Genomic DNA, 72,089 nt, shown 5'->3' with positions numbered 1-72,089 from the left:
AGCGGGGGAGCGGTATACTTACAGTCCGCGGCTCCCGGGCGCTCCAGAATGACGTCAGAGCGCCCCATGCGCATGGATGACGTGATCCAAGCGATCACGTGATCCATGCGCTTGGGCGCCCTGACGTCACTCTGGAGCACCCCGGGAGCCGCACGGACGGTAAGTATACTGCTCCCCCCGCTCCCCGCTCCCCGCTACACTTTACCATGGCTGCCAGGACTTTAGCGTCCCGGCAGCCATGGTAACCATTCAGAAAAAGCTAAATGTCGGATCCGGTAATGCGCCGAAACGACGTTTAGCTTAAGCCGGATCCGGATCAATGCCTTTCAATGGCCATTAATTCCGGATCCGGCCTTGCGGCAAGTCTTCAGGATTTTTGGCCGGAGTAAAAAGCGCAGCAATGCTGCGGTATTTTCTCCGGCCAAAAAACGTTCCGTTCCGGAACTGAAGACATCCTGATGCATCCTGAACGAATTTCACCTCCATTCATAATGCATTAGGATAAAACTGATCAGGATTCTTCCGGCATAGAGCCCCGACGACGGAACTCTATGACCGGAAGAAAGGAACGCAAGTGTGAAAGAGCCCTTAGTTGTTAATTATGGCATCTGTGATCCCCTTGCAAATGTGCCAGTAGATGCCAGTGTCCACAAGCCGCTATCCATAAGAGCCCACAAAAACAAAAAAAAGAAGGTTTTACTATAAGTGCTCATACACGCTGTGCCTCCCAAAATTTTGCCGTGCTCTACAACATACAGGTGAAACTCGAAAAATTTTAATATCGTGCAAAGTCCATTTATTTCAGTGATGCAAATTAAAAGGAATTTCATTAATGCAGCTTATTAGAATTTTGTGAAAAGCTTCAATATTCGAGGCTCAAAGTGTCACAACTGTAGTCAGCTAATTAATCCATACCCCCTGAGCAAGGGGACCTCAAAATTGTGACTTTGGGTTCATAAGCTGTAAAGCCATAATCATCCAAATTATAACAAATAAGCTTGAAATATCTCGCTTTGCATGTAATGAGTCTTTCTCATATGTTAGTTTCACCTTTTAATTTGGATTACTGAAATAAATGAACTTTGCACGATATTCTAATTTTTCGAGTTTCACCCGTACTGTATTGGAGGCATTCTCCGTAAAGTGGGAAACCAGACGCTGCGGCAGCAATGTACAGCCAAGAGACATCTGAGTAAGAAATGGTAATTTAATGGGGGATTTAGATGTCACAATGGTCAAGTGGCACTTGGCATCCACAAAATGCGTGGGGAAACATCGTACACAGTTCCTTTTCACCAGTAAATGTACAAACACAAGAATTCCCCAAATAACAGGCAGTGTGTGACTGAAGCAACATGTCATGGCTTAATGCGCTCTGGAAAGGCCTTTTCACAGGAGCCGGACCATGCTGTCTGCCTCCCCTCAAAGCCGCCAATTAGGGAACAATTGAAGCCATTTTAACTCCAAATAAAAGGGGGAAGACCCAACTAAGGAATCACATTTCACCAGGCCGAGCTCTGAAAAGTGACCTCACAATGGCACCGCCAGCCATTTGCATCTCTACTGAATGCCTATATTGTTCCAAGTGCAAAAGGAAACTTATTTGTTGAGGGAGGATGACAAGAGCTGGTGCTGGGGGGGGAAGTCATTAGTGAGCTGGGCGGGGGCGGGGGCACAATGGGGCATCATTTCTGCTGGAGGCAGTGGAACAAACGTCAATGATGCAACCACAAACTGGGAAAGAAACATTCCAGGTACGTCCTGCTTCACGCTTGCGCTGTTAATTCCGGTATTGAGATCCGGCAGAGGATCTCTATACCAGAATTAAACGGATACGTTTTGATTTTGCACATCAGGATGCATCCGTTCCGTTAGGATGCGGTTGTGTGAAATCAAAACGGAAAAAAAACGTATCCCTCACTAAATACATTGAAAGTCAATGGTGAGGGATCTGTTTTTTTTAGGCTCCCTAAAAAAACAGATCCGTCATCATTGACCTTGCAGCACGGTCCCGGCCAGTTGTGTGCATGAGCCCTACACTACTAGTTTAAAGGGGATGTCTCACTTCAGCTAATGACATTTATCATGTAGACACTTACTAATGTATTGTGATTGTCCATATTGCTTCCTTTTTTTCATCACATTATACACGGTTATGTCCACCTCTGCAACGCAGATATGAGGTTGCCAGGACAGGCACAGCTGCACATGCGTACCTGTGTGCGCTCCCACGGTCCTGGCCACCAGAGAGGCCAGAGCTTTTTCCTGTAGTATACAAGCACGACCACCGCTGATGGATTGCAGGGTGGTCGCAATCCCTGGATAGTAAGGGCCCTGCATTAACTTTCTCTAACATGATAAATGCCATTTTGTTGAAGTGAGACATTCCCTTTAATGCACAATGCAAAGCTGTCTGCACAGAGCCTGTATGGTGGAAAGTACAGCCCTTTATAAGGCCCCTTTCACACGAGCGAGTTTTCCGCGCGGGGTTCAACCGCGTGACGTGAACGCATAGCACCCGCACTGAGTCCCTGACCCATTCATTTCATGGGTCTGTGTACATGAGCGTTTTTTTTTTTCACGCACACAATTCTGCGTTGCGAGGAAAACACAGCATGTTCTATAGTCTGCGTTTTTCACAACTGCCCTGTCCCCATAGAAGGGAATGGGGCTTCAGTGAAAAACGCATTTCATCCGGAAGCAAGTGCGGGTGCAGGTGTGTTTTTTCACTGATGGTCCGCTGAGAGATGTTGTTTGTAAACCTTCAGTTTTTATATCACATGCATAAAAAATGCATCAAAACACATTGCACCTGCGCGGAAAAAAACTGAACGCAATCGCAGACAAAATGGACTGAACTTGCTTGCAAAATGGTGCGAGTTTCACTAACGCATCCGGACCTAAGCTGTAACCTCGTGTGACAGAGGCCTAATTGTTTTACAGACCATATCGGCAGCCATGTGCTTCTGTATGTTATCTCTGTAAGAATGCCAACCTAACCTCCATGCACACGACGGTATCAGTTTTTGCGGTCCACAAAACACGGATCCCTCCATGTGCAATCCAGCTATTTTCCCCCCTCCACAGGTCCCGTGCTATGTAATAAATGCCTATTCTTGTCCGCAAAATGGACAAGAATAGGACTTCTTGTATTTTTTATGCAGGGCCACAGAATGGAAACATGGATGCAAACAGCACACGGTATGCTGTCTCAATCTTTTGCGGCCCCATTGAAATGAATTGACCTTCCGAAAAATGTGGACCGAAAATAGGGTCACGTGAATGGGACCTAATAAAGCATAGGATTCTTACAGATTACTTGTACGTCCATTAAGAAAGTTGAAGTTACAGTATAGCCCCCTACAGGTCTTTGGGGAGAGACCTTAAGCCTTTTTCACACATCATTTCCCATCAGCATTTGTAAGCCAAAACCAGGGGGGGCTACCTTCTAAGAAAAGTATAATAGAAAGAGTCGTCCCTCTTCCCTATTCTAGACCCAGTCCTGGTTCTGGCTTACAAATACAGATGGAAAAATACTGACCATGTGAAAGTGGTATAGGAAGGACTTTTCAGACCTGCTGGATCCACTTCATGCTTTGGCTCAAAAAAACTGAATTTTTTTTTTTAAATGGTGTTGTGGTTCAAAAAAATACTGTAGGTCATTTACAAAAACCTGTGTTTTAGTCTGGTATTTTGATTTTCCCCATGCGTTGCTGAAGGATGCACCTAGTCATAAATTTGAGGTAACTTTGGCAGTCGGTGCGCCTGGTGTTAAAACTACTTCAGTCCCTGCCTTGAGTAAATGCAGTGGTGTGCCCAGGGTGTTAAATATTGGGGGGAAGGGGGGGCAGAGAAAGAACCCGCCCCAGGTACCAAACAACAAAAAAAAATTGTACCCCCTTGCAGTAGGATTGCCCTCATTGTACAACCTTCACAGTAGCTTTGTCCAGATATGTGCCCTCTCACGGTAGTTATGCCCACACTGTACAACTTTCACAGTAGTTATGCCCACATTGTGTCCCCTTCACAGTAGTTATCCCTTCATTGTGCCCCCTTCACAGTAGTTATGCCCACATAGTGCCCCTTCACAGTAGTTATGCCCACATAGTGCCCCCTCCACAGTAGTTATGCCCACATAGTGCCTCTTCACAGTAATAATGCCCACTGTGCCCCACACAGTTATGCCCATACCTTTCACAGGACTAATGCCCTCTGTGCCTCCTCCATAGTAATAATGCCCATTGTGCCCCCTTAATAGCAATAATGCCCTCTGTGCCCCTTTATAGTGGTAATGTCCATTGTGCCCCATTAGTAGTAATGTCCTCTGTGCCCCTTCACAGTAATAATGCCATTGTGCCCCCTCTGTAGTAGTAACGCCCATTGTGCCCCCTTCACAGTAGTAAAGCCCTCTGTGCCCAAAAAATAAATAAATAACACAGTAAGGGCTCATGCACACAACCGTTGTTGTTTTGCGGTCCGTTTTTCACGGATCCGTTGTTCCATATCTGAGGTTTTTTCTTCTTCTCTGATTTAAGTCCTCTTCCGTTCCGTTATTCTAGAAAACATATCCGTATGGTTTCCGTATGTGGTCTGTTTTTTGCGGATCGAAAACGGAAACAGTAACTTATTAATCAGCAAACACATGAGCAATATGGGCTGGGCATAGCATTTCTACAGTATGGATACGCAAAATATGAATGAAATAAGGATGTGCGTTCCGTATTTTTTTGCGGACCCATTGACTTGAATGGGGCCTCAGACCGTGATTTGCGGACAATAATAGGACATGCATTACTTTTTTTGCGGAACGGAAATACAGAAACGAAATGAGTACCTTTCGTTGTTTTTGCAGACCTCATTCATACGCCAGTGATTTCCATCAGTGATTTTGAGACAAACCCAGGTGCGGCTCTAAACACAGAACAGGTGCAGATCTTTCCTTTACACCTTATGGCCTCGTGCACGCGGCCGAGAGCGGTCCGTGGTAACCCGGCCGGGATTCCTGCTGACAGCAGGAGCGCACGGCGTCATTGGTTGCTATGACGCCATGCGCTATAGTAATACACTTGTATGATCTATACGAGTGTATTACTGTACAGTAGCGGCGGCATGAAGCGCACAGCGTCATAGCAACCAATGACGCCGTGCGCTCCTGCTGTCAGCAGGAATCCCGGCCGGGTTACCACGGACCGCTCTCGGCCGCGGAACACGGCCGTGTGCATGAGGCCTAGGTCTGTGGAGGCTCCAATCCTGGTTCTGATGGGAAAACACTGACTCCCCAATGCACGGGCAACATCCATGCGGCAGCGAGGGCGAACTGAGACCCTTTAAACTTAAATGGGTCCGTGATCCGTCCGCACCGTAAAAAAAAAATAGTACATGTTCAAGTGAATGGGTCCGCATCCGTGATGCGTACGGCCGGTGCCAGTGTATTGCAGACCCGCTGTACGCAGGCCACAATACGGCCGGGCAATGGCCGTGTGCATGAGCCCTAAGTTACAGATTCTTTATTGGAAAGAATAATCCGTTTCTGGGCTGGACAGGCCCTTTCATCATATTCAGATACACTATTGCAGGGATCAGCAACCTCCGGCACTCCAGCTGTTCTCAAACTAAACTCCCAGAATCCTCCTTTAAATTTTATGGGAGTTACAAAGGCAGCCATGTGTGCATGCTGAGAGTTGTAGTTTCACAGCAGGCAGAGTGCTGAAGGTTGTTGATCCCTGCTCTATAGTACGTAGGGAAACTACTGAATGCACATCCTCTGCTATCATTTCTGAAGTTTCCATATCTGACATCAAGTTGGGTTTTAGAGCACCAGGGTAGATGGGTGACAACCATGCAACGTTTTCCTGCACCGATGTCACAGCCACAGAAAGATATATATTCTGTTGTGATTTGAACAATTTCCCAAATTATGGAATTAAAGGGAATCTGTCATCAACGTTATGGTGACCTCACTGAGGGCATAAATTAGTGACAGAAATGCTGATGTCAGCGATGTGTCACTCAGGAGCTAAAAGTAAGTGGTTGCTGAGAACCAGCATCATAATCATTGCTGCCCAGGCCTTGAGAAGAGTCACATCTACCTGAGAAGAGTCCTGGTTATTCCTAATCTCCTGCTCTCACCCATCTGCTGATGATTGGCAGTTCTCTTCTAAGGAGAAAACTAGGTAGAAGACGGTCAGTCATCAGTATGTGGGCGGGAGAGCAGGACTTCCTGAATAACCAGGACTCTTCTCAGGTGGCCGGGACTCTTTTCCAGGCCCGGTCTGCAATGATTGTGATGTTGGTTCTCGGCAACCACTTACATTTAACTTTAACCACCTCAGCCCCCAGTGCTTAAACACCCTGAAAGACCAGGCCACTTTTTACACTTCTGACCTACACTACTTTCACCATTTATTGCTCGGTCATGCAACTTACCACCCAAATGAATTTTACCTCCTTTTCTTCTCACTAATAGAGCTTTCATTTGGTGGTATTTCATTGCTGCTGACATTTTTACTTTTTTTGTTATTAATCGAAATTTAACGATTTTTTTTGCAAAAAAAATGACATTTTTCACTTTCAGTTGTAAAATTTTGCAAAAAAAATGACATCCATATATAAATTTTGCTCTAAATTTATTGTTCTACATGTCTTTGATAAAAAAAAAAATGTTTGGGTAAAAAAAAATGGTTTGGGTAAAAGTTATAGCGTTTACAAACTATGGTACAAAAATGTGAATTTCCGCTTTTTGAAGCAGCTCTGACTTTCTGAGCACCTGTCATGTTTCCTGAGGTTCTACAATGCCAGACAGTACAAACACCCCACAAATGACCCCATTTCGGAAAGTACACACCCTAAGGTATTCGCTGATGGGATAGTGAGTTCATAGAACTTTTTATTTTTTGTCACAAGTTAGCGGAAAATGATGATTTTTTTTTTTTTTTTTTTTTTCTTACAAAGTCTCATATTCCACTAACTTGTGACAAAAAATAAAAACTTCCATGAACTCACTATGCCCATCACGAAATACCTTGGGGTCTCTTCTTTCCAAAATGGGGTCACTTGTGGGGTAGTTATACTGCCCTGGCATTCTAGGGGCCCAAATGTGTGGTAAGGAGTTTGAAATCAAATTCTGTAAAAACTGACCAGTGAAATCCGAAAGGTGCTCTTTGGAATGTGGGCCCCTTTGCCCACCTAGGCTGCAAAAAAGTGTCACACATCTGGTATCTCCGTATTCAGTAGAAGTTGGGGAAGTGTTTTGGGGTGTCATTTTACATATACCCATGCTGGGTGAGATAAATATCTTGGTCAAATGCCAACTTTGTATAAAAAAATGGGAAAAGTTTGTCTTTTGCCAAGATATTTCTCTCACCCAGCATGGGTATATGTAAAAAGACACCCCAAAACACATTCCCCAACTTCTCCTGAATACGGAGATACCAGATGTGTGACACTTTTTTGCAGCCTAGGTGGGCAAAGGGGCCCATATTCAAAGAGCACCTTTCGGATTTCACTCGTCATTTTTTACAGAATTTGATTTCAAACTCCTTACCACACATTTGGGCCCCTAGAATGCCAGGGCAGTATAACTACCCCACAAGTGACCCCCATTTTGGAAAGAAGAGACCCCAAGGTATTCGCTGATGGGCATAGTGAGTTCATGGAAGTTTTTATTTTTTGTCACAAGTTAGTGGAATATGAGACTTTGTATGAAAAAAAAAATATATAAAAAAAATCATCATTTTCCACTAACTTGTGACAAAAAATAAAAAATTCTAGGAACTCGCCATGCCCCTCACGGAATACCTTGGGGTGTCTTCTTTCCAAAATGGGGTCACTTGTGGGGTAGTTATACTGCCCTGGCATTTTCCAGGGGCCCTAATGTGTGGTAAGTAGGTAAATGACCAGTGAAATCCAAAAGGTGCTCTTTGGAATATGGGCCCCTTTGCCCACCTAGGCTGCAAAAAAGTGCCACACATGTGGTATCTCCGTACTCAGGAGAAGTTGGGGAATGTGTTTTGGGGTGTCTTTTTACATATACCCATGCTGGGTGAGAGAAATATCTTGGCAAAAGACAACTTTTCCCATTTTTTTTATACAAAGTTGGCATTTGACCAAGATATTTATCTCACCCAGCATGGGTATATGTAAAATGACACCCCAAAACACATTCCCCACCTTCTCCTGAGTACGGAGATACCAGATGTGTGACACTTTTTTGCAGCCTAGGTGGGCAAAGGGGCCCATATTCCAAAGAGCACCTTTCGGATTTCACTGGTCATTTTTTACAGAATTTGATTTCAAACTCCTTACCACACATTTGGGCCCTAAAATACCAGGGCAGTTATACCTACCCACAAGTGACCCCATTTTGGAAAGAATAGACCCCAAGGTATTCGCTGATGGGCATAGTAGAGTTCATGGAAGTTTTTATTTTTTGTCACAAGTTAGTGGAATATGAGACTTTGTATGAAAAAAAAAAAAAAAAAAAATCATCATTTTCCACTAACTTGTGACAAAAAATAAAAAATTCTAGGAACTCGCCCTTGCCCCTCACCGGAATACCTTGGGGGTGTCTTCTTTCCAAAATGGGGTCACTTGTGGGGTAGTTATACTGCCCTGGCATTTTCCAGGGGCCCTAATGTGTGGTAAGTAGGTAAATGACCAGTGAAATCCGAAAGGTTGCTCTTTGGAATATGGGCCCCTTTGCCACCTAGGCTGCAAAAAAGTGTCAACATCTGGTATCTCCGTACTCGGGAGAAGTTGGGGAATGTGTTTTGGGGTGTCTTTTTACATATACCCATGCTGGGTGAGAGAGAAATATCTTGGCAAAAGACAACTTTTTCCCATTTTTTTATACAAAGTTGGCATTTGACCAAGATATTTATCTCACCCAGCATGGGTATATGTAAAAAGACACCCAAAACACATTCCCCAACTTCTCCTGAGTACGGCGATACCAGATGTGTGACACTTTTTTGCAGCCTAGATGCGCAAAGGGGCCCAAATTCCTTTTAGGAGGGCATTTTTAGACATTTGGATACCAGACTTCTTCTCACGCTTTGGGGCCCCTAGAATGCCAGGGCAGTATAAATACCCCACATGTGACCCCATTTTGGAAAGAAGACACCCCAAGGTATTCAATGAGGGCATGGCGAGTTCATAGAAATTTTTTTTTTTTGGCACAAGTTAGCGGAAATTGATATTTTTTATTTTTTTCTCACAAAGTCTCCCGTTCCGCTAACTTGGGACAAAAATTTCAATCTTTCATGACTCAATATGCCCCTCACGGAATACCTGGGGGTGTCTTCTTTCCGAAATGGGGTCACATGTGGGGTATTTATACTGCCCTGGCATTCTAGGGGCCCTAAAGCGTGAGAAGAAGTCTGGAATATAAATGTCTAAAAAATTTTACGCATTTGGATTCCGTGAGGGGTATGGTGAGTTCATGTGAGATTTTATTTTTTGTCACAAGTTAGTGGAATATGAGACTTTGTAAGAAAAAAAATAATAATTCCGCTAACTTGGGCCAAAAAAAATGTCTGAATGGAGCCTTACAGGGGGGTGATCAATGACAGGGGGGTGATCAATGACAGGGGGGTGATCAATGACAGGGGTGGTGATCAATGACAGGGGGGTGGATCAGGGAGTCTATATGGGGTGATCACCACAGTCATTGATCATGCCCCTGTAAGGCTTCATTCAGACGTCCGGATGCGTTTTGCGGATCCGATCCATCTATCAGTGGATCCGTAAAAATCATGCGGACGTCTGAATGGAGCTTTACAGGGGGGTAATCAATGACAGGGGGGTGATCAGGGAGTCTATATGGGTGATAACCACAGTCATGATCATGCCCCTGTAAGGGCTTCATCAGACGTCCGAAGGCGTTTTGCGGATCCGATCCATCTATCAGTGATCCGTAAAAATCATGCGGACATCTGAATGGAGCTTTACAGGGGGGTGATCAGGGAGTCTATATGGGGTGATCACCACAGTCATTGATCATGCCCCTGTAAGGCTTCATTCAGACGTCCGGATGCGTTTTGCGGATCCGATCCATCTATCAGTGGATCCGTAAAAATCATGCGGATGTCTGAATGGAGCTTTACAGGGGGGTAATCAATGACAGGGGGGTGATCAATGACAGGGGGATCAGGGAGTCTATATGGGGTGATAACCACAGTCATTGATCATGCCCGTGGGGGGGGGGGGGGGGGGGGGGGGGGGGGGGGGGGGGGGGGGGGGGGGGGGGGGGGGGGGGGGGGGGGGGGGGGGGGGGGGGGGGGGGGGTTCATTCAGACGTCCGGATGCGTTTTGCGGATCCGATCCATCTATCAGTGGATCCGTAAAAATCATGCGGACATCTGAATGGAGCTTTACAGGGGGGTGATCAGGGAGTCTATATGGGGTGATCACCACAGTCATTGATCATGCCCCTGTAAGGCTTCATTCAGACGTCCGATGCGTTTTGCGGATCGATCCTTCTATCAGTGGATCCGTAAAAATCATGCGATGTCTGAATGGAGCTTTACAGGGGGGTAATCAATGACAGGGGGGGTGATCAATGACAGGGGGGTGATCAGGGAGTCTATATGGGGTGATAACCACAGTCATTGATCATGCCCCTGTAAGGCTTCATTCAGACGTCCGGATGCGTTTTGCGGAGCCGATCCATCTATCAGTGGATCCGTAAAAATCATGCGGACATCTGAATGGAGCTTTACAGGGGGTTGATCAATGACAGGGGGGTAATCAATGACAGGGGGGTGATCAGGGAGTCTATATGGGGTGATCAGGGGTGATTAGGGGTGATCAGGGGCTAATAAGGGGTTAATAAGTGACGGGGGGGGGGGGGGTGTAGTGTAGTGTAGTGGTGCTTGGGGGGACTTTACTGAGCTACCTGTGTCCTCTGGTGGTCGATCCAAACAAATGGGACCACCAGAGGACCAGGTAGCAGGTATATTAGACGCTGTTATCAAAACAGCGTCTAATATACCTGTTAGGGGTTAAAAAAAAACACATCTCCAGCCTGCCAGCGAACGATCGCCGCTGGCAGGCTGGAGATCAACTCTCTTACCTTCCGTTCCTGTGAGCGCGCGCGCCTGTGTGCGCGCGTTCACAGGAAATCTCGCGTCTCGCGAGAGGACGCGCCGGCGCGTCCAGGAGGAATGAATCAACCACCTCCAGGACGCGTCTGTGCGTACAGCGGTCCGGAGGTGGTTAAATGACAGACCGCTGAAAACAATTTACCTATCTCTACTTTATGCGGCAGTTAGTATGGGCAGCATAAAGGTGATGACAGGTTTCCTTTAAAGTGGGTTTCCAGTTTACAGATATGGATGACCTTATCCTCAGGATAGGTCATTAATAGCAGATCGAGGGGGTCCAAATCCCCCACTAATCAGCTGTTTCGGCCAGCCACAGCACCAGAAACGATAGTGTATGGAACAGAAGTAGAAGGTTCCTTACACTGTAGTTTCCAGCGCTGGCATACTGCAGCTCAGATCACGAATGGAAACTAAGGTGCAGTACCCTGGCATGACGGCTACACATTATATGAATAGTTTCGGGAGTTAGACCCCCCCCCCCCCCCCCGCACTGATCTGATATTGATAACCTATCCTCAGGACAGGTCATCAATATCTGTAGCCCGGACAACCCTTTTTAATACAATTCTTTTAGTTCTGCAAAATTGTTTAAAAAAAAAAAAAAAAGGGGGAACTCTTTGGAAAGTGATACAGCTGCCTGTAGAGCTTCCTTATGTGCTTCCCCAGAAACAGAATATGAATAGACACAGATTACATTTTAAGACGGGTGATTTACTACTTTAGGGGGTAATATTACTTTGCTCGTGACAACTTACAAGCCAATCTGGTGATGTCACACACAGGTTTTTTTCCAACTGTTTTTTAAGGGTTTTGCCGCGTTTTTCTAGGCACAAAATGGCAGTACAAAATATAGCATGGAAGTCTATGGAAAATATTAAAACACATGACAAAACTTTTTTGTACTGGCATTTTTTTCAACTTTTAGGTGCATTTTTGTGTCAATGGTGTTGTGGAAATTTTATTGTATGGAATTTTGCGGACATTTTATCTTAGGATGTGTGTGTGTGTTTTATAGATTGTCATCTGTCTCCCTGTGTCGGATTTAACCGAGGAACGCTCTAGCAGAGGGTACTTGGGTTAAATCTGGACAGCGTAAAACCGTCAGTATGAGACATGTTAGCGCGTTTTGAGCACCAAGTGCAATGCGCTGGGCTTCTTGCCTTCAAATGTCTATGCACATTAGAGAAGTGAAGTCTGCATAATGAGAGATACATATTATACCTCTGCTGCAGCTTCACTATCCCTTTCTGGATACATATCTGCCTTGTCGGTATACTCGTACCGTATACTGACAATAGCCGTAGCAATGCCTCGCAGATAATCTCAAACCTATAAGAACCAGTAGAATGATCTTCACTAGATACTAGTCACTCTGAGCAATATTGAATGGGGTCCATGCTGACAGGTATGGGGGATGGGCAGCCACCTGGCTGATCAGACAATGGACACTACTTCCTTGCACAGTTCGGCGGCCCTGTCCTTTTGATATGTACCTGCACTTTCTGGCTGACTGGCTGAAGTTGTAAAGCCATCTCCAACTTGGCGTCGTTCTATGCCTTAATGAAGAAGGAGTCTGGGGTCTATTGAAGAAGGAGTCTGGGGTCTATTGAAGGGTTTTTTACCCTGACTCCAGCTTGAACCAGCTTTGCGTCCGGCTCTTCCTGGGCTAAAGAAGTACTTCATCCCTTATTCAGAAAGAACTGAATAATAGCTACGGAATTGGTTGTGCTGGGCGCACTTTAATACTGAAGTGTACCTTTTAGTGCCCCGGAGATTTGTGCGCAAAGTCCAACCAAATTATCCATATCAATGGTGATGTTTTTCAAATTGCAGCTTGCTTTGAGTTTGGCAGTTTTTCCCCTCATATTCTCCTATAGGGCGTCCTTGGAGGGAGGGAGGGAGGGAAATTTCAAAATAAAAACATTAACGACACCAGGTGAAAAATACTTCAAAAACTTCTTAAAAGATGCTGATCAAGTCAGGCATTTTTAGGCCTTTTTTGGCCCAAAGCTGTGTGCAGAGGAGCCCTTAAAAATGATTTAGAAGGGTCCAGAGTAAGGGCTCATTCACACGACCGTAGGTTGTCCTGGTTGCCGTATTACGGACCGCATATGCGGATCCACAATACACGGGAATCCTTCGGTGTGCATTCTGAATCACGGATGCAGACCCATTGACTTGAATGGGTCTGCAAATCCAGGGATGCGGAACGGAAGTACGGAACAGAACCCCACGGAAGCACTAGGGAGTGCTTCTGTGGTGTTCCGTGCTTCCACAATCGCAAAAAGATAGAACTTACTCTATCTTTTTGCGGAACGGACGGATCGCGGACCCATTCAGGTGAATGGGTCTGCGATGCGCTTGCGGCTGCCCCACGGTCAGTGACCGTGCGTTGCAGACTGCAATTTGCGGTCCACGGCACGGGCAGCACATGGTCGTGTGAGCGAGCCCTAACAGTTGGCATTTTTGCTGCTGCTCTTGACTCTAGCTGAACCTCCTCCAATAACCTCCATATTCCCTAATACAGCATATGAAAAGAGCAAACGGCGGGTCAGTGATATGTCTGGAAATAACAGGACCTACACAATTGCATCTGCCATCATAAATCTCCATGCTTATGCGGCCTATGTCAGAATGTCAAACAATCCTTCCTACTGGGTCACAACGGCCTAGATGGCAGGAAATTTGTTGAAACGACAATCCTGGTTCTCGCAGTCCAATGATGCTCCTCCTCTCAAAGTCTTTCAACTGACCTAAATGTATGAGTGCATCGTAAAGGCATGTTTAGCAGTCAACGATCTCTCACCCAGAGGTACACTGTCCAAATGTAGCCTTTTTATAGGGTAGTGAGTGAGCACTCTTACGCCCTCTTGTGGCAAGACCCAGTGTCTAATCACACCCGTAATCAGTTACATATCTGCATGCCCAGTTTTGCACCAATCTGACATTTCTATCTTGGTGCATTATGCAACATCACAATGCTGGCTGGGGTGGATGATGGGAGTCAGACCCCCACATATCAGATACTGATGACTCCTGGCACCCTCGCTGACCGGCTGTTTCAGGGGGTCACAAGAGAAGGAGGGTGTAAATGGCTGATCACCTGAGACAAAATTCTATATATCCTTTGCACTTTTGATAGCAATATGAGGCTCTGTCACCCGGTTCAAGCCTACACTACCAGGCATATAGCCTGGTAGGGCTGATGACACAGACAAAAAAACATACCTTTATTTCTCATGTAGTAGGTCTGGTATGGCTGAAAAGGCAACTTTTAAAAATATGCAAATGAGGAATTCGAGCACTCGGAGGTGGGCCTATGCCTTCCGAGCACTGCTTCTGCAATGCCCCTGTTCCTTGCAAATGCCAGCCTTCTGCACCTAATCACACCCCCATGGCCTTTGATTGACAGCGCTAGACCCGCCAGTCTAGCGCTGATATCCCGTGCCTGCGTCCTCGCATCCATGCCGGTGTGTGCGCACTGGATCTTTTCCTTCCTTCCCGGCTTGTGTGTATGTCCAGTGCGCATGCGCAATTATGGAAGCAGGTGCGGGATATAAGCGCTAGACATGGGGGTGTGATTAGGTGCAGAAGGCCGGTATTTGCAAAGAACAGGGGCATTGCAGAAGCAGTGCTCGGCAGGCATAGGCCCACCTCCGAGTGCTCAAATTCCTCATTTGCATATTTCTAAAAGTTGCTTTTTCAGCCATACCGGACCTACTATATGAGAAATAAAGGTATGTTTTTTGTCTGTGTCATCAGCTCTACCAGGCTATATCCCTGGTAGGGTAGGCTTGAACCGGGTGACAGAGCCTCTTTCAGTTTCCATTCCATTATTTTTTTTTTACAAGTGTGTATGTGGAACCATTCACTTCAACGGGTCCGCAATAGGGCTGCAGTAAACGATTATTTTAGTAATCAAGTATTCTATCGATTATTTTTTTACGATTAATCGAGTAATCTAATAAGAAAAAAATAATACTGTTTACCTTTATAAAAACTCAGACCCCTGCCATTAGTCCCCAACTGTGCGATCAGCTCCACTATCCCCCAGTGCCATCAGCTCTCCACTATCCCCCAGTGCCATCAGCTCTGCTGCCATGCTCCTCCTGACACCCGGATTGCACAGCGTCACTGGTTTCTATGACGCTGTGCACTCCAGGGGCCTGGCCTTAGTTGCGCCCTCGGTTTCACCAACTTACCTTTCCAGCAGGGGCGCTGCCAACACTCCATCGTTCTGCGCTGCTCTGCTCCTGACGTCACACAGTGCGTCAGGTCACGGCGTGCGTACGTCAGGAGGTCAGAGCAGCGCGGGACCATGGACGTACTGTGGAGTGTCCGGAGGCCGCCTGCTGGAAAGGTAAGTATTCCAAGCGCCGCGGGAGACCACGGAGCGGGAGTAATAGCAAGCGCTTCACTCCCGCACCATGGTCACATGACACAAACAAATCTTCGATGCAAAAAATTTGCATCGAGGATTTTTTTGTGTCGATTTAATCGAGTAATTGTTTCAGCCCTAGTTCGCAAAAAAAAAACAGAAATGACTCGATGTGCATTACGTTTCTGTATGTCCATTCCGCAAAATAAAATAAAAAATAAAAAAATAGCACATGTCCTATTCTTGTCCGTTTTGCGGACAAGGACAGGCATTGTTACAATGTGAGCAGGCAAAAAAATAATAATAATGGATGCAATACGGATGTCACCCATTTCTTTTGCGGACCGCAAAATAGATATAGTCGTGTGCATGAACTCTAAGATTCATAGGAAAGGAGGACATTATTATTTTTTCCTTTGTGCTGCTATATCTTCCAGGGTTGTGGGTGGCATCAAGAGGATGTATTCTACAGCAGATTTATGTCCAATATCAATTTCAGTGATCACTTTAGTAAACTGCAGCTCTGAGCAAACATCTGACTTTTAAAAAGGAATAAATATATGTATATCCTTGAGTCTTTTGAGATGTTTATACAGTTTGGCTAAGGATTAAAAAATATTAACAAAATATATTGTTACCATTAACAGTAGTAAGAACTATGTATTATACAATATGTTACAAAGTTAATCTTAATGGAGTTCAGTAGAGGACACTATGTTCAGAGCAGTCTGTTGAAGTCGTCTGTAATAGCAGCAATTCTTTTTGGGAATGACGGTAAGTTGTGTGACGTCAGAAGTTCAACTTTTTTACAATGTCCTCTGAGAAAAAAAAAGAAAAAACAATATTACAAGATCAATTACATAATGATATAATATATTTCAAGTAGCATATTAGGAAATAAAAAAAATGAAAAAAAAATACAAATAGTATATATTGGTTCAATACAGTGGGATGCGAAAGTTTGGGCAACCTTGTTAATCGTCATGATTTTCCTGTATAAATCGTTGGTTGTTACGATAAAAAAATGTCAGTTAAATATATCATATAGGAGACACACACAGTGATATTTGAGAAGTGAAATTAAGTTTATTGGATTTACAGAAAGTGTGCTATAATTGTTTAAACAAAATTAGGCAGGTGCATACATTTGGGCACCACAAAAAAGAAATGAAATCAATATTTAGTAGATCCTCCTTTTGCAGAAATTACAGCCTCTAAACGCTTCCTGTAGGTTCCAATGAGAGTCTGGATTCTGGTTGAAGGTATTTTGGACCATTCCTCTTTACAAAACATCTTTAGCTCATTCAGGTTTGATGGCTTCCGAGCATGGACAGCTCTCTTTAAGTCACACCACAGATTTTCAATTATATTCAGGTCTGGGGACTGAGATGGCCATTCCAGAACGTTGTACTTGTTCCTCTGCATAAATACCTTAGTGGATTTTGAGCAGTGTTTAGGGTCGTTGTCTTGTTGAAAGATCCAGCCCCGGCGCAGCTTCAGCTTTGTCACCGATTCCTGGACATTGGTCTCCAGAATCTGCTGATACTGAGTGGAATCCATGCGTCCCTCAACTTTGACAAGATTCCCAGTCCCTGCACTGGCCACACAGCCCCACAGCATGATGGAACCACCACCATATTTTACTGTAGGTAGCAGGTGTTTTTCTTGGAATGCTGTGTTTTTTCCTCCATGCATAACGCCCCTTGTTATGGCCAAATAACTCAATTTTAGTTTCATCAGTCCACAGCACCTTATTCCATAATGAAGCTGGCTTGTCCAAATGTGCTTTAGCCCACCTCAAGCGGCACTTTTTGTGCTGTGGGCGGAGAAAAGGCTTCCTCTGCATCACTCTCGCATACAGCATCTCCTTGTGCAAAGTGCACCGAATGGTTGAACGATGCACAGTGACTCCATCTGCAGCAAGATGATGTTGTAGGTCTTTGGTGCTGGTCTGTGGGTCGACTCTGACTGTCTCACCCATTCGTCGCTTCTGTCTATCCGAGATTTTTTCTTGGTCTGCCACTTCGAGCCTTAACTTGAACTGAGCCTGTGGTCTTCCATTTCCTCGATATGTTCCTAACTGTGGAAACAGACAGCTGAAATCTCTGAGACAGCTTTCTGTGTCCTTCCCCTAAACCATGATGGTGAACAATCTTTGTCTTCAGGTCATTTGAGAGTTGTTTTGAGACCCCCCCTTAAATACTCACCTGTGTATGTAGGTCAGGGGTCACTGAGCTTACCAAGCCAATTTGAGTTCCAATAATTAGTTCTAAAGGTTTTGGAATCAATAAAATGATAACAGTGCCCAATTGTATGCACCTGCCTAATTTTGTTTAAACAATTATAGCACACTTTCTGTAAATCCAATAAACTTCATTTCACTTCTCAAATATCACTGTGTGTGTCTCCTATATGATATATTTAACTGACATTTTTACAGGAAAATCATGCCGATTAACAAGGTTGCCCAAACTTTCGCATCCCACTGTATATACTATTTGTATTTTTTTTTCCTTTTTTATTTCCTATATATTTTTTTCCCTAAAGATATATGTTCTGGTCTGTGCACACTGACCAGGGCAGCACGGTGGCTCAGTGGTTAGCACCATTGCCTTGCAGTGCTAGGGGCCTGGGTTCCAATCTGACCAAGGACAACATCTGCATGGAGTTTGTAAGTGCTCCCCGTGTTTGTGTGGATTTCCTGACACACACCAACGACATACTGATAGGGAACTTACATATTTTTTTTGAGCCCCATTGGGGACAGCCCGATGCCACTGTCTGTAAAGTGCTGTGGAATATAGTAGCGCTATGTAAGTGAGCAAAATAAATAACTACTGCATTTGAGCCCTCTGTTTCTATATGTCAAATGTGTCCATAGTGCTCTTTTATTTAAATGGGAGGACAAAAAATTATTTTGGCATGTGTCAGCGTACCTTTTTTAAACAAATTTATAAAAAAGTGAAGACTGCACTTTTCTATACAGTTGGCCACAGCAAAAACTATACACTGCTAGTATAAACAGCATACACTGGTATAAACAGCATACACTGGTATAAACAGCATACACTGGTATAAACAGCATACACTGGTATAAACAGGTTTTTACAAATGGAGGAGTCAATAGGTGACAAGTTACTGTATGCTTTTACAATGGCATACACTTTGAAATCTTCTTAACCCCTTAAAGAATGGGCCTATTTTCATTTTGGATTTTTCCTCCCCACTTTCCAATAGCCATAACGTTTTTATTTTTCTGTTCACATATCTATATAAAAGGCTTATTTTAAATCACAGCTTTCACTATGCACTAAAAGTTACCCAACATTCTTACTCTGCGGCTCAATGCGAATGCAGAGATACCAAACTTTTTTTTTTACTTTTTAAAAAGATAAGAACCTTTGGAAAAATAAAAAAGAAACATTTTCTTTGCATTGCTATATTCTGACAGCCATAACTCTTATATTTCGGTCCACAGAGCTGATTGTTTTTGTTCATTTTTATATGTAAAATTGGCAAAGGACAGCGATTTAAACTTTTAATGTATTGGGTTTTTATAACTATTAGACCCCTTAGGGGCCTAGTGCATAGAATCGTTTGATTCCCTCTCCTATTCACCCTAAGGCTGGGTTCACACCAGAGCGTTCTGAAAGGAGCGCTCTGTATGCGCGATTGCGCGCTTGTAAACGCCCGTACATACAGAGACAAGTGAACACACATTGTCGCGCGTTCCCGAAAGTCTATGTACGGGAACGCGCGACAAACGCCCAAAAAAAACGCTCATGTACTTGTTTGAGCGTCGGGCGTTTTACAGCGCGATCGTACGCGCTGTAAAACGCCCAGGTGAGAACCATTCCCATAGGGAAGCATTGGTTTCTCCTTGTTGAGCGTTTTACAGCACGTAGGAACGCGCTGTAAAACGCTCAGGTCTGAACTGAGGGTAATAGAGATCTATTAGGGTGAAAAAGACATTTATTACTCTTACCGGTAATCTGTTTTCTATGAGCCCATGACAGCACCTGAGAGATCTTCCCCCTTCCCAGATCTTTAAATAGGGTTCACCACACTCCATCCTCAGTTTGTGACAAGATTCCTAGGACCTTTAAATTTCTGAATACAAAAAATAAACTAACATACTATACATAAAGAAAGTATCAAATATATGACTGACCGCATATTTCTTCTTTAAGACTACTTTAAAATGAGAGATAGACATACATCTCTATATATTGGGATAAAGTAGGTGCTGACATGGGCTTATGGAAAACAGATTACCGGTAAGAGTAATAAATCTATTTCCATTACGCCCCATGACAGCACCTGTGACAGAATAGACTAGATAACTTTAGGGGGGGTGGGGGTGGGGGTGGGGGGAGAATTACTGCCTGCAACACTTTTCTCTCAAAGGTCAAATCCTGAACAGAAGATGGATCTAACCTATAATGTCTATAAAACGTGCTTGGAGAGCTCCAGGTAGCCGCTCTACAAATTTGGTCAATTGTGGCCATGCCTTTTTCTGCCTAGGAAGCTGCTATAGCCCTTGTAGAGGGGGCCGAGAACCCTGAGGGCACCTGAAGATTTGCAGAAGAGTAGGCTAGACTTATAGTTCTCATTATCATAGTAGTCGTACGGCTAGTGACTTTTAGACCTTTGTTGGGGTCCTGGAATTGAACAAATAATGGAGAGGCTTTTCTTTACTCTTTTGTAGTGTCTAGGTATTTACACACGCATCTTCTAACGTCTAGCATATGGAATTTTTCCTTCCCTTCATTTTTGGGATTCTGGCAGAATGAGGGCAAATTGATTTCTTGTGACCGGTGGAAATCGGAAACAACCTTAGGAAGAAAGGCCGGGTCCGGTCTCAACACAATTCTGTCTTCCAAAATGAAGGTATAAGGAGGAGAGGCAGATAAGGCCGAAATCTTCCCCACTCGCCTGGCTGATGTAATAGCTACAAGATAGGCCGTCTTGTATGACAGCATCTTCAGAAAGATTGAGCCCAATGGTTCAAAAGGACTTTGAGGGCTGGCATCGGTTGTGATGATTAGAGGATTGTTCTTTATCCATTCTACACCTTGACTTAGGTTCGCTGACCTTGTCCACTACATCAGGGAGTCTCTTACCGACAGGGATAGCGGAACTTTGAGATCTAGAGAAACTAGGTCCTTGTCTCAGAGAGAAAGAATATGCATCTGAAGAATTCTGGATCTGAACTGTGCCCATTTTACTGCCGGTATACAGGAGGTCATTGAACCTAGGATTGACATGGCCTCCCTTAGAGTTGTCATTCTGGACCTGCTGAATTCCCTCATCCTTTGTTGTATTGACAGAAGGTTCGCCATCAGGAGGTATGCCTTTTGGGATAAGGAATCTAGTTGAATTCCCTGGAAGGTGCATTGGAAACTCAGCGTCAGACACGATTTTTTCCAATTTATTATCCAGCCAAAGCTCATTAAAGTTTTCAATACTTCCTGCACTTGAGCCGAAAGGGATTCTGGAGATTGTCCTGCTACTAGCAGATCGTCTAGATAAGGAATAATTATAATGTCTTATTTGTGCCATCACTTCCCCCATCAATTTTTTTTTAAATTCTGGGTGCCTGTGATATCCCAAAGGAAAGAACCCTGAACTGAAGATGGACGACTGATTCCGTCACCTGTACTGCCACCCTGAGATATTTTTGAGACGAGGAGTGAATAGGCACATGGTAATAGGCGTCCTTGATATCTATTGACGCCATGATGCAATTGGGAAACAGATGTAGAATTGTTGAGGATCTCTATTCCATGCAGAATTTTTGGCATGTTGGATATAAATTCAGTTCCTTTAGATTTATTATAATCCGATAGGACCCATTCGGTTTAGGGACTAGAAAAAGCGTTGAATAAAATCCCTATTTCTTCTGTTGGAACTGGGACTACAACTGATTTGTCTAGGAGGCTTCTTATTTCGCCTAATAATGCCATTTGTTTTGGAGAGTGCTGATTTAATGCTGTAATTTTTTGTCTTTTTGGTGGGAGTCTTTTGAATTCCAGCCGGTAGCCTTCTTTTATAATATCCTTTACCCATGTACTTGATGTTATACTTTGCCAGGCTTGAAAATAAGAAGACAGACGACCCCCCATCTGAGCCCTGGCATCATTGTTGCGGAGCGTTGGGGCTTGGACTTGAATAAAAGGCCTTTTGATTTATTCCTCCTCCAATCACTGCCTTTCTTTTGAAACCCATCTTCGTTCTTTTTGTCTTTGAAACGAAATGGTCTTTTCTGTTTTGGAAAACTAGTTACTGCAAATGCCTTTTTCCTATCGGATGCTTTATCTAATATCTCGTCCAGTACTGGGCCAAATAAAAAATTTCCTTGGCAAGAAATGGCACACAACTTTGACTTAGAAGAATCTCCTTTCCAATCCTTGAGCCGAAGAGATGTTCTGGCCGAATTTGATTGAAGTTGTAGCAATATTTGGTTTAAAAGGAAAAAGTAGATACTTCGCAATTTTTTGTAAGATAAGTGTCCGCCCTTTCATCCATTGGATTCTTAAGGGAGCCCAGATCTTCAAATGGAAGCGCTGATCTCTTATTAACTTTCGCCACTGGAGCATCTACTCTCGGAACCTCCTGCCAGTCTGTGACACCCTCATCATTAAAGAGGTACTTCCTTTTAACCGATCTGGGAACAAAAAACTTTTTATCCGGTTTGTTCCATTCCCTCTTTATCAACTCCTTAATACAATCTTGGACAGGGAATACTCTGGTCTTTCTTGGTTTCAGGCTGTCAAACATTAATTCCTGTCTGGACTTTGACTCTTTCATCCTCTATCTCCATGGTGGTCCTCACTGCTTTTAAAAGAAGGTCAGTATCTTCCACTTTAAACCGGGGCCTTCTCGTAAGGTCCTCAGAAGAGGAATCTGAGCTTTCTACCACTCCCTCCGAGTCTGATTCTGAGAAGTCTAGTTCTCTTTCTTGAGCCTTACTCTGCCTGGAAGAACCCGGAAGCAATTTTTTAAACTGTTCCACAGAGGAATGGACTTCTATCCTGACCAGATTCTGTATATTCTGGAACAAAGATGGGGATTCTTCCGCTACCAATTTGTCCAGGCAGGGTTGACAGCAGGATTTTGGATAAGACAGGCTCAACATCATTATTACAAATCCCACATTCTCTCCCTTTTGACTTGTGTGTAGCCTTCCTGGGGGCCTCTTTAACCTGTATCAACACATAGCCCATACAAATTACTGGAGAATATTATAAAGAAAGAATCTCCCCAAAGGGAGACTGTGGGTTACAACTCCTCTTACCCCTCCCAGGAGTACCATGCCGGTTTCTGTGTGCTGCTCCTGTTTCTCCATGCGCTGCTGAGCATCCTCTTCCTCCTGCATGATGCTGATACACTGGAGGGGGACTGGAAGGAAAGTCTTGCAGTCCGCTGAACTTGCCCAGGCTGTATCCACCTTTTCTTCCAACTTGGCTGGCCCGGCGTCCTCTTTTCATGGGCCACGCACTGCCCGCCATGTTTTTAGCCCCTTCCCTGTTACGCGTGGAACACACACGCCACTTTCGGTGCGCCTGTGGAGGCGTGCCGGAAACAGGACCTGCAGGAGCACGCCGAACCGACGAGCCAGGGAGAGGATGCCTTCCTCCTCCCTCCGGAACTTCACACGGCCGCAGGTATTACGTTAACGAGATGTCCGCCAGGCATCTCCCCCCCCCCCCCCCCCTCCATGGCATAAAAAAAAAAAAAAAAAGAGGACCGCAATATACCAGACTTTTACAGTGGCTGCTAGTGGAGACTTAGGCTGCGTTCACACGGCCGAGATTTCCGCGCGGGTGCAATGTGGTAGGTGAACGTATTGCACCCGCACTGAATCCCGACCCATTCATTTCAATGGGGCTGTTCAGATGAGCGGTGATTTTCACGCATCACTTGTGCGTTGCGTGAAAATCGCAGCATGCTCTATATTCTGCGTTTTTCACTCAACGCAGGCCCCATAGAAGTGAATGGGGTTGCGTGAAAATCGCAAGCATCCGCAAGCAAGTGCGGATGCGGTGCGATTTTCACGCACGGTTGATAGGAGACGATCGGGATGGAGACCCGATCATTATTATATTTTCCCTTATAACATGGTTATAAGGGAAAATAATAACATTCTGAATACAGAATGCATAGTAAAACAGCGCTGGAGGGGTTAAAAAAATAAATAAATAAAAATTTAACTCACCTTAGTCCACTTGATCGCGCAGACCGGCATCTCCTTCTGTCTCCTTTGCTGAACAGGACCTGTGGTGAGCATTCATTACATGAACAGGACCTTTGGTGACGTCACTCTGGTCATCACATGATCTTTTACCATGGTGATGGATCATGTGATGACCGAAGTGACGTCACCAAAGGTCCTGTTCATGTAATAAATGCTCACCACAGGTCCTGTTGAGCAAAGGAGACAGAAGGAGATGCCGGTCTGCGCGATCAAGTGGACTAAGGTGAGTTAAAAATTATTATTATTTTTTTAACCCTTCCAGCGCTGTTTTATTATGCATTCTGTATTCAGAATGCTATTATTTTCCCTTATAACCATGTTATAAGGGAAAATAATACAATCTACAGAACACTGATCCCAAACCCGAACTTCTGTGAAGAAATTCGGGTTTGGGTACCAAACATGCGTGATTTTTCTCACGCGAGTGCAAAACGCATTACAATGTTTTGCACTCGCGCGGAAAAATCGCGGGTGTTCCCGTAACGCACCTGCACATTTTCCCGCAACGCCCGTGTGAACCCAGCCTTACGCCATCAGGAACTTCTAATAGGTATGGCATATAAACCCTAGAAGCCCTGCAGCCTCCTGAAAGATCCATCCCCCCAGAAAACTGAGGATGGAGTGTGGTGAACCCCATTTAAAGATGTGGGAAGTTCCTGTTTCCTGTCCTGTCCGGAAGGGGGAGGATCTCTCACAGGTGCTGTCATGGGGGCGTAATGGAAAGATTTTTACTCTCGCATTCTGAGCTGTGCCTCGTGCATAGCTCAATATGGCGATTGCCATGACAGGGCTGGATCCCTTCAGCAGTGTCTAGGCTGCCATGTCAAACGATCGCAGCCCCCCCCCCCCCCCTGATTTCACTGCAGGGGCTCCAATTGGAAGGCAGAAGGAACCGCTTCCCTCTGCCTTCACTCAGAGGTAACCTGAAGGGTTAAATGACGGGGGTGGGCGATCACCGCTCCCAGTCAGTGTGGCCGTGTGCTGGCTGTATGAAACACCAGGCACCTGCCGCTTATGGAGCGGGCTCACTGCAGAGTCCCGCTCCATACACCCGCGGGCGCATAACACAGTACATGTTATGGGTTAAGGTGGTTGGCCACTTTCTGGTTACTGTTGATCAGTGTGTTTGTGAGATTATATGGCACTTACAAATACAGCCTTTGTTGAAATTCTGCACCATTTTCTATGCCCCCTTGTTGGCCAAGTCTTTTGTGCTGTCCACGTGGAGATCCTGTCCATAAGATGGATGCTGATAGAGGGCCGTGTGACCAGCAAACCACCTCCATGTGAGGTCTCCTCCATTCAAATACACTGCACCTGCCATCTCCACCTGTTCTGTGGGAGTTTAGTGCAGGTGCAGAGCGTTTGAATGGAGGAGAATTGCCTGGTCACATGACCCTCCATCAGTAGCCATTTTATGGACAGAACCTCTATGTGGACAGCACAAAAGACAAGGGGGCATACCTTATAAAATATAGAAAATGGCGCAGAATTTCAGCAAAGGTTATATTAGTAAGCGCAATATTACCATCTCACAAAACACATTTGTCAACAGTAACCAGAAAGTGGCCAACCCCTTTAACATATACATAAAAAGAGCAGCTCAAATTATGTGTGTACAGAGCCACGTACCCCATGTACAGTCAGCTGAACCCGCTGAGAACGGTGGGCTCGGACAACAGTTTAATGTTCCCAACAGATGATCCTTTTGTTTGCCCAGGAGATAAGCCGCCAAAAGTGTCTGAAAGCAGATTTCTCCCCTCTCCCTATTAAATAGTATTACATGGTAAGCTGAGCCAAACATGCATGCATGTAAAGGAGTCGAGAGAGAGAGCGGTTTTTGTCACAGTTCTTCAGTTTGAATGATGTGGACACACGCATGGTTTAGCCCCATTCAATTGAATGGTTGCATGAATGGCAGCGCAGCCTCCATGGTAAAAAAAAAAACAATGAGAGGCAGACTCCAGCCCGTTGTAAATAATAAGGGGACCAATTCGCCCCCCAAAAAAAAAAATCTGCCTGCAAGAGACTTTTTAAATGGGCTCTTAGGAAGAAAAAGGTTTATAAAGTTTAAAGGGATTCTGTCACCAGGTTTCACCCCTGTCAGCTAAACATATGCTGATGTTCAGGGCCTCATCACGATTCCTAATGTGGTCTTATAAATGTCCTCTGTGGGCTTATTTAGCTAAAAAACAGCTTTTACTAACCAGTCAAACAAATAAGGTGCCCAAGGGGATGTTAATGGATGCAAGGTGCCGGCCGCACCTGCCGCTGTTCGTGCCCAGCGCCGCCTTTCCGGACTTCTGCGCCGCCTTCTAATCCTCTGTGCCGCCTCTCGCTCTCCCTCCTCCTGCTGCTGCTGTTGTAAGATCTCGCGCGTGCGCACAGGCCTCTGCCTGATGCGCCCGTGCGGACTTCTCCATTTGGCTTCTTCCAGCGAAGTGCGCATGCGCCAGCACTTCGCTCAACCCCTGTATGCGCGAGATCTTACAGCAGGGGGAGGGAGAGCGAGAGGCGGCACAGAGGATTAGGAGGCGGCGCAGAAGTCTGGAAAGGCGGCGCTGGGCACGAACGGCGGCGGGTGCGGCCGGCACCTGGCATCGCTTCACATCCCCTTGGGCACCTTATTTGTTTGACTGACAGGTTAGTAAAAGCTGTTTTTTAGCTAAATAAGCCCACAGATGACATTTATGTTTCAAATGCTTTATTGAAAAATAATTTTTTCATCTTCATATAAGCATCAAGATGCAGCAAAAACATATGCATTTCGGTCATACATAAATTGTAAACAGGAAAGAAAATAATAATAAAGAAATAAAATAAAAATGACAATAACAATCGTCAAAGGGAGATCCAATAGTGATTATCAGCTAGGAAGTAGTAAGTAATATTATAAGCCCACAGATGACATTTATAAGCACACATTAGGAATCATGAAGACGCCCTGAACATCAGCATATGTTTAGCTGACAGGGGTCAAACCTGGTGACCGAATCCCTTTAAAAAGCTAGGCGACAAAAAATTTCTGAATTTCTAATTTTTCTATAAGCTTTTCCTCAGCTAATGTAAATCATCAATAAAACACCATTAACAGGTATGATAAATCACAGCAGTATCAGTCAGTGACTTACTTTGTTCGGGACCTTCCGCCCTTTTCCTCTTGATACCTAGGGTTATGTTTTGCTGCTCTTTCAGCGCTTCAACAGAACAGTTGGGTCTTGGTAATAAGTGCCCAGGAGTTGGTGCAGGTCTGTTGCTAAAATATTTTCGACGTAATGCCTAAAACGAAAAAAAAAGAATAATTTTTATATATATATAAAAAAGAGAAAGCAGGACTGCACTCCGGATTGTGATGAAAATCAAAGCAGTTTTATTCACCCATATTATGGCATATCTTGCGACGTTTTAGCTCATACGAGCCTTTCTCAAGCATAGACACAGTGAAAGTGAACACACATAAAGCGTTACAAAAAGTGTTACACCCATGAGGGTGTGGTTATAATCAGGTTAAATTACAAACATAGGATACAAATATAAGGTGCATATTCATGAAAGTGACTGGTGTCATACGCTCCATATCATCAGGATACAATCCCTTTTATATAGAGCGAAACATATACAAAACTTTTGTTCCAATTAGAATAATATAATAGTGACAACATACTGAATAAGGATCCCAGAAGTGAAACCAGGAAAGCCATGGAGCCCACATATACCATCACGTTCCCTTGGCGTCTTGTTCTCCTCAATGCGCATGACCAGGATGATGACATCGTGTGAATCACAATATGAGAATAGTGCGCATGCGCTCTGTAAAGTGACAGCTAACAACGCCATCTTGTATGTATCCTGATGATATGGAGCGTATGACACCAGTCACTTTCATGAATATGCACCTTATATTTGTATCCTATGTTTGTAATTTACGCTGATTGTAACCACACCCTCATGGGTGTAACACTTTTTGTAACGCTTTATATGTGTTCACTTTCACTGTGTCTATGCTTGAGAAAGGCTCGTATGAGCTGAAACGTCGCAAGATTTGCCATAATATGGGTGAATAAAACTGCTTTGATTTTCATCACAATCCGGAGTGCAGTCCTGCTTTCTCTTTTATATTATTGGGGATTGCCGTTGTCCCCCTTTGGATATTGCACCCATCTTCCAGGCTGGTGCTCCCGCTGGACTTTCTTTTTCTACATACTCGGCACCGTGAGTGAGCACACCTAAAGCATTTGATATGTCTAACACCGAAACACCCTATGGCGGCACTTATACTGTGGAGGAGGTCGACCGCATCATGCGGGGAATCGAGGGTGATGCCTCATTTCTGCAGGCGCCTACTGTTAAAGAACTCAAACGCAAGTATTTAACTATCTCTAAACGCCTTATTTCTATGAGACTACACATGGCTACACTGGGACAGTACTTTAAAGAAAAAAAGATCCCTAGAGGAATGCGCTCAAATTTGCGCCCAAATCTTTTTCCCAACAATGATTTGTTTTGTAAACGTTTTGAAATACTATCAAACAGATATTCATTGGATTATATTTTACTTAATATTGAGTTTCTACAATTGGAGGTTACTTCACTCACGGATGAGTTGTTGGATGTTGAACGGGCTTTGCAGGCACAATCATCTGCTGATGAAATTACGCAATATAAAGATGAGATCAAAAGACCAACTTAGCAAGTTGCAGATGGAATTGGAGGAAGGTAAAAGGAATAAATGGGTGCGTGATGCAGACGATTATAAACGAGGCGACATATATACACATGGCAATCTGAGGTTTCATCTATGGGCTTTAACCGTGACAAGAGAAAGAGAAGATCTATGCAGCTACCCTCAGACGAGGACAAATCTTTTTTAGGGGACAGTCTGGACACAAAGAAAAGAAAGGAACAAGAATCAGGCGAGGAGGTCGCAGGTACGGACCAAAAAGGAAAGCAGCGATACAACCGAACCAGACTACAATCGACGAAAGCAATATCCCAGAGAAAGAGACAATAGTCTTCAATCTATCTTCAGTAGAATTGACTGTAGCTCAACACAGTGTCCTTTCCAAAGGGCTTACATTTTGCCCAAGTTCCAAGGTAAACTGGTTTGATCTAGAAATGGATCTTAATGATTTTTTTCGTTCTATTAAGTTGAAAGTGTTTTTTTAAGGATCGTACTGTTGACACACAGACATATTCAAGTGAATTTTCACTTAAAAAACTGGGTTTAATGAACAAAAGCACTTTTTTTCCTTATGTGGATGAGCCTGCTATAGAGGCCTACATTTCTGCAGTCAAAAGAGATGTCAGAGAGCTGAAAACCCGTGTTGGTGATATAGCTAGATTAAATAAACCTAATCTGACAACTGCTGAAATTGAGGCACTATCCCAGCTCAGGAACAACCCTCAACTAACTATTAAACCCGCCGACAAGGGCGGAGGAGTGGTTGTTCTTGACACATGTAATTATGTAAAAGAAATTGAGCGCCAACTCAGCGATACGGACGTATATGGTGTGTTACGGGGTGATCCTAAATTTCATATTATGAATATCATCAGAGTCAGTCTGTCCGATGCGGTGGCCGGGGGCATCATCGATGAAGGGCTAAGGGAGTATTTGACGGTGACTTCTCCCATTACTCCGGTTCTATATGTACTGCCCAAGGTCCACAAAACTCTTGTGGATCCCCCCGGCCGCCCCATCGTATCTGGTACTGACTCTGTTTTTAGCAGAATCGCCATGTTCCTTGATAGGATCTTACGAGAATTCTCGACAGCTGGAAAGTCATATATTCAGGACACTGGGCATTTTTTGCAACAACTGCAAACAGTTGATGTTGTTGACACGCGGACTGTCACTCTCGTGTCCTTTGACGTAGTATCTTTATACACGTCAATAGGGCACGAGAAGGGCATCTCTGCGGTCAATAAATATCTGGATGATTCGTCTATTACAGAACAATCAAAGTGTTTTATTAACACTCTGCTGAGACTTATTTTGGAAAACAATTATTTTCTTTTCCAAGACACCTTTTTCAGTCAAAAACGTGGCGTTGCGATGGGGTCCAATGTGGCCCCAACGTACGCAAATATTTATATGCGACACATGGAGGAGGACTTCATCTATGTATCCCACCACTTTCAATATGTTATTGGGTGGTGGCGGTACATAGATGACGTCTTCCTCCTGTGGTCAGGCACTCAGCCACAATTGGTTGAGTTTCATACATATCTCAACAGTATCGACTCTGACCTGCAATATACAGTGTCTTATTCTAAGACAGAATTATCCTTTCTTGATACCAATGTCAGACTGGTTGATGGTTTAATCAATACAGGCCTATATGTCAAGCCAACTGACAGAAATACAATTCTACGATATGAGAGCAATCATCCTCGTAGTTTGGTTAAACATCTCCCGCACTCACAATTTCTGCGTGCCAAACGTATTGTATCAGACCAGACTGAGTTAGTGAGTACACTAGAAATGATGGCAGGTAAATTTAGAAAGCGCGGCTACCCCCATGGATTGCTAGATAAACAAAAAAAATGAGATTTTACATAATACTAAAAAAAAATTTTCCACTCCACAAAATAGGATACCTTTCATGTCCACATACTCTGAGTGTAGTGTGGAGATGGGACGTATCCTCAAGGATAATTGGAGCATCCTTGGTAGGTCCATTAAAGATGTTCCTGAACTTAAGTCTCTTCCCCTCCTATCATATCGGAAAAGTCAAAACATTAAGGATCATTTAGTTAGAGCAGATGTAGGCCCCAAGAAAATTAGTGTACAGCGAACATTGTCACAGTCGGGACATGGTTGCTATCCGTGTCTCAACTGCGTTAATTGCCGCTATATATGCAAATCTAGATCTTTTATACATCCCTCTACACATAAGGAATATCCTATCAAATTTCATCTAAATTGCTCATCATCTTATGTAATCTATGTGCTAGCATGCCCTTGTGACCTAATATATATTGGTGAAACGTCCACAGAATTAAAACTGAGATTGAACAACCATAGGAATTCGATAAGAAAGAAACGTGTTGATTTACCAGTTTCCAGACACTTTGGATCCCTAGGGCATACCGAGCGGGATCTGAGATGCTGGATTTTAGATCATGTTGTGCTTCCTAGGAGAGGTGGAGACCGTTTAGCAATGTTGAAAAAAAGAGAATTGCGGTGGATATACGATTTGGATAGCTTGCACCCAAGAGGTTTAAATGTAGAGTTCAGGTAGATGTCTGTTGATGTGTCGCTTGTCCTTGTTTTCCATGGATGTATATGATTCACTTTCCCGACACATGTAATAGTGCAGGAGAATTGTGAAAGAACTATATGTAACCATAACTATAATAGAATATGAACCTTGAAACTAACTTATCTATATTTCTTTTTGCCTTTTAGAGTTTTTAATCCTCACAATGTTGAATTTGGATCCCCGGACTGTGGCCTGTTGGAAGCGGTGCAGCTCAGTACCAACTACAGCGTCTTATCCTCTACGCGCCACTCCAGATACACTATTAAGTTTTAGTGCGCTGCTGTCTCTTTAATTGTGAGGGATAACCCCTTTATAACTGCATTCTTTCCAGCAAGTGGGTTTCGGCTGTCGGCGGGGTTCATGGAGATGTCCCCCTCCGGCATACATGGCCCCATGGTCTAGTGTCCCCTCCGAGAGGTGGGGATCCCGGTCCTAATGCTGGTATTTGTAGGAGATCCCTGCTGCGGTCTGTTATACACTCTCTATATATCCCGTTCTATAGTCACTATTTTGGGGCACATACTCGGTCCAGTTATTATCTATGTGATGGATGTGAACGGAGATATAGGGCAATCCTCCCTAAAGAAAGATGGCGTTGTTAGCTGTCACTTTACAGAGCGCATGCGCACTATTCTCATATTGTGATTCACACGATGTCATCATTCTGGTCATGCGCATTGAGGAGAACAAGACGCCAAGGGAACGTGACGGTATATGTGGGCTCCATGGCTTTCCTGGTTTCACTTCTGGGATCCTTATTCAGTATGTTGTCACTATTATATTATTCTAATTGGAACAAAAGTTTTGTATATGTTTCGCTCTATATAAAAGGGATTGTATCCTGATGATATGGAGCGTATGACACCAGTCACTTTCATGAATATGCACCTTATATTTGTATCCTATGTTTGTAATTTACGCTGATTGTAACCACACCCTCATGGGTGTAACACTTTTTGTAACGCTTTATATGTGTTCACTTCCACGGTCTCTATGCTTGAGAAAGGCTCGTATGAGCTGAAACGTCGCAAGATATGCCATAATATGGGTGAATAAAACTGCTTTGATTTTCATCACAATCCGGAGTGCAGTCCTGCTTTCTCTTTTATATTATTGGGGATTGCCGTTGTCCCCCTTTGGATATTGCACCCATCTTCCAGGCTGGTGCTCCCGCTGGACTTTCACATTATATATATATATATATATATATATATATATATATATATATATATATATATATATATATATATATTGGGCAGCACAGCTGTATGTCAGGTATAGGCGGAGTGCCAGCGGCTGTGAAGGCGATCCCCCTCCAAAAAATAAGCGAGAAAAATTCCACGGCACCTCCAAAATAGTAACAAATTTTATTCACCAGACCCGCAACGTTTCGATCCGCTTCCTGGGATCGTCACTGCTTGAGAAAGATCCCAGGAAGCGGATCGAAACGTTGCGGGTCTGGTGGATAAAATTTGCTCCCATTTTGCATGAGTTGAACTCAAACATTTTCTACATACACAAAAGACCCATTACTCTCAAATATTGTTCACAAATCTGTCTAAATCTGTGTTAGTGAGCACTTCTCCTTTGCAGAGATAATCCATCCCACCTCACAGGTGTGGCATATCAAGGTGCTGATTAGACAGTATGAATATTGCACAGGTGTGCCTTAGACTGCCCACAATAAAAGGACACTCTGAAATGTGTACAGTTTTGCCCTACTGGGGGGGGGGGGGGGCAGAAAACCAGTCAGTATCTGGTGTGGCCACCATTTGCCTCACGCAGTGCAACACATCTCCGTTGCATAGAGTTGATCAGGTTGAGTCCTGTGGAATGTTGGTCCACTCCTCTTGTGCGAAGTTGCAGAATATTGTCAGGAACTGGAACGCGCTGTCGTATACGCCGATCCAGAGCATCCCAAACATGCTCAGTGGGTGACATGTCCGGTGAGTATGCTGGCCATGGAAGAACTGGGATGTTTTCAGCTTCCAGGAATTGTCTACAGATCCTTGCAATATGGGGCCGTGCATTATCATGCTGCAACATGAGGTGATGGTCGTGGATGAATGCCACAACAATGGGGCTCAGGATCTCGTTGCGGTATCTCTGTGCATTCAAAATGCCATCAATAAAATGTACCTGTGTTAGTTGTCCATAACATACGCCTGCCCAGACCATAACCCCACCATGGACCACTCGATCCACAACGCTGACGTCAGCAAACCGCTCACCCACACGACGCCACACACGCTGTCTGCCATCTGCCCTAAACAGTGAAAACCGCGACTCATCCGTGAACAGAACCCCTCTCCAATGTGCCATACGCCATCGAATGTGAGCATTTGGCCACTCAAGTCGGTTACGACGAGGAACTGAAGTCAGGTCCAGACCCTGATGAGGATGACGAGCATGCAGATGAGCTTCCCTGAGACAGTTTCTGACAGTTTGTGCAGAAATTCTTTGGTTATGCAAACCGATTGTTGCTGCAGCTGTCCGGGTGGCTGGTCTCAGATGATCATGGAGGTGAACATGCTGGATGTGGAGGTCCTCGGCTGGAGTGATTACACGTGGTCTGCGGTTGTCAGGCCGGTTGGATGTACTGCCAAATTCTCTGAAACGCCTTTGGAGAAAGCTTATGGTAGAGAAATGAACATTCATTGCACGGGCAACAGCTCTGGTAGACATTCCTGCAGTCAGCATGCCAATTGCACGCTCCCTCAAACGTTGCGACATCTGTGGCATTGTGCTGTGTAATCAAACTGCACATTTCAGAGTGGCCTTTTATTGTGGGCAGTCTAAGGCACACCTGTGCAATATTCATGCTGTCTAATCAGCACCTTGATATGCCACACCTGTGAGGTGGGATGGATTATCTCGGCAAAGGAGAAGTGCTCACTAACACAGATTTAGACAGATTTGTGAACAATATTTGAGAGTAATGGGTCTTTTGTGTATGTAGAAAATGTTTCAGATCTTTGAGTTCAGCCCATGCAAAACCGAAAGTGTTGTGTTTATATTTTTGTTCAGTGTGTAATATATTTTATATATATATATAAAAATATTAGTCAAACTGCACCACTAGAAGGCTAAAGTTTGCTTTTTAAAGCGAATGTAAAAAATGAAAATCAGACATAATATAGTAGAAGACAGCAGGTGGCGCCATACAGATACATTTCTGTGAATAACTCAGTAGTTAGGCTACATTTTCCATTACATGCAATTACAAAATAATTCAGATCCAGATGCTGGTTTGAAAACTGTAGAATATTTTTTTGTGGGGCAACCCCTTTAAGGCAGTTCTCACCAAAAACAACAGCTTTCAGAATGTGACCCCTGCTAAAGGGGTTTTCTGGGATTTTTATACTATCCTCAGGATAGGTCATCAGTATCTGATCGGTGGGGAAGTCCAACACCCGTGAACCCCGGCGATCAGCTGTTTGAGAAGGCACCGGTGCCCTTGTGAATGCTGCGGCCTTTTCTTTGCTCATCAAGCACAGCACACCCGTACACTGTATAGCGGCTGTGCTTGGTATGGCGCTCAGCCCTACTGAAGTGAATGGGGTTGAGTGCGATACCAAGCTCAGCCACTATACAACGTACGGCGCTGTGCTTGGTGAGCAGGGAGAAGGCCCCAGCACTCACAGGAGCGCCAATGCCTTCTTAAAACAGCTGATCGGCGGGGGTCCAGGATGTCAGACCCCCACCGATCAGATACTGAGGATAGGTCATCAGTGTCAAAATCCTTTAAAACCTGTTAATTTTCCAAGGAAAGCCAGCAGCAGTCAGGCATTTTCACTACAGCAGACACTGCAGGGGATATGCAATATTACATGGTAGCTTTGAGATGAATAGCTGTACATATATAAGTCAATGGCGGCTTGAGTCCACCAGAGTCGCCCTTTGTTCAGGCTCATAGAAGGAGGGTCCGAAGAGGGGGGGGATTCACCCCCCTCTGTGATGACCATATGTCCTACTACTAATAGGGAATATGGATAGGGGTTGTCTTTATGATATTTAATAAAGGAGCAACATACTTGTGAAGCTGTGCATCTTGAACAAGGGTTGAAAGTGAATAAACCCTGGAGAAGATCAAGGAGGTCATCGCCTGCTGCACTGAATATAAGATGCAGTGCAGTCCCAGGAAAACTCTTAAATGTGACGTAATCCGGTAAACTAGACATACCCTGCAAAATAAAAGACAGGAAAATGTAAGTAAATACTACTGGTCACAGACCGCATGCACACAGCAAAGCCGTGAACATGGAACATAACAGAACCTTAGGCAGACTGGGTCAGATTTACTAAGACAGGCTTTACAAATTTATTAACACCTTAGGGCTCTTTCACACCTGAGTTCTTTTCTTCCGGCATAGAGTTCAGTCGTCGGGGCTCTATGCCGGAAGAATCCTGATCAGTTTTATCCTAATGCATTCTGAATGGAGAGAAATCCGTTCAGGATGCATCAGGATGTCTTCAGTTCTGGACCGGAACGTTTTTTGGCCGGAGAAAATACCGCAGCATGCTGCGCTTTTTGCTCCGGCCAAAAATCCTGAACACTTGCCGCAAGGCCGGATCCGGAATTAATGCCCATTGAAAGGCATTAATCCGGATCCGGCCTTAAGCTAAACGTCGTTTCGGCGCATTGCCGGATCTGACGTTTAGCTTTTTCTGAATGGTTACCATGGCTGCCAGGACGCTAAAGTCCTGTTTGCCATGGTAAAGTGTAGTGGGGAGCGGGGGAGCAGTGTACTTACCGTCTGTGCGGCTCCCCGGGCGCTCCAGAGTGACGTCAGGGCGCCCCACGCGCATGGGTGACGTGATGACATGGATCACGTCATCCATGCGCATGGGGCGCTCTGACGTCATTCTGGAGCGCCCCGGGAGCCGCACGGACGGTAAGTATACCGCTCCCCCGCTCCCCACTACTACTATGGCAACCAGGACTTTAATAGCGTCCTGGCTGCCATAGTAACACTGAACGCATTTTGAAGACGGATCCGTCTTCAAATGCTTTCAGTTCACTTGCGTTTTTCCGGATCCGGCGTGTAATTCCGGCAAATGGAGTACACGACGGATCCGGACAACGCAAGTGTGAAAGAGCCCTTAGTGACCAGCTTGTTTTGACCAAGAGATTTTTTTTTTTTTTCATTGTCACCTTCCAAGAGCTATAAAACTTTATATAACACCAATACTGACATTGAGTTTTTACGTTATAAATTTTGTGGCGTTCATTTTTCGGCATAAGTAAGATGATAACTTTATTCTCTGGGTCGGTATGATTCCAGCAATACCAAATACAAATATAGTTTATGTTTTACCACTTTTGTACAATAAAAAAATGCTTATTTTTTAATTATTTTTTATTTTTATTTTTATACAAAGAAAATGTTTTTTTTTGCATCCCAAGACCCATAATTTTTTTTTTTTTTCTGTCTACAAAGCTGTGTGAGGGCTTGATTTTTACGGGCCGACTTAGTTTTCATTGGTATCATTTTGGGGTACATAACACTTTGATCACTTTTTATTCCACTTTTGTTTTGTGGCGAATAAGCCAAAAGCACAAATTCAGCTTTTTTTTTTTTTTTCCTGTTGTTCACCGTACGGGATAAATGACAAGATAATTGCGTAGTGCTGGTTGTTACGGACACAGCAATATAAAATATGTGGAGATTTTATTTCAGTGGAAAAAAGAATTTTATTGAATAACTTTTAATTAAAAAAATTATTAATTTTTTATTTAATAACTTTTTTCTATTTTTTTTTCTTAACCATTTAAAAGTTCCACAAGGTGACTGCATCTTCACTGCATCTCTAGTCCCCACATGTAAACTTTCTGCATGGATAGGGTCATGTGGGCCACTGCAGCCAATGACTTGCCTCAGGGGCACTGCGGAGGTCAGTCATTGGCTGCGGCGGTGCACATGACCCTGTCCATGCATGTAGTTGGATTTGAACAAGCCAGATTCTTTTGGTCTCAGGGAGATAAGCCAGCACCAGGAAGGTCTGGCAGCAGCAGCTTTTGCCCCTCTCACATTACCAATACATGTAATGCCCCGCCAAGCAAGTGACTGTAAACATATTGTCTGAAAATGTTTTTCTTAAAAGAGTAACTAAACCTTTGATGAAAATAAATAAATAAAAGGGCAGTGGCGCTGCTCAGTAGGCCCTGCCCTGCCCCTTCGACTTTCATCAGCTCTGCTCATTTTTTGGAGCATGTGGTGTACGGATCCATAGAAAGTATATGGGATCTGTACTCCACACGCTCCAAATGTCGAGCACAGCTGATAAAACCTGGTCTGGCAGAACACGGTCACCTGCGCTGCTGCCCCTTTTGTTTTTTCATCAAAGGTTAAGTTAATATGGTGAAGCAGAATACATTAACCAGCAGTTCACCAATCTCAAGCTCCACAAAGTAGATGCCACCAAATTCTGGTCACGCTTGCATTACAGAATAAACACTTTGCATGTGTTGCCCATTGGTAACATGCACGTTCCCCTGCTTTCTTCAGGCAGGCAGGATACTCACAGGCCACTGCTCTTCTGTCGGTGTGCCCAAAGTCTCAAATATTTTTGTAAGCTGATCCAGGTCAGAATCCCCAGGCAGAAATGGGACCTGAAATTAAAATTTTATGTCAAATGTTACTAAAACACCTGTCCTACCTCGCTAAATTGTGAATATTTCTTCTTTCAATGCTTTAGAAATAACTTACCCTCAGCAAGAGTTCTGCTAGAATACAACCCACTGCCCACATGTCCACGCCCACGCCATACATCCTGGTGCCAAAAAGTAACTCTGGTGACCGGTACCACCTAAAAAGCAGAACAAGCCGAGTCTTATTGCTTGTAATAAATTAAAGGGGTTCTGCAGTTTGTTTAAACCAGGCATCCTCAAACTGCGGCCCTCCAGCTGTTGCAAAACTACATCTCCCAGCATGCCCGAACAGCCTACAGGTATCAGCCTACAGCAAGGCATTGTGGGAGTTGTAGTTTTACAACAGCTGGAGGGCCGCAGTTTGAGGATGCCTGGTTTAAACTAATGATCTATCCTCTGGATAGATCATCAGCATCTGGCGGGGCTCCAGCAGCGCCGCGGCCTTCTCACTGTTTACCGCAGGCCCAGTGACGTCACGACTAGTATCACTGGCCTCGGCGGGGCTAAGCTCCATTCAAGTGAACAGAGCTTAGCCCCGCCCAGGCTAGTCGATACTAGTCATGACATCACTGGCCCTGGGGTAAACAGAGAAAAGGCCGCGGCACTGCTGAAGCGCCGCTGCCTTCTCAAACAGCTGATCGGCGGGGGTCCCGGGTGTTGGACCCCCGCCGGTCAGATGCTGATGATCTATCCAGAGGATAGATCATTAGTTTAAACAAACTGCAGAACCCCTTTAACATCACCATCGATTTATAATCAGCACATAGGAAATGATGTAACCGTCCAGGAACTGTGTTCCTAATGCACCTCTGCTATGGTCGCTCCCTCCCCCCTCCCCGGTAAAAAAAAACGAATCGATTATAGAATAAATAATCCTACTCCCATGTAATTACCACCCCGTCACATACCTTGTTACCACTTGATGAGTGTAAACTCGGTTGGGACTTCCAAATGATTTCGCCAGACCAAAATCAGCCAGTTTAAGGACCCCATTCTCATCTAACAGCAAATTGTTCGGCTTCAAGTCCTACAGAAGGCAAATAGGACATCTGAAATGGATTTTCTATGGACACCGTCTTTATGTGCCATTATAACAAGAACTGCACATCAGTCGCCATGAATCTTCCAGAATTACTAGTTGATCTCCACCCCGTATCAGGAGACCGCCTTGTTACAGTCACAGTCTACCCCAGAATGGCAGCCAGTCGGGTGAAATATAACCGAGTACTGACGCCATCATGTGGGAGGCCAGACGAAGCACGGATAGCGTGAAACGGCCGTCGCCTGTAGCTGAGCGAGTGCCCGCACCAGCGACTATGTTTTAAACTTGAATAAGCAAGCTGGAAAGGAATCTGGCGAGTGCCGCAAGTTTATTTCTTCTATACATCACATATAACTGAGTACTATATTGACTTGGCTGACTAATACGTCTTCATGCACACAAGGTATTAAAGAGTTAGATGAACATCGGCTAATCCCAGCAATTGGAGTAGGACCGGCTGACCACCTCATGTGTACAGTGCTGTCCAAATTCTCCACTGAAAGCAGATGTTAAGGGTAGGGATCGACTGATGATAGGAAGTACCGATATTACCGGCTGATATTCAGGATTTTGTACATTATCGCTATCTAACCTTGCCGATATACCGATAATGCGCATAAAACAAATACTAGTGAGCGCTTCCATTATGGAAATGCGCACTAGTATGCATCTGGTGCCGGGAGCGGGGAAGAAGCGCAGCAAGCGCTTCCGATACTCACTCTCCCTGGTCTTCTTTGATGGGGCCCGCGCTGCACTGTCCTGACCCCGTACAGCGTTAGGACGTAGCGCGCGCAGTATGACCTGACACTGCGCGCGGTCAGGTGACAGTGCAGCGCGGGACGGAGAACACAGGGGAGCGCGACACCAGACCCGGAGATGAAGAGGAGTCGCGGCACAGGAGAGGTGAGGAGTTTTTTTATTTTATTCATCTGAGGTAGATAGGGGTTAATAAGGTCTGATCTGAGGTCTGATAGGGGTTAATAAAGTCAGTGAGATGGGGGGGGGGGGGGGGTGGAAATTGGCATTTGGCACTAGTATATTATAAATGTAAATTTTAAATTGACTACCAACTAAGGGTTTTATTAATTTATCATTTACATTTATAATATACTAGTGCTAAATGCAAATTTCCACCACCTCAGTGACTACCAACTAACATATATATTATAATATATAAAATATCGGTATAAATTATCAGCTATCGGCCTGAAAGTTCACAAATTATTGGTATTGGCTCTAAAAAAAAATAATAATATCGGTCGATCCCTAGTTAAGGGAAAATGGGATCAGGCATACTGAATTTCAATGCCCAATCCTTTTGTTCTCAAGGGAGACGAGCCTCTGCCAGCAGTGTTTGGCAGAGTCTTCCTCACCTCTCCCTATAGAGAACATATGTACGCTCAGCAGGGTGCGCATGGGTGGGGGTGGAGAGGTCGCTGTCAGCTGCACTACTACACTAGCAACTACCTAAAGTGTATGGCCTGCCTGACTCCTCCACAAACAAGTATACTGGGACAAGGCGCGCAGCAGTATCTGTCCGCCCGATTCTCAGCATATTTGCCGGGTTGCAGCCAGATCTCCGCTTGTCCCCATTATAGTCAATGGGGCCGGACGGCATCCATGTAGCTTCTGGTAACGCTGGATACAGCCTACTGGATCTTACCAACGCTAATGTGAAACTAGCCTAAGTGTATAGGTTTATTCCAGGCTTTCCTCCAGTCATGTAGCACTTAAATGGGTCTACTTCCCAGTGACAGGGCTGCTCTTGTCTAGGAGCTGCACCACATATTGCATCTCAGCCTAAACATTGCTCATGGACAAGAGTGGTGCCGTTCCTGGTGGGAAAAAAGATTTCCTAATCATACGCAAACCTCTTAAAGGGGTTGTCCAGTAATAATTACATTTTCTCTCATGCCTGCAGCCTACCTGCTGAATCAGAAGATACATACTTACCCGTTTTCTGCTCCGATTCTCCGCTCTTTCCATCCAGTGGTGCATGGTAACATGCACTGCTCCAGCCAGTGCCTGGCTTCAGCAGTGACATGCTGCTTGTGGCCACATTACCTCAGAGGCCAGTCATTGGCTGGAGCGAAGCATGTGACCATGTCCATGTACCGCCAGCTGGCAACAGAGCGGGGACGTGAAGGCGGAGACAGGAGGGGCAGGGCAGAAGTATGAATCTTCTGTGTCAGCAGGCAGGCTGCGGGCATTAGAGAAAGTGTCATTACTGGAAACCCCTTTAATAGTAAAGAATTACGTCTGATGTCCCTTCACCTGCAGGTCACGGAGCTGAACTAACATCTCTGCTGGGCCTATATCCTACTATCATACAGGTGGGACATGGAAGGAATTACTCACTCTATGCAGGATCCACAGATGATGTAAGTACTCCAGTCCTTGCAGGGTCATCAGCATGTAAGACTTAATATGTGCCGGAGTTAGGACCAAGCTTGTATCCCTTATAATCGCCTGAAAAAAAGAACCACATCAGTCTGTATGAGGGCAACAGTCAGCAAGTACACTCCTTAAAAATGGTGCGTCGCACAGCAACCAGATGGAACGGGGAGCAGTGCGGATGTGAACAGATGAGCGATTGTTGGGGTTCCAGCCCTGGCACCTCCACGGTGGTTAACCAGGCACAGCAGCTCATGTGTATAATAGGATTAGGTCTAAAGAACCAGAAATCTGGAGCCTTTCATATAATGCGGATTCTTACCACGATTCCTGCTTACCTCTAGATCCGTTTCCATGAAATCAAACACCAGACTTATGTTTGATTTGTGGCCAAAAGCATCTAAAAGCTGCAATGACAAAGACATCTTTGAACCATGTTCTTACATCACTTTTTATTATCCGTTATAATCTCAGTATGGATGCATTCACACTAGTGTACATCACAAGCACGAGCATACGACTTCCATAGGCCCCATGCTTAAGAAATATATTCCTTGCACTGCAGTTTTTGTTTTTGCCTCTGCACTGAATAAGATGGTAGACCACACTATTCTAGAGATCAGGGATCAGCAATCTTTGGCACTCCAGATGCTGTGAAACTACAAATCCCAGCATGCAAACATGCACGGCTGTTCTCACAACTCCTATAGAAGTGAATGGAGAATTCTGGGAGTTGTAGTTTCAGAACATCTGGGAGGTTGCTGATCCCTGCTATAGTTTAAGAAAAAAAAAGTAAAAAATACTATATAGAGAGTAGTTTCATAAAGACTGGCAGAGTGAATGGTGACACTTGATATATACAGCAGGGTACATACACTCGATCTGTGTGTCAAATGCAACGTGATTGCACAATTATCAACAAAACAGATACCCCATGTACAGGGAGTAAAAGGACTATGCTGGAGCATGTTCACAGATGTAATATATGGTACATATAACCTCATACACAGAAGCCACAAAAGAGTCAGGCGTCCATGTAGTGCAATAACAGCCCTACAGCTGCAGAACCCACCACTGCAACATTTGCTCTCCAACATAGTCTCTGGCAAACCCCCAAGGAGACACAAGAACAGAGGACTGGGAGAATGGGGCAGAGGGAAAATCCCTTTAAATCCCCCACATTGGGGGAGGGAAGGGGGCTAAGAAGTCAGCACTGTACTTTTTTTTTCTTTTTAACTTTTGGACAACCCCTTTAATAGCTTAGTATCTGTGAAGTTCTGTACATTTAGAAATACAAATTATATACTGGTCATATACTGAAAGAGCACAGCATACTTACCCCTATAATGTTCGGATGACTCAGCTCCTGCAGAAGTTTGATTTCTCTTAATGCAGTCCTGTTTATACCTGTAACATATACGTAAATAGAATCAACCACCTAACAGTTTTGCCCGAGCTTGGGCAGCAAGTTCAGGGGGCGAAGGATTGGGAGCTGTTTTAGCCACTCATATTTCCAGATTGGAGATATGGGTCTGGTCTTGTTTGAAAGCTGGCATTTCAAGCTTTCAACCAATACCATAAGCACAGCATTATCTCAACCAAGTCAGGAGATATAGGTGTTAGAAATCAAGTAAAACTGGTGAAACCTGCTTTTACTTTAAGCTGCATTCACTGCCATCCCGATTTCTAACAGCTATATCTTCCAATGTAGTGGAGAGAATGCTGTATTTCTGGTATTGTTTGAACACTTGGAATGCCAGCTAAAGCAGCCCCTGCTTCAGGAGGAGTAGGAACCGTTGGGGAGCAGACAGCCTAGAGTAGGAATTTTTTATTATATATATATATATATATATATACACACACACACATACATATACACACACACACACACACACACACACACATATTATATATATATATATATATATATATATATATATTTATTATATATTTTTATTTCTCATCATTGTACTGACCCATAGAATAAAGTTATTTATACCACACAGTGAACGCTGCAATTAAATTCCACAAAATAATGCTATGTTTTTTCATCTTTCCCAGAGGCAGAAAATGGTACTAGTCCAAGGGTTTCTGTCACCTGAAAAATAGGTATTAAGCGATGTACTAATGTCAGCTGAACATAACTATATTAGAGCCATCTCACTGCCTAAAGCCTTTATTGAGAAAAACAAAACTTTTATAATATGCTAATTAGCCTCTCGGAGCAGGGGGGGGGGGGCGGGGCTTTTGAACCTGCTCTTAGAGGCTCTGCGTTTGCCCACCTCTTTTCGCGCCCTTCTTCTCTTGATTGACAGGGCCAGGCAGCGCTGCTCTCCTCCCGCTGGCCGTGTCTGCAGTGTAAATCTAGCTGCTTTATCAAACCCACTTCTGTCCCCACCCCGACACCTCATACAGTGGCCGACCTCCCCAGCTCTTCACCCGATTCTGTCTCCAATCCTGCGTTCATCACGTCTACTATTAAACCCAAGTCTCTACCCCTTGGAGAGCAGGGGTCCGCACATTGAGACTTTCTACAACATGGTCATGGCAGATTTTAAAGATAAATTATCTACTGTAATACTCAAACAAAGAAAATAATCTTGGTCCAGAACAAATCGGAGCCATGAACTCCTTGGCCCGGAATAGAGATATCGTGATAAAAAGCGCTGACAAGGGAGGAGGTATAGTCATTTTGGACACTAGTTACTATATCCAGGAATCCCTTCGTATTTTATCGGATTGGGAGTACTATGAACCTTTAACACACAATCCCACCCAAGAATATAAAAAGGAACTACATCAACTCACAGATAAAGGTTTCACTAATGGCATTATTGATAAGAAAATGAGAATTTATCTGAAAACACCGTACCCATCCATGGCCAGATTCTACTTCCTACCAAAAATACACAAATCACTCATAAATCCCCCATCGGTTCACTTACCACTAATCTCTCTGAATACATTGATGGTATACTACAAAACTACGTGGTAAGACTAACCTTCTATTTCAAAGACACGGCCCACCTGTTGAACATTCTTGATACTTTTCAGTGGGAAGAGAGCTACAATTGGGTGACTCTTGATGTGGCATCTTTGTACAGTAATATCACCCACGGTTATGGCCTTAAGGCCTTGAAGATGTATTACTCTCAGATCCCAATAAGCCTATATCACAAGGCTCCTTCATCTTACAATCTATCAATTTTATTCTGAACCATAATTATTTTGAGTTCCAGGGTAACATTTACCGCCAAGAAAAAGGAACTTATTCATGGGGGCCTTTGAAGATAAAATGGGCCTCCTTACACATCCCAACATAAAACTGTATAAGAGATACATTGATGACATCATAATAGTTTGGGATGGCAATCACGATGCTCTAGCAACATTCTTAAAAAATATGAATTAAAATGAATGGAACTTATCCTTCACTCTTAAAAAACATCCAAAAAAATAAGTTTTTATGGACCTTCAACTCAATATAGTAGATAACCGTATTGTAACCAGAACACATTTTAAACGTGTTGACATGAATAGCTGTCACGGGGTTCCGAAGGTGCACTCGGTCCCCCATCGCCCGCAGACCTGTTGCTTAGCTTTTGGAATGAGGTTCTGTGTTTGACCTCATTCCCAGGGCGGCTTTACTAGCTGGGTGGCTCCCTGCTCCTAGTCTGCCTTGAGCGCCGAGCTGATCACTCGGTGCTCGACTGGTTGGTCTGTCGGTCATGTGACGCTGGCCACGTCACATGACCCTCACTCCCCACTATAAATACAGGCAGCCTGCTGGCTACAGGTTGCCTGTTAATTTCTAGGTTCCTGGCTATTTGTTGGACTGCTGAATACTTACCTGATCCTGTTCCTTGACCATCCTTTTGCCTGATCCTCCTGTACTGCGCATCCGTCCTGGTATTGTGACCTCGGCTCCCACCTGACTACTCTCTTAGGACTCCTCTTGTACTTCTCTGCTCTCCTGGTATTTGACCCCGGCTTCTCCTGACCATACTTTGCTTAATCCTTTGTACTTTGTAGCTTTCCTGGTATTGACTCGGTCCGTTCACGTCCTGTTGTTTGTCTGTCTGTCATCCCTGCACTTATTCCAAGTTAGGGATTGCCGTCCAGTTGTCCCCTGTCATTAGGACTCGCGAGGCAAGTAGGCAGGGCCAGGGGTAAGGGTGGAGCGCAGTGGTCACTTCCCTTCTCCCCTGTGTGTGTGTGTACGCGACCGTTACAATAGCTATCTAGATTTCAATAGCTGCCACCATCATCGGTGGAAGAACAATATACCATACAGCCAGATGAGAAGGCTGAGGAGAAACTGCTCTGACGATACGATACTCAACAAACAATTGGATTTGGTGGGAAAAAGATTTCTGGAGAAAGGGTACCCAAAAAATCTCATCAACGAATCCAAAAAGAGAAACTTAATCTTTAGGAGAGCCAAAACTCTCAGAGACCCTAGCACCATCTTGCTCTAAATTAGAGGGAATCCGAGAGAAACTGCCATTCTCAAATGACCTCAAAACCAATTGCGAAATGGGATCCTTTAGGTGCTGGAAGATGCAAGTGTTGCGCCATGATTTCTCAGAACACTAAGGGAGTGACTGTCACCACCCTAAAAGAGCCAATCCGCTTAAGACACGATATGAATTGTAACACCCCTTATGTGATATACCTGTTACACTGCTCTTGCAATATATACTATGTGGGATGCACCACCCAAATGTTGCGTGAACGCATGAACGAACATAAGTCCAACATAAACAGAAAAGTCACCACCCATAGTGTCTCCCGCCATTTCTTCACACATCATGATGGGGATTCCAGCTCTCTCAGAGAAACTCCCATTGAGTGGGTGCCCCACTCATACCAGACACTGCCGCAAGGAAATGTTCTGGATCTACAAACTCAACACTCTAGTTCCCTTTGGCCTTTAAAAGGGGTTATCCCACTTAGTCTTTAGATACTTACCTGCTGCCAGCCCGCCGTTCACTTCCTGGATTCTGGCTGGGGACGGGCTTCATCTTGATTGAAGTCTTCTCCCGGCCGGGCCGTGCGCTGGACTGAACGCGCACACCGCCGCGCATGCGCCATGGTGACTTATTCCAGGCCAGTATAGTACAGGGCCTGTACTATTCTGGCCAGGAAGAAGTCACCATCGTGCATGCGCGGCGGCGTGCACGTTCAGGACAGCGAGAGGCCCAGCCGGGAGAAAAGAAGGAGTCTTCTGCGCAAGCGCGGCCACCGGGATTCCGGAGAAGAGCGGTGGCCGTAACCAGGGGAGACCGAATGACAACAATGAGGTAAGTGGGAATGAATTTTATCCTAAACGGTGGGAATTTGTTAATCAAATATATTTACAAAAATGATCACTGTCAAATCATTAACAGATTTAACAGTGATCATTATGATGGGATAACCCCTTTAATGAGTCACTAGAGTATGTAAATTATTAAAAGACCTTAAGAGGAACACACAAAACGAAGATCAGATGAGGCCTCATGAGAGACATACAACTTTTAATGTATTCTAAGGCCCTTTCTTTTTATCTTGCGCCGTTCAGTATTCAGCGCCGGTGCAGTGAGGAACCCAGAAGCCGCCGAGCGTCTTTCCCTCGCTGCACCGGATACTGAACGGCGCGAGATTTACACTGCAGACACGGCCGGCGGGAGGAGAGCAGAGCTGCCCTGGCCCTGTCAATCAAGTGAAGAAGGGCACGAAAAGAAGTGGGCAAACGGAGCCTCTAGGAGCAGGTTCAAGGCCCCCCCTGCTCAGAGAGGCTAATTAGCATATTATAAATGTCCGTTTTTCTCAATAAAGGCTTCAGGCAGCGAGATGGCTCTAATATAGTTATGTTCAGCTGACTTTAGCACATCGCTAATGTCAGCCAGCTTAATACCTATTCTTCAGGTGACAGAAACCCTTTAATGTTAAAATGAGTTATGTCACTAAGCGGTTAAAAACGCAATTGTGTCCCCTGAGTTGTGTGCCAACAAGATTTACGTCAGACAGATTAAAAAAAAAAAAAAAAGTCTTTGTCCAGTGAATGGTGTCCTACATGTCCATTAAACGCTTGCGCTGGGAGCTTTCCTGGTGCATACGGCAGAGGAACGGCGCTCACATAGTGCAATAGACTCTTATACTGAATAACTGTATTACTGACAACATGGTGGAAAATGAATGGATGCAAAGAGTAACACAAGACAAACTGAACGTCTCCTGTAGTCAGGCCAGAGACAAGGTGAAGGAATACACAGAACACCTTGCGTGTGAACAGAGGGGCCAGATCATGCAAATGACAGGCTAAAGTACAGGCATTTTTCAAAAATAAAAATTCAATATTAATACACTTTTCTAAAAGAACAGGTCATGCAGATAGTATGACATTATTTCAATAAAAACTACAGATCACCCCGTTTAAAAAAAAAAAAAAAAAAGGGTTATGAGGGTCAGAATATGCCAATATGCAAAGAGAAAAAAATGTTTTCCAAAGTTGCTTTTTCAGTATTACAACGCAAGAAAAACTACCGGTATATAAATGTGGAATTGCTGTAATCATACTGACCGGGAGAATGAGCGTAACAGGTCAGTTTTACTGCTTGGGGAACGCCGTAAAAACAAAACCCATAACATTGTGGTGGAATTGTGATTTTAATAAAAAATAAAAAAGATGGCTCTAGGAAGGCAGGGAGTGAAAAACCAACTGGGGCTGAAGGGGCTAAGTCATGCAACATTTAGAAAGATTAGAGCTGAGCGATCTGAGGTTGATCCGTTAAAAGACTTAGTTTGTAAAGCTGTTTCCGTACAACATTAAAATGTATGTGCTCTGTGTAGGAAAACTTTGTCTCGGCTGAAGTTAAAGCGAGACTTCGGTATTCCAATCTGAGTATTTAAAATAGGCATCTAAAGTCGGCTTCGGTACAGGCTGGTACATCGATACCAAAGCCCACTTCAGATTCCTAATTAAAAATGGTTGGAGATCACTGTAGAGAATGCAGCACCAGGGCAGGGGGTTTAGCAGCCCCCCCCATAACTCAGTAAGGCTAGTGATCCGCCAATCTGCATGCAAACGGACAGCATTTGTAGACCGATCTGAATGCGGATCCGTCTCACAAATGCATTGCAAGAATGGATTAGTCTCTCCGTTTGTCATACGGACCCGTTTCTATATTTCTTCACATTTTTACCGGTCTGTGCATTCCGGCAACTGATCTGGAATTTTGGATGGAGATAATAGCTCAGAATGCTGTGGTATCTCCTCCGTCCAAAACGCCGTTCAGTGACTGAACTGAAGACATCCTGAACCGATTACTCTCCATTCAGAATGCATGGGGATAAAACTGATCAGTTCTTTTCCAGTATTGAGCCCCTAGGACGGAACTCCATCCTGGAAAAAAAAAACACTAGTGGGAAAGTATCCTTAGACATGGAGAAGCTGCTAGATATATAGCTGAATGGCCCTCTACATGAAGGCTATAGGGCACCATCTAGTGGTCGCCATGTATTACAACACTGCTAGAAATGATCCGTACATCAGAAAACGTCACATACTAGCAGCACAGTCTACATCTCATCACAGCTTATAGGCTTTCATTTACAATATTCACTAGGGAGTAAAAAGACTGGAAAATCCTTTTGTTCAGGCAAAAGAGTAAACTTCCTTTTTGCATTTGGCTTTTTTCGTAGTGTTTGACAAGACGCGTGTATAAAGCCTCATGCACGCGATCGGTTGCAGACCTTTTTTATTTCAATGGGGCCGGCAGGAAAGAAAAAAAAAAAAAAAAAAAAGGGACCGAAATGTCCATCACAAAAAAATAAAAAAAAATTCTCACTCTTGTCCGTTTAGCATACAAAAAAAAAAAATTTACTTTATTTTTTTTGACAATGGGATAATTGTGGGATGCACACAGCGGGTATCTGTTTTGCGGATCTGCGGATTCCAGGCTGCAAAGTACATACTGTCGTGTGCATGAGGATTAAGTGAGAACCACTAGGCCCACTACCTCCCAGTACATACAGAGAAGGACTTACCATCATTGGCTTCTGCTCTGTGACCCAGCTTAATCTGTAAAAGACATAATACAGTTAGCACAAAAATAGTACAAAAAGTGACCTTGTGACATGTAATTGAGACAAGCTGAAGGAGAGGACCCATGGTTTATTTATATAGCGTGGTCAAAGAGTAGTTCCTGCCACGTGGGCACCCCAAGGCAGAGAACTCCAGGTCCCTCTCTTCTGCAGCTGGCGCAGGTGGCACTCAAACCTCAGCTGTTGGCTGTGTAGCAAGAAGCACCCCTCGGTTCCCATGTGCCGAGGCTGCCGTGGCTAATCTTTCACACGAGCGTATTTGCGATCCGTATACGGATTTTATGTTCTGGAATCTGCTGCTAATGTTAATGAATAGAGCTAGTCACATTGGCGTATCATTTCCGTCAGTACTTGAAATCCGCAGCATGTCCGAGTTTTGGGTTCCAAATACACACATTACAGTCTATGACCTCCTGAACACGACCATATGGCTTTTTCAGTATTTTGTGGTCCGTTTTTAACGGATCCGTTCTTCAGTTTTTTGTTTCCGTTTCCATTCCGTTTTGCCGTTCCATTTTTCTGTTTGGCTTCCGTTTGTGATCCGTTTTTTTGTGGATTGCAAACGGAAACATACACTTGCGTTTTGTGCAGATCCGTTGAAAGTCAATGGAGGACGGATCCATTTTCTATCGTGCCAGATTGTGTCAGTGAAAACGTATACTTCCTGGCACACAATACAAGTCAATGGGGACGGATCCGTTTGTCTCCATTTCGTCAGACGGACACCGAAACGCTGCAAGCAGCATTTTGGTGTCCGCCTCCAAAGCGGTATGGAGGCAAACTGATGCATTCTGAGCGGATCCTTTTCCATTCAGAATGCATTAGGGCAAAACTGATCCGTTTTGGACCGCTGGTGAGAGCCCTGAACGGATCTGAGAAACGGAGACCAAATCGCCAGTGTGAAAGTAGCCTCAGCTGTAAGTACATTTAAAAACTGGGCTGGGCATAAAATTCAATAGATGGTTCTGCAAAAACAGAACGGATACGGAAGACATATGGATGCATTCCGTTTTTTTTGCGGACCCATTGACTTGAATGGAGCCACGGAATGTGATTTGCGGGCAATAATAGAACATGTCCTATGTTTGAACGGAAATACGGAAATGGAAGGCATACGGAGTACCTTCCGTTTTTTTTGCGGATCCATTGAAATGAATGGTTCCGTATACGGTACGCAAAAATTAGAACGTAAACAAAAAAAAAAAATAATACGTTTGTGTGCAGGAGGCCTATGGGAGAGCATCAAAAACGCAGGGAGGAAAGACTACGCATGCAAATCCGGAAGCAATACTGATGCCATATCATCAGGGATGTGAGCGTATTACAGAGCCAGAATACTGACGGGTTTCTATACGCTCACGGGAAGGAGGCCTGTCTCTCAGAAATCCGCACCAAATCTGGCAGATTTTGCAGATTTCAGTCTGCATTGCAAAAGGTGAAATCTGCGGGGAGACATCTGCAAACCTAGACCCGCGTGCCACGTTACGTATGGATGTCGCTGAGGATGCTCTCCACCGGACGCGGATGACTTCTTTTTTATAAATCTCATCCACTTTGCTTCGGCTGTAAATGGTCACATTATAGCCCACAATTCAGGGTCAGAATCCGCAGCATTTACGCTACGGATCTAGTCAGTTACGGGGATTGTATGAAGATACATATCAGAAGTGTCGTATAAAAATCTATGCATCTCCGTCCAAGTCTGTGGAGTCTTATCCTAATCTTTTCTAATCTGCATTTCTTTAAAATTAGCAGAAAGTAGAACTGGCTTAGTTGCCCAGAGCAACAAATCAGATTCCACCTTTCATTTTCCAAAGGAGCTGTGAAAAATGAAAGGTGGAAGCTGATTGGTTGCTATGGGCAACTAAGCCAGTTCTACTTTACACCAGTTCGATAAATCTCCTCCTTTGTTGTCCGTTACCATGGAAACATATACGTCCGTATAGGAGCTGAAGACCCAAAATGATTTTTAATAGAAATTTTTAATTAAAGGGGCTTGGCCCATCTGGGACCAGAACACCAAAACAGGGCCCCAAAGTAAATATTGGGGGCAGCTGCGCATTCACCTCTCTGGGACTTCTAAAAAACAAACAAAAAAACAAACAAAAAAAAAAAAAAACTGTCAAGCACGCTCGCGCAGCCATTTTCGGAACTTCCATAGCAAGGAATGGAGAGCATGCCACTCATGCGTGGTGTGCCGTCCTTCACTTCAGGGGCCCTTTTCTGGAGATAGAGGCAGGTTCTAGAGGTGTGACTTGCACCTGACATTGATGGCATATCCTAACGATATGGATCAATGTCCCAGACGGGAATACCCCTTTAAGACCATGTGCAAAGGTGCATCACTTTACATACATTGGAAAACTACAGAAAAAAAAAAAAAAAAACGACAAAGCCCTACAGGAGACATAGCGGGTGACGTACCTTTTTAATTGCCACTATCCTATCAGTGTTCTTGTCCCTCGCTTTGTAGACAGTGGCAAACTAGAAGAAAGCATACAGAACAGATAATTTTATGTATCCAGCGTTCATTAGTCTGGACTGCATGGACCCGTGAAAGGATCTCAAAGGAGACATAACCAAGTATGAGCCACCGAGACAAAAGGGCAGTGCATGGGGTTTACAGAGTCCCATCCACACACCGGGACATGCTGCAGATATGAAAGCCATTAAAGGCTATCTACACCTCCGGGGACATTTTTTTTTTATTTTTTATGATTGCATGTTAATAATTTTTGGCCCAAAATCATTTTTTTCTATTGGTCTTTATTAAAAATATAGAGCCAGTCATTTAATAACCCTCATCTCTAATTTACTACGAGGTCATAAACACTTAATTAAGCCACATTCTAATCTGTAAGGTAAGAACTGAGCTATAATGAGCGTTTATAAGGTCAGAGATCAGGAGCCCGTCAGCAGAGGGAAAATACAGATCCTGCTAGTAGATAAACTCAAAGCTGTGCAGGGAAAACTGCTCATCATTTTCATAAAGACCAATTTAAAAAATGTTTTTTTAAGCTCAAAATGAGTAAAATGTAATTATAAAAAATTGCCAATGGTGTACATGGCCTTTAAGGGTTTCTGTCACCTGAAAAATGGGTATTAGGCTGGCTGACATAAGCCATGTGCTAATGTCAGCTGAACATAATTATATTAGAGCCATCTCACTGCCTGAAGCCTTTATTGAGAAAAACTAACTTTTATAATATGCTAATTAGCCTCTCGGAGCAGGGTGGGGGGGGGGGGGGGGGCGTTGAACCTGCTCCTAGAGGCTCCGTTTGCCCACCTCTTTTCGCGCCCTTCTTCTCTTGATTGACAGGGCCAGGCAGCGCTGCTCTCCTCCCGCCGGCCGTGTCTGCAGTGTAAATCTCACGCCGTTCAGTATTCGGCGCAGTGAGGGAAAGACGCTCGGCGGCTGCTGGCTTCCTCACTGCGCCGTTCAGTACTGAGATTTACACTGCAGACACGGCCAGCGGGAGGAGAGCAGCGCTGCCGTTTTTTCTCAATAAAGGCTTCAGGCAGTGAGATGGCACTAATATAGTTATGTTCAGCTGACATCAGCACATCGCTAATGTCATCCAGCTTAATACCCATTCTTCAGGTGACAGAAGCCCTTTAAGCTTTGCAGTCGCCATTTGCTGTATGGGCTGGGAAAGCTCCCGACACATATGTGAAACGCATCTATAGGCCCTCATTCACCTGACGGAGGCCATAAAAACAAAAAAGTACTGACATGCCTTAGAACAGGCATGGCCAACCTGCGGCTCTCCAGCTGTTGTAAAACTACAACTCCCACCATCCCCTGCTGTAGGCTGATAGCGATAGGCAGTCTGGGCATGCTGGGAGTTGCAGTTTTGCAACAGCTGGAGAGCCGCAGGTTGGCCATCCCTGCCTTAGAAACCCTTCCAATGTATATCTGTGACACACACACTGCACAATGCAGTCTGGGAGCACGCGTACCGATTTAAACTGCAAAATGACTGAAATCTGTGAAAGCAGGGATGCTCAACCTGCGGCCCTCCAGCTGTTGTAAAACTACAACTCCCACCATGCCCTGCTGTAGGCTGATAGCTGTTCGGTAATGCTGGGAGTTGTAGTTTTGCAACAGCTGGAGGGCTGCAGGTTGAGCATCCCTGCTTTAACGCAATCTTCTGGGTTTCTTTCCTTAAAGGGGTTCTCCAGGAATTAAGAAAATGAAAATACTTAAATATTACTTTATTATAAATATATTCTTAAATACCTTTCATTATTTATAATGGCTCGTTTTGTCTGGGGAGCAATCACGGGGGAAACAAAATGGCCTCTGTCCCATTCAGAGGTCGCAATATCGCCTGTTCAGACCATTTTAGTCCGGCACGCTACTGTAAAGCTGCAGCGCGCGATCTATATGTGCACACCATCTGCCCACACTCTACAACAGTCGGAGCACCATGCGCAGAAACTAGAGCAGCGCTCGTCCTCCGGTCCCAGCTGCTGCTCAGGATGAGCCCAGTAAGTTAGCTCCTCTTCTCTTGCGGGGGGGCACCAGGTATCTTCTCTACAATGTGTGCCACTGACAATGCGCCAAAAGAATGTTCTGAGGATTACCGGATGCTGTGAACTTGTATAATATCGGACTGTGCCGAGCCTTTCATCCTGCGACTGAGTGACAAAGGTAATGCTCCATCTCAGTCAAAACCTGGGCCGATTTCCTGCTCTGGGTGAGCCCAGTAAGTTAACGCCTCTTCTCCTGTGGTGAGAGGCACTGTGGGTAGGGGGGCACCAGCTGTCATCTCTACAGTGTGTGTATTCATCCATGGTGTATGGGCACAGAAGGAGCTGTGGCACTGCAGCCTGTGCATGCTCCGAGGGTGTTCTGACGGTGCCCTGTTCTGTACATGTGGGGTGTGTGAGCGGCAGGCAATGGCAGGAAGGTCTGTGCCCTGCTGTGGCTCTCAGGCCTTTCTGAAGTACTTAGGCTGGTTCGGACAAGGACAGGGTCCAGACTCCCAGCGTTAATGGGACCCTGCCTGTAGATCCCAAAGACCTACATGCAGCTGTATGCCACCTACAGGGAGTGCAGAATTATTAGGCAAGTTGTATTTTTGAGGATTAATTTTATTATTGAACAACAACCATGTTCTCAATGAACCCAAAAAACTCATTAATATCAAAGCTGAATATTTTTGGAAGTAGTTTTTAGTTTGTTTTAGCTATTTTAGGGGGATATCTGTGTTTGCAGGTGACTATTACTGTGCATAATTATTAGGCAACTTAACAAAAAACAAATACCGTATATACCCATTTCAATTATTTATTTTTACCAGTGAAACCAATATAACATCTCAACATTCACAAATATACATTTCTGACATTCAAAAACAAAACAAAAACAAATCAGTGACCAATATAGCCACCTTTCTTTGCAAGGACACTCAAAAGCCTGCCATACATGGATTCTGTCAGTGTTTTGATCTGTTCACCATCAACATTGCGTGCAGCAGCAACCACAGCCTCCCAGACACTGTTCAGAGAGGTGTACTGTTTTCCCTCCTTGTAAATCTCACATTTGATGATGGACCACAGGTTCTCAATGGGGTTCAGATCAGGTGAACAAGGAGGCCATGTCATTAGATTTTCTTCTTTTATACCCTTTCTTGCCAGCCACGCTGTGGAGTACTTGGACACGTGTGATGGAGCATTGTCCTGCATAAAAAATCATGTTTTTCTTGAAGGATGCAGACTTCTTCCTGTACCACCCGAAAAGGCCCCACAAGCTCATCTTTGATGATACCAGCCCAAACCAGTACTCCACCTCCACCTTGCTGGCGTCTGAGTCGGACTGGAGCTCTCTGCCCTTTACTAATCTAGCCACGGGCCCATCCATCTGGCCCATCAAGACTCACTCTCATTTCATCAGTCCATAAAACCTTAGAAAAATCAGTCTTGAGATATTTCTTGGCCCAGTCTTGACGTTTCAGCTTGTGTGTCTTGTTCAGTGGTGGTCGTCTTTCAGCCTTTCTTACCTTGGCCATGTCTCTGAGTATTGCACACCTTGTGCTTTTGGGCACTCCAGTGATGTTGCAGCTCTGAAATATGGCCAAACTGGTGGCAAGTGGCATCTTGGCAGCTGCACGCTTGACTTTTCTCAGTTCATGGGCAGTTATTTTGCGCCTTGGTTTTTCCACACGCTTCTTGCGACCCTGTTGACTATTTTGAATGAAACGCTTGATTGTTCGATGATCACGCTTCAGAAGCTTTGCAATTTTAAGAGTGCTGCATCCCTCTGCAAGATATCTCACTATTTTTGACTTTTCTGAGCCTGTCAAGTCCTTCTTTTGACCCATTTTGCCAAAGGAAAGGAAGTTGCCTAATAATTATGCACACCTAATATAGGGTGTTGATGTCATTAGACCACACCCCTTCTCATTACAGAGATGCACATCACCTAATATGCTTAATTGGTAGTAGGCTTTCGAGCCTATACAGCTTGGAGTAAGACAACATGCATAAAGAGGATGATGTGGTCAAAATACTCATTTGCCTAATAATTCTGCACGCAGTGTATAACCAGAGGGCTGTTGCAGCCTACTCTTTCTGTCAGGGAAGCCGTCCCTTTTATGACTGACCTGTCTGACTTGTGATTAAGTACGGGGAAGATCCACTACATGGAACGGTACTTTATCACTTCGCTATAATTGCCTGCCGTAACAAGTAATAAATACCCACCTCTTAGGGCTCGTTCACACCACCACTATTTATTTCTGTTGTTCTGCAAGTGCTGTATCGGACACATACCTGACCCAACCAGAACTGAACAGACTCCATTGACTATTATGGAGTCCATTCAGTTTTTGTTCAGGATTCTGCGTGTACGGCTTTTTTGTCCAGTCTTTGACAGAATCTGCGACAGAGCCCCGTACAATGCAGATGTGGACAAGCCCTTAACATTGTGTAGGCCTACGTATTAGTTATTTCTATTACTGCAGATTTCGTACTCCTCCTCGCCTAAAAATACTCCTCAAAAATGGTAAGAGGAGTATTTTTACTCTTCCGGAAAAAATATAGCGCGACCTCTGGTCCCATTAGTTCACACAAAACCTGACCTGATCACACATGAGGAGAAGTTACTTTACGGCACTGAGGTTAAGAGCTGCCTCATCCTCATCCTCCTCTCCTACTTGTCAGGGATTATGATCCTGAATACAGATGATAAGAACTTTAACTGAATCTCTGTAGGAATGGAGTTCATGAGGAGACATGAAGTACAGAGAGGACAGACAGGGGTAATGGAGACTGCATACAAGTGCTGCTGCTCATTATCCACACCTCACCCTCCTCTCATGTCCCCTCATCTCCATTCCCACAGAGATTCACCTGTATTCAGGATCACGATTCCTGACAAGCAGAGCAGAGAGGAGGATGAGGCAGCACTATGGCTCATGTGTGACTTGTCCTCCTGTGTGATTAGGACAGGTTGTGTGTGTACTAACAGGACTGCGGCCATTTTTATTTCTCCTAATGATTGCTCCCTAGAAAAAACAAGCCATTATGACTAAAGAAAGACATTTGTGAATATATTATAAAATAATATTTAAGTGTTTTCATTTTTTTAATTCCTGGATAACCCCTTTAAGGGTTTAGGGACCAGGCTCATTTTCATCTTAAGGACCAGGCCATAAGTGTCACTTTAAGTGGTGATAACTTTAAAACACTTTGACTTATCCAGGCCATTCTGAGATTATTTTTTCGTCACATATTGTACTTCATGACACTGCTAAAATGAAGTAAAAAAAAATAATTTTATTAATAAAAAAATACCAAATTTACCAAATATAAAAAGCTAATTTCCAAGTTTCAATTTCTCTACTTCTATAATACATAGTAATACCTCCAAAAATAGTTATTACTTTACATTCCCCATATGTCTACTTCATGTTTGGATCATTTTGGGAATGATATTTTATTTTTTGGGGATTTTACAAGGCTTAGAAGTTTAGAAGCAAATCTTGAAATTTTTCTGACATTTTCAAAAACCCAATTTTTAGGGACCAGTTCAGGTCTGAAGTCACTTTGCGAGGCTTACATAATAGAAACCACCCAAAAATGACCCCATTCTAGAAACTACACCCCTCAAGGTATTCAAAACTGATTTTACCAACGTTGTTAATCCTTTAGGTGTTCCAAAAGAATTAATGGAAAATAGAGATACAATTTCAAAATTTCACTTTTTTGGCAGATTTTCCATTTTAATAATTTTTTTCCAGTTACAAAGCAAGGGTTAACACTAACAGCCAAACAAAACTCAATATTTATGGCCCTGATTCTGTAGTTTACAGAAACACCCCATATGTGGTCGTAAACTGCTGTACGGGCACACGGCAGGGCGCAGAAGGAAAGGAATGCCATACGGTTTTTGGAAGGCAGATTTTGCTGGACACCATGTCCCATTTGAAGCCCCCCTGATGCACCCCTAGAGTAGAAACTCCAAAAAAGTGACCCCATTTTAAAAACTACGGGATAGGGTGGCAGTATTGTTGGTACTAGTTTAGGGTACATATGATTTTTGGTTGCTCTATATTACACTTTTTGTGAAGCAATGTAACAAGAAATGGCTGTTTTGGCACCGTTTTTATGTTTTGTTATTAACAACATTCAATTAAGGGCTCTTTCACACTTGCGTTCTTGTCTTCCGGCATAGAGTTCCGTCGTCGGGGCTCTATGCCGGAAGAATCCTGATCAGGATTATCCCCATGCATTCTGAATGGAGTGAAATCCGTTCAGGATGCATCAGGATGTCTTCAGTTCCGGAACGGAACGTTTTTTGGCCGGAGAAAATACCGCAGCATGCTGCGCTTTTTGCTCCGGCCAAAAATCCGGAACACTTGCAGCAATGCCGGATCCGGAATTAATGCCCATTGAAAGGCATTGATCCGGATCCGGCCTTAAGCTAAACGTCGTTTCGGCGCATTGCCGGAGCCGACATTTAGCTTTTTCTGAATGGTTACCATGGCTGCCGGGACGCTAAAGTCCTGGCAGCCATGGTAAAGTGTAGCGGGGAGCGGGGGAGCAGCATACTTACCGTCCGTGCGGCTCCTGGGGCGCTCCAGAGTGATGTCAGGGCGCCCCAAGCGCATGGATCATGTGATCGCATTGGACACGTCATCCATGCGCATGGGGTGCTCTGACGTCATTCTGGAGCGCCCCGGGAGCCGCACGAACTGTAAGTATACCGCTTCCCCGCTCCCCACTACTACTATGGCAACCAGGACTTTAATAGCGTCCTGGCTGCCATAGTAACACTGAAAGCATTTTGAAGACGGTTCCGTCTTCAAATGCTTTCAGTACACTTGCGTTTTTCCGGATCCGGAGTGTAATTCCGGCAAATGGAGTACATGCTGGATCCGGACAACGCAAGTGTGAAAGAGCCCTAATGTGTAGAGTGAATCTAAATCGCACATCCTCATCCCTATGCTTCTGATATGACCATTGTGTACAAATATCAGCATTTCTTTTGATAAAACATGGCTATACAGCACTGTTATCAATCATTTGCTGTGCACTATAAAGAGGCAATTAGTATACAGTTTGATCAAAGAGCATAGGCCCGTTGCCTGCTGGAGCGGTGTGGAGGCGCGGTGGTCGCCGCACGGAGCCGCGCCACGGTTAGAGTAGGTTCCCACTTAAACAAGAGGCAACCTTGTCGCGGTAAGTGGGCCTATGCTCTTTGATCAAACTGTATACTAATTGCCTCTTTATAGTGCACAGCAAATGATTGATAACAGTGCTGTATAGCCATGTTTTATCAAAAGAAATGCTGATATTTGTACACAATGGTCATATCAGAAGCATAGGGATGAGGATGTGCGATTTAGATTCACTCTACACATTAATAGAATTAACAACATTCATCTGACAGGTTAGATCATGTGATATTTTTATAGACCAGGTTGTCACGGATGCGGCGATACCTAATATGTGTACTTTTTTTTATTTATGTAAGTTTTACACAATGATTTCTTTTTTGAAACAAAACAAATCATGTTTTAGTGTTTCCATATTCTGAGAGCCATAGTTTTTTCAGTTTTTGGGCGATTACCTTGGGTAGGGTATGATTTTTGCGGAATGAGATGACGGTTTTATTGGCACTATTTTGGGGTGCGTGTGACTTTTTGATCGTTTGCTATTACACTTTTTGTGATGTAAGGTGATGAAAAATGGCATTTTTTACACCGTTTTTATTTTTTTACGGTATTCACCTGAGGGGTTAGGTCATGTGATATTTTTATAGAGCCGGTCGATACGGACGCGGCAATACCTAATATGTCTACTTATTTTTTTATTTGTGCAAGTTTTACACAATAACAGCTTTTTTAAAACAAACAAAAAAAAAAAAAAAAAAAAAAAGATGTTTTGGGGTCTCCATATTCTGAGCCATATTTTTTTTATTTTTTAGGCGATTGTCTCAGGTAGGGGCAAATTTTTTGCGGGATGAGGTGACGGTTAGATTGGTACTATTTTGGTGGGCAAACGCCTTTTTGATCGCTTGCTGTTGTACTTTTTGTCATGTAAGGTGACAAAAAAAAAATTGTTTATTTAGCACAGTTTTTTTTTTTATGGTGTTCATCTGAGGGGTTAGGTCATGTGAAATGTTTATAGAGCCGGTCGATACGGACTCGGCGATACCTAATATACATACTTTTTACCAATTTTCTTTTACTTTATTTGGGGAAAATGACGTTTTTGTTTATTTTTACTTGAAACTTAATTTTTTGGGGGGAAAACTTAATTTTTTCAACTTTTTTTTCACTTTATTTTTTTGTCCCACTCTGGGACTTGAACTTTTGGGGGTCTAATCCTTTACAATGCATTCCAATACTTCTGTATTGGAATGCATTGGCTGTTTGAGTAATACTGTGTGTATTACTCATACAGCTTCCGGCCTGTGAGATCCAGGGGGCATCCTTAGGCATCGCGCTGCCTTCCATGCCATCGGGTCATGTGTCCTTAAGTACCAGGACAACATGCCGGTACGTCATAAGACCTTAAGGGGTTAAGGCTACTTTCACACTAGCGTTAATATTTTCCGGTATTGAGATTCGTCATAGGGGCTCAATACCGTAAAAAAAAAAAAAAAAAGCTTCCGTTTTATCCCCATTCATTGTCAATGGGGACACAATGTAACTGAACAGTACGGAATGCTCCAAAATGCATTCTGTTACGTTCTTATACCGTAGAGCAAACCGCAGCAAGACGGATCCGTCATGACCCACAATGCAAGTCAATGGGGACGGATCCATTTTCTCTGACACAATAGAAAACAAATCTGTCCCCCTACTGACTTTCAATGGAGTTCCTGACGGATCCGTCTTGGCAATGTTAAAGATAATACAACCGGATCCGTTCATAACGAATGCAGACGGTCGTATTATCAGTAACGGAAGCGTTTTTGCTGAGCCCTGTCGGATCCAGTCAAAGCGCTAGTGTTGAAAGTAGCCTAAGATTGCTTAAAAAAAAAAATGATTATAACTGGCATTATAGTGAACTCAGCACTATTGCAAGTAAAGCCCTCTTAGGGCTCTTTCACACGAGCGGATGCCATGAGGGTAATCCGCTGCGTGAATGACAGCCAAGCCCCGTTCCGGACACCAGAGACACGGAGCACTAACATGATTGATAACGCTCCGTGCCTCTCTGTGACCTTTTTACTACAAAATCACGGTGACAACTTTATCTCTCTGTGATTTTGTAGTAAAAAGATCAGAGAGGCACGGAGCATTATCAATCATGTTAGTGCTCCGTGTCTCTGGTGTCCGGAACGGGGCTTGGCTGTCATTCACGCAGCGGATTACCCTCATGGCAACCGCTCGTGTGAAAGAGCCCTTAGGCTACTTTCACATCAGCGCTTTTCCTATGACGGATCTCAAAACCGGAGGAATACGCTTCAGTTTTGTCCCCATTCATTGTCAATGGAGACAAAACTGAACTGAACGGCATGGCGAGCACCAGAATGCATTCTGCTCCGTTTGGTTGCATCCCCAAAGGTTAATAATTTTTGGAAAACAGGGAAAACACCATCAACGCCCAATATCAGGAATATTACTGTGATTCATGTCCACGTGGAATGGACATACAGACGTGGGAAGCACAGAGGCCGTCTGTCCGCATGTCAGTTCCACAAAAGACAGAAAAGGCCTTCTACTCGTCCACAAAATGAGGACCCTGGATCCACTGAAGTCAAAGGGTCTGCAAAAAAATAAAAAATATGTGGTTTGCAGACCGCAAAAGAGACACGGCCCAAGAGTTTCAATACAGCAAGCAGTTTTATACTGTAAATCTCAGTGTCATCACAGCATGTAGTTTGACCCAAAATCCCTGTTCCATTACAGCAAGCAGTTTATTTCCATCAGTTTTTGTGAGCCAAAGCCAGGAGTGGAGGCTACAGAGAGATCTGCACCTGGTTTTAGCTCACAATAAGGCTCCATTCACACGTCCGCAAATGGGTCCGCATTCATTCCGCAATTTTACGGAGCGGGTGCGGACCCATTAATTTTCTATGGGGACAGAATGGATGCGGACAGCACACAGTGTGCTGTCCGCATCCGCATTTGCGGAGCGCGGCCCCGATCTTCAGGTCCGCAGCTCCGCAAAAGATAGAACATGTCCTATTCTTGTCCGCAGCTTGCGGACAAGAATAGGCATTTCTATAGGGGTGCCGGGCGGGTGTGTTGCGGATCCGCAATTTGCGGGTCTGCAACACACCACGGACGTGTGAATGGAGCCTAAGGCCTCTTGCACACGACCGTGCTGCGTACCGCAAATTGTGGTCCGCAATGCACGGGCACCGGCCGTGGGCCAGCTGCGGTTTTTGCAAACGGAACCCCACGGAGGCACGCCGTAGTGCTTCCGTGGGGTTCTATTCCGCACCGCATCTCCGGATTTGCGGACCCATTCAAGTGAATGGCTCTGCATCCGTGATGCGGAATGCATGCGGACCTGCCGTATACAGGCCGCGATACGGCCACGGCGGGGCAACGGCCGTGTGCAAGAGGCCTAACTGATGGAAATAACGGACGTGTGAACAAGGCCTTACTGTCACCCACATGATAACATCTGGGGGACGGTGTCCAACTGACCTCAGCGGTGGTCACGTGGGAAGGTCAATAGAAACTAACCCCAACCATAATGACCGTAACCATAGCAACCAAGATAAACTGTAACTCTAGAACTATGAAAGACATTGCCGGCTAGTGCAGGCGGTCACACTATCACCATAGGGACGAGCACAGCTGTAGAACTACAGATACCAGAATACAATGGTCTATGTAGCCGGTCCACTTCCCATATGCACCAACATGACAGAGTACGTTACGGGCCCAGAGGCTTCTCACTCACCTGTCCCTCCCCTAAGAACTCCAGCTTCTCATACTGCTTAGCCCGGGAGCGCACCTCTATACCTCCGGCCCCTAGATCCTCCATTACCCCGGGTTACCGGCTCCACGGTAGTGACTAGAATGGAGTCGCTCCTGGCAGGTATGATGTCATAGGAAGAGGCGGAGTCTCGTCATCCAGGGGGCGGGGGCTCAGCACGTTGTCGGTGAGAGGAGCAGAGGCTGCAGGTCCTGTGTGGAGGACAATGCTGACTGTTATGTGTACAGGGGCTGAAGGGAGGAGGAGTAATCCTTCTACTGCTAGAGGGGCAGTGATGTATCTTACATGGGACTGCATGGTGGAGGGGCTAAAGGCAGGGGAAGTGATGTATTTTACATGGGACTGTATGCTGGAGGGGCTGAAGGCAGGGGGCAGTGATGTATCTTACATGGGACTGCATGGTGGAGGGGCTAAAGGCAGGGGAAGTGATGTATTTTACATGGGACTGTATGCTGGAGGGGCTGAAGGCAGGGGGCAGTGATGTATCTTACATGGGACTGCATGGTGGAGGGGCTAAAGGCAGGGGAAGTGATGTATTTTACATGGGACTGTATGCTGGAGGGGCTGAAGGCAGGGGGCAGTGATGTATCTTACATGGGACTGCATGGTGGAGGGGCTAAAGGCAGGGGGAGTGATGTATTTTACATGGGACTGTATGCTGGAGGGACTGAAGGCAGGAGAGAATGACATATTTTACATGGGACTGTATGCTGGAGGGGCTGAAGGCAGGGGGTAGTGATGTATCTTACATGGGACTGTATGCTGGAGGGGCTAAAGGCCGGGGAAGTAATGTATTTTACATGGGACTATATGCAGGAGGGGCTGAAGGCAGGGAAGAATGACATATTTTACATGGGACTGTATGCTGGAGGGGCTGAAGGCAGGGGGAGTGATGTATTTTACATGGGACTGTATGCTGAAGGCAGGGGGAGTAATGTATTTTACATGGGACTGTACGCTGGCGGGATCTGAGGGGGTGGGGTGATATTATTTACATGGGACTGTATGCTGGAGCGGCTGAAGGCAGGGGGAGTGATGTATTTTACATGGGACTGTATGCTGAAGGGACTGAAGGCAGGAGAGTGATATATGTTACATGGGACTGTAGCCCCGTACGAACATTTTAAGGGGTGGAAAGGGTACTTTTCAGCAAACAGGCGTCTCACAGAAGGCAGAAACACTTGTTAAAGGATTTAACCACTTCAGCCCCCAGTGCTTAAACACCCTGAAAGACCAGGCCACTTTTTACACTTCTGCACTACACTACTTTCACCGTTTATTGCTCGGTCATGCAACTTACCACCCAAATGAATTTTACCTCCTTTTCTTCTCACTAATAGAGCTTTCATTTGGTGGTATTTCATTGCTGCTGACATTTTTACTTTTTTTGTTATTAATCGAAATTTAACGATTTTTTTGCAAAAAAATGACATTTTTCACTTTCAGTTGTAAAATTTTGCAAAAAAAACGACATCCATATATAAATTTTGCTCTAAATTTATTGTTCTACATGTCTTTGATAAAAAAAAAATGTTTGGGTAAAAAAAAAATGGTTTGGGTAAAAGTTATAGCGTTTACAAACTATGGTACAAAAATGTGAATTTCCGCTTTTTGAAGCAGCTCTGACTTTCTGAGCACCTGTCATGTTTCCTGAGGTTCTACAATGGCCAGACAGTACAAACACCCCACGAATGACCCCATTTCTGAAAGTACACACCCTAAGGTATTCGCTGATGGGCATAGTGAGTTCATAGAACTTTTTATTTTTTGTCACAAGTTAGCGGAAAATGATGATTTTTATTTTTTTTTTTTTTTTCTTACAAAGTCTCATATTCCACTATGTTGTGACAAAAAATAAAAACTTCTATGAACTCACTATGCCCATCACGAAATACCTTGGGGTCTCTTCTTTCCAAAATGGGGTCACTTGTGGGGTAGTTATACTGCCCTGGCATTTTCCAGGGGCCCTAATGTCTGGTAAGTAGGTAAATGACCTGTGAAATCCGAAAGGTGCTCTTTGGAATATGGGCCCCTTTGCCCACCTAGGCTGCAAAAAAGTGTCACACATCTGGTATCTCCGTACTCAGAAGAAGGTGGGGAATGTGTTTTGGGGTGTCATTTTATATATACCCATGCTGGGTGAGAGAAATATCTTGGTCAAATGCCAACTTTGTATAAAAAAAATGGGAAAAGTTGTCTTTTGCCGAGATATTTCTCTCACCCAGCATGGGTATATGTAAAATGACACCCCAAAACACATTCCCCAACTTCTCCTGAGTACGGAGATACCAGATGTGTGACACTTTTTTGCAGCCTAGGTGGGCAAAGGGGCCCAAATTCCTTTTAGGAGGGCATTTTTAGACATTTGGATACCAGCATTCTTCTTACGCTTTGGGGCCCCTAAAATGCCAGGGCAGTATAAATACCCCACATGTGACCCCATTTTGGAAAGAAGACACCCCAAGGTATTCAATGAGGGGCATGGCGAGTTCATAGAAATTTTTTTTTTTTGGCACAAGTTAGCGGAAATTGATATTTTTAATTTTTTTCTCACAAAGTCTCCCGTTCCGCTAACTTGGGACAAAAATTTCAATCTTTCATGGACTCAATATGCCCCTCACGGAATACCTGGGGGTGTCTTCTTTCCGAAATGGGGTCACATGTGGGGTATTTATACTGCCCTGGCATTCTAGGGGCCCTAAAGCGTGAGAAGAAGTCTGGAATATAAATGTCTAAAAAATTTTACGCATTTGGATTCCGTGAGGGGTATGGGGAGTTCATGTGAGATTTTATTTTTTGACACAAGTTAGTGGAATATGAGACTTTGTAAGAAAAAAAAAAAAATTCCGCTAACTTGGGCCAAAAAAATGTCTGGAGCCTTACAGAGGGGTGATCAATGACAGGGGGGGTAATCAATGACAGGGGGGGTGATCAATGACAGGGGGGGTGATCAGAGAGTCTATATGGGGTGATCACCACAGTCATTGATCACGCCCGTGTAAGGCTTCATTCAGACGTCCGGATGCGTTTTGCGGATCCGATCCATCTATCAGTGCATCGGTAAAAATCATGCGGACGTCTGAATGGAGCTTTACAGGGGTGTAATCAATGACAGGGGGTGATCAGGGAGTCTATATGGGGTGATCACCACAGTCATTGATCACGCCCCTGTAAGGCTTCATTCAGACGTCCGGATGCGTTTTGCGGATCCGATCCATCTATCAGTGGATCCGTAAAAATCATGCGGACGTCTGAATGGAGCTTTACAGGGGGGTAATCAATGACAGGGGGGTGATCAGGGAGTCTATATGGGGTGATCACCACAGTCATTGATCACGCCCCTTTAAGGCTTCATTCAGACGTCCGGATGCGTTTTGCGGATCCGATCCATCTATCAGTGCATCCGTAAAAATCATGCAGACATCTGAATGGAGCTTTACAGGGGGGTGATCAATGACAGGGGTGTAATCAATGACAGGGGGGTGATCAGGGAGTCTATATGGGGTGATCACCACAGTCATTGATCATGCCCCTGTAAGGCTTCATTCAGACGTCCGTATGCGTTTTGCGGATCCGATCCATCTATCAGTGGATCCGTAAAAATCATGCGGACGTCTGAATGGAGCTTTACAGGGGGGTAATCAATGACAGGGGGGTGATCAGGGAGTCTATATGGGGTGATCACCACAGTCATTGATCACGCCCCTTTAAGGCTTCATTCAGACGTCCGGATGCGTTTTGCGGATCCGATCCATCTATCAGTGCATCCGTAAAAATCTTGCAGACATCTGAATGGAGCTTTACAGGGGGTTGATCAATGACAGGGGTGTAATCAATGACAGGGGGGTGATCAGGGAGTCTATATGGGGTGATCCCCACAGTCATTGATCACGCCCCTGTAAGGCTTCATTCAGACGTCCGGATGCGTTTTGCGGATCCGATCCATCTATCAGTGCATCCGTAAAAATCATGCGGACGTCTGAATGGAGCTTTACAGGGGGGTAATCAATGACAGGGGGGTGATCAGGGAGTCTATATGGGGTGATCCCCACAGTCATTGATCATGCCCCTGTAAGGCTTTATTCAGACGTCCGGATGCGTTTTGCGGATCCGATCCATCTATCAGTGCATCCGTAAAAATCATGCAGACACCTGAATGGAGCTTTACAGGGGGGTGATCAATGACAGGGGTGTAATCAATGACAGGGGGGTGATCAGGGAGTCTATATGGGGTGATCACCACAGTCATTGATCACGCCCCTGTAAGGCTTCATTCAGACGTCCGGATGCGTTTTGCGGATCCGATCCATCTATCAGTGGATCCGTAAAAATCATGCGGACATCTGAATGGAGCTTTACAGGGGGGTGATCAGGGAGTCTATATGGGGTGATCACCACAGTCATTGATCATGCCCCTGTAAGGCTTCATTCAGACGTCCGTATGCGTTTTGCGGATCCGATCCATCTATCAGTGGATCCGTAAAAATCATGCGGACGTCTGAATGGAGCTTTACAGGGGGTTGATCAATGACAGGGGGGTAATCAATGACAGGGGGGTGATCAGGGAGTCTATATGGGGTGATCACCACAGTCATTGATCATGCCCCTGTAAGGCTTCATTCAGACGTCCGGATGCGTTTTGCGGATCCGATCCATCTATCAGTGCATCCGTAAAAATCATGCGGACGTCTGAATGGAGCTTTACAGGGGGGTAATCAATGACAGGGGGGGTAATCAATGACAGGGGGGTGATCAGGGAGTCTATATGGGGTGATCCCCACAGTCATTGACCATGCCCCTGTAAGGCTTTATTCAGACGTCCGGATGCGTTTTGCGGATCCGATCCATCTATCAGTGCATCCGTAAAAATCATGCAGACATCTGAATGGAGCTTTACAGGGGGGTGATCAATGACAGGGGTGTAATCAATGACAGGGGGGTGATCAGGGAGTCTATATGGGGTGATCACCACAGTCATTGATCACGCCCCTGTAAGGCTTCATTCAGACGTCCGGATGCGTTTTGCGGATCCGATCCATCTATCAGTGGATCCGTAAAAATCATGCGGACGTCTGAATGGAGCTTTACAGGGGGGTAATCAATGACAGGGGGGGTAATCAATGACAGGGGGGTGATCAGGGAGTCTATATGGGGTGATCCCCACAGTCATTGATCATGCCCCTGTAAGGCTTTATTCAGACGTCCGGATGCGTTTTGCGGATCCGATCCATCTATCAGTGCATCCGTAAAAATCATGCAGACATCTGAATGGAGCTTTACAGGGGGGTGATCAATGACAGGGGTGTAATCAATGACAGGGGGGTGATCAGGGAGTCTATATGGGGTGATCACCACAGTCATTGATCACGCCCCTGTAAGGCTTCATTCAGACGTCCGGATGCGTTTTGCGGATCCGATCCATCTATCAGTGCATCCGTAAAAATCATGCAGACATCTGAATGGAGCTTTACAGGGGGGTGATCAATGACAGGGGTGTAATCAATGACAGGGGGGTGATCAGGGAGTCTATATGGGGTGATCACCACAGTCATTGATCACGCCCCTGTAAGGCTTCATTCAGACGTCCGGATGCGTTTTGCGGATCCGATCCATCTATCAGTGCATCCGTAAAAATCATGCGGACATCTGAATGGAGCTTTACAGGGGGGTGATCAGGGAGTCTATATGGGGTGATCACCACAGTCATTGATCATGCCCCTGTAAGGCTTCATTCAGACGTCCGTATGCGTTTTGCGGATCCGATCCATCTATCAGTGGATCCGTAAAAATCATGCGGACGTCTGAATGGAGCTTTACAGGGGGTTGATCAATGACAGGGGGGTAATCAATGACAGGGGGGTGATCAGGGAGTCTATATGGGGTGATCACCACAGTCATTGATCACGCCCCTGTAAGGCTTCATTCAGACGTCCGGATGCGTTTTGCGGATCCGATCCATCTATCAGTGGATCCGTAAAAATCATGCGGACGTCTGAATGGAGCTTTACAGGGGGGTGATCAATGACAGGGGGGAAATCAATGACAGGGGGGTGATCAGGGAGTCTATATGGGGTGATCAGGGGTGATCAGGGGCTAATAAGTGACGGGGGGGGGGGGGGGGGGTGTAGTGTAGTGTAGTGGTGCTTGGTGCTACTTTACTGAGCTACCTGTGTCCTCTGGTGGTCGATCCAAACAAAGGGGACCACCAGAGGACCAGGTAGCAGGTATATTAGACGCTGTTATCAAAACAGCGTCTAATATACCTGTTAGGGGTTAAAAAAAACACATCTCCAGCCTGCCAGCGAACGATCGCCGCTGGCAGGCTGGAGATCAACTCTCTTACCTTCCGTTCCTGTGTGCGCGCGTTCACAGGAAATCTCGCGTCTCGCGAGATGACGCGTATATGCGTCCAGGCGGAATGAATCAACCACCTCCAGGACGCGTCTGTGCGTACAGCGGTCCGGAGGTGGTTAAAAGCAGACGGCTGTGAAAATGAAAAATTACTAGAAGACCCCAATTTTTCACTTTCACAAGGGGTTAAAGGAGAATATGCACCCCAGTATGTGTTCCCCATTTTCTCCCCATTCAGTAAACACCCCATATGTGCTTGTAGCCTGTTGTATGGGCGCACAGCAGGCAAACAGCAAAATATGGATTTTGCTGGCAGGCCTGAATTGGCAGACATGGATTTTAGGTACCATGTCGCATTTTAAAAATTCCTGAGGTCCCCAGAAATGAAAAACCCCAAGAAGTGACCCCATTTTGGAAAGAGCAACCCCGTACGAACATTTTAAGTGGTGGAAAGGGCACTTTTGACGTAACAGGTGTTTCACAGAAATAAATATGTAGTGGTTGGTGAAAAGTGGATCTGTTAGCTATGCGGACTAAATCAAATCAAGGCCTCTTTCACACGAGCGTGTCCGGATAAGGTCCGGATGCGTTGCAGAAAACCCGCGCGAGTAGGTACCCAATTGCAGTCAGTTTTGACTGCGATTGTGTTTCGTTTTTATCGCGTGGGTGCAATGTGTTTTGCACGCGCGTCATAAAAAACTGAATGTGGTACCCAGACCCGAACTTCTTCACAGAAGTTCAGGTTTGGGTTCAAGGTAGTGTAGATTGTATTATTTCCCCTTATAACATGGTTATAAGGGAAAATAATAGCATTCTGAATACAGAATGCATAGTACAATAGGGCTGGAGGGGTTAAAAAAATAAATATAAATAATTTAACTCACCTTAATCCACTTGTTCGCGCAGCCGGCATCTCTTCTGTCGTCTTCTTTGAGGAATAGGACCTTTTGATGACGTCACTGTGCTCATCACATGGTCCATCACATGATCTTTTACAATGGTGATGGACCATGTGATGAGCGTAGTGACGTCATCAAAGGTCCTATTCCTCAAGGAAGACGACAGAAGAGATGCCGGCTGCGCAAACAAGTGGAGTTAAATTATTTATTTATTTATTTTAACCCCATCCAGCCCTATTGTACTATGCGTTCTGTATTCAGAATGCTATTATTTTCCCTTATAACCATGTTATAAGGGAAAATAATAAAGATTGGGTCCCCATCCCGATCGTCTCCTAGCAACAGTGCGTGAAAATCGCACCGCATCCGCACTTGCTTGCGGATGTTTGCGATTTTCACGCAGCCCCATTCACTTTTTTGGGGCCTGCGTTGCGTGATAAACGCACAGAGGAGCATGCTGCGACTTTGACGTAACGCAAAAGTGATGTGTGAAAATCACCGCTTATGTGCACAGCCCCATAGAAATGAATGGGTCCGGATTCTGTGCGGGTGCAATGCGTTCGCCTCATGCATTGCACCCGCGCGGAAATCTCGCCCGTGTGAAAGGGGCCTAAGGTGGTAAAATTACAGGGTACATCATGGATGAAATTAAATTAATGCTCCATGGATGAGTGGTAGATTCTGAAACACTCCTGCATGCACAGGCCAGGTTTTTCAGTGGTAAATGGTGTCTTTCCTTATCCCCTTTTTGGAACACACCCTGCATCTTTTTTGGGTCCTTTCCTTCCTTGCTGTCTGGGGGACTTGACCTGGAAAATGTTGCCCTGGTACGACATGGGCACCATGACTTCCTGAAGTACTGGGACCCTCCTCGGCCTGGCTTTGAAAAATTAGGGCCTTGATAACCACCTCTTGGAACTGAAGGAAAGTTCCTGTGTGGCCTGCAGAATGAAATAGCACGTACGCATTGCACATTGCCATCTGTACAATGTGTACGGCCAGCTTTTTGTACCACACTTTCGTTTTTGGTGTGGCACTGTAGGGCTTCAGAAGTAGATCTCAAAGATCCACCCCGTCTATGTGCCTGTTGTAGTCCAGGATACAAACTGGTTTGGGGGTATAGGTTGTGGTACCTCGTACAGGAGCTGGTGTTAGTGTGAATGGTGGTCAGTACAAGGACGTCCCTCTTGTCCTTGTACTTAACCACCAGCATGTTCTCATGGAGGAGAGCCCTACTTTCACCCATTCTCAGTGGTTGCCCTACCAGGGATCTAGGGAGGCTTCTGATTTTTGCGCACTGTGCCGCAAGCCACAGTATCTCTGGCAGTTAGGGACCTGAATAGGGGTATGCTGGTATAATGGTTATCCACATAGAGGTGGTAACACTTATCCAGCAGTGGGTGCAGTAAGTCCCACACCATCTTCCCACTAACTCCTAGGATGGGGGGCATCCTATCCGGGAATCTTTCCCTTCATAAACACGGAACTTGTGGGTGTACCCGGAGCTACTCTCACAAAGTTTGTAAATCTTTATGCCATACCTTGCCCATTTGCTAGGCAGGTACTGGATGAATCTAATCCTCACTTTGAAAAGTAATAGAGACTCATCTACACAGACATTTTTATCGGGGGTGTACACCTCAGCAAACCTGGTGTTAAAGTGGTCAATGACAGGCCTAACCTTGAACAGACGGTCAAATGTTGGGTCTTTTTGGGGTGGGCACTGTGCTTGTCCTTGTAGTGTAGGAATTTCCGAATTGACTCAAATCGCTTCCGGGTCATGGTCTTACTGTAAATCATAGTCTAGTAGAAAATGTCCGAACTCCAATATTGTCTAACGTTTGGCTTTTTTACTACGGCCATATGCAGCACGAGTCCCCAAAACTTCATCATCTCTGCTGCACTTACTGGAGTCCAACCTAGGGGTCTAGCGTATGGTGATGTAGGGTTCTGATTAATGAATTGTTGGGCGTATAAATTGGATTGGCCCACCATTAAATTTACAAAATCTTCTAAGAAGATTTAGAAAAAAAAAATCTAGCTCAGTGAAGCCCGCACAGTCCATCTGTATTCTGGAACTGCCCTCAAAATCCGGAATTTGGGGCGGATAATCGTCAGGGGGTGGGGTCCATAAGGGTTCACCCTGGGGCGCCTTCTTGAAGGTCCCTCATCAGCGGATGATGATGAGGGGGTAGAGGAAAGTGGCATCCTCTTCTCCCTCACTGGCAGACTCAGTATCGGAGGCAAGCAT

The 72,089-nt window shown here is 44.8% G+C and overlaps 1 protein-coding gene across 1 annotated transcript; it reads right to left on the bottom strand.

Moving 5' to 3' along the window:
- Positions 1-16,042: 16,042 nt before the first annotated feature.
- CDK7 (cyclin dependent kinase 7) lies at positions 16,043-62,694 on the bottom strand. Its single transcript, XM_040421372.1, has 12 exons — positions 62,553-62,694; positions 51,603-51,662; positions 49,122-49,155; positions 42,430-42,497; positions 41,429-41,497; positions 41,055-41,165; positions 38,563-38,681; positions 37,713-37,812; positions 37,529-37,615; positions 35,037-35,186; positions 26,869-27,016; positions 16,043-16,298 (listed from the first exon to the last, which is right to left on the bottom strand). The coding sequence occupies exons 1-12, from the start codon at positions 62,634-62,636 to the stop codon at positions 16,270-16,272; spliced, it is 1,059 nt and encodes a 352-aa protein (XP_040277306.1). The 5' UTR covers positions 62,637-62,694; the 3' UTR covers positions 16,043-16,269.
- Between the last annotated feature and the right edge of the window lie 9,395 nt (positions 62,695-72,089).

Source organism: Bufo bufo, chromosome 2, assembly GCF_905171765.1.
Source record: "Bufo bufo chromosome 2, aBufBuf1.1, whole genome shotgun sequence".
Lineage (NCBI taxonomy): Eukaryota > Metazoa > Chordata > Amphibia > Anura > Bufonidae > Bufo > Bufo bufo.
The sequence above is the reverse complement of the archived record's forward strand: the minus strand, read 5'-3'. Positions and strand labels throughout refer to the sequence as shown.

Excerpts from the sequence above, each read along its gene's own strand:
- CDK7 (XM_040421372.1), bottom strand. The coding sequence starts at position 62,636 with ATGGAGGATCTAGGGGCCGGAGGTATAGAGGTGCGCTCCCGGGCTAAG. Across the intron at positions 41,498-42,429 it reads GTCATCCGAACATTATAGGG|CTTTTAGATGCTTTTGGCCA; the intron begins GTAAGTATGCTG and ends TTGTCATTGCAG. Across the intron at positions 37,813-38,562 it reads ACTCATCAAGTGGTAACAAG|GTGGTACCGGTCACCAGAGT; the intron begins GTATGTGACGGG and ends TCTGCTTTTTAG.